The 63,320-nt window shown below is 39.7% G+C and overlaps 1 protein-coding gene across 1 annotated transcript; it reads right to left on the bottom strand.

Annotated features, from left to right (window-relative positions):
• Positions 1-4,452: 4,452 nt before the first annotated feature.
• Positions 4,453-45,884, bottom strand: Il31ra (interleukin 31 receptor A). Its single transcript, XM_070040958.1, has 14 exons — positions 45,830-45,884; positions 39,720-39,837; positions 37,425-37,597; positions 35,754-35,905; positions 30,573-30,726; positions 27,325-27,404; positions 24,118-24,334; positions 17,503-17,685; positions 12,791-12,892; positions 11,846-11,992; positions 9,630-9,770; positions 7,652-7,745; positions 6,396-6,477; positions 4,453-4,911 (listed from the first exon to the last, which is right to left on the bottom strand). Exons 1-14 carry the CDS (start codon positions 45,882-45,884, stop codon positions 4,453-4,455), a joined length of 2,157 nt encoding a protein of 718 aa, XP_069897059.1.
• Positions 45,885-63,320: the final 17,436 nt, after the last annotated feature.

The raw sequence follows: 63,320 nt of genomic DNA, 5'->3' as shown, positions 1-63,320 counted from the left end.
GACAGTATCTGCAGTTAGCTTGCCTGTGTGGGTGGGCCTCAGACCCAATCCTGTGTCCACTTCCCAAACAACTGGGATTATAAATGCATACCACTATACTCAGCCTGTATGTCATATGCCCTTTTATAAGGAGAAGTTAGTCCCTGAATGGCATATCCTGGTCTCTGGTGGAGAAGAGGTAGGGGGGTTGGGGCCTGTGCCCAGGATAGCTTTGAACTGTAATCCTCAGATCTCAGCCTCTGGAGTAGCTAGGATTATCCTGGTCTTTTTTGATGAGCAGTTAACTCAAAGTTAAAACACAATGCAGTCTGAAACACACATATATATGTGACAGAAGATGTACAAAACTTTGTGTAAAGGACAAGATGGTAAAATATTACAAGGTTTGTGGGATCAGAGAGGCAGGGCAAATAGTGCTTGCTGCAATTCCTCGGTTCTCCTTTGTTGGGGAAGGTATTAAACAATGATCATGGCTGGGTTCCAATGAAGTTTTGTTGGTGGCCATTGAATTTTGAATTTCATATACGTCTCACATCAAAAAACATGTGCTTTTATTTTTAACCATTTTAACATGCCAATATTATTAGCAGCTCATTGCCTTACAGAAAACTGGCCAAGGTTTGGCTTGTTCCAGTTTGAGACCCTTGTGTTTGTCCCTTTTTTATTTTTAGTTTTCCTTTTTTTGTCAGTCATGGGGCTTGAACAGGGCCTGGGCACTGTCCCTGAGCTTCTTTTGCTCAAGGTTAGCACTCTACCACTTGAGCCATAGTGCCACATTTGGCTTTTTCTGTTTATGTAGTACTGAGGAATCTAACCCAGGCCTTCATGCTTGCTAGGTGAGCACTCTACCACTAAGCCACATTTCCAGCCCGACTTGTCCTTTTATAAAAATCCTGTTCCTATCTCTTGCAAACCCTGGCAGTTTTTACACTGTTGCCCTCTGAGAAAGCCAGGAGGAAGGAGTCATTCTTTAAAAAATGTTCTCTCTGCCTTTAATTTTTTTTCCTACCGGAAAAAAAAGCTATAACAGAATACTAAGATAGCTGTTTGCATGGCTCCCAGAGCCCCCAGAACACTCTTCAATGGGAATTTCATCTGTTTTTAATGACTTTGCTGAAAACTCAAGTATTCCTATAGTGTCCTCTCCATATCTCTTTGCTTTGACAGTACACAGAGAAAACCCAGATGGAGCACAAAGGAAGCCTGGGACAGTAGAAGTGGGGACACTTGGTAACTTGATCCAGGAGAGAAAGTCACCAGTGGCCTCTGAGCACAAAGGTTTGTCTCCCATGATGCTGCCCTGCAGAGCCCAGGCTGAGTTCCCCTAGGTGGAAAAACCAACTGCTCCTGGGACTGGGCCCTCTGATCCCACCTAAGACAATATCCCAGTCCCTCAAAGATAATGGCAATTAGGGCATGTGGAGGCTGATGGGACATAGGGAGAAAGGAGTGAATAGAAATAGGAAGGACCCCCTTGCCCATGTAATTGCAACCCCTCTGTATGGTGTTTTCACGATAAAAAAAAAAAGAAATAGGAAGGACACTAGAGCACTTGTGGCTCATACCTATGATTCTATCTCAAGAGACTGAGATCTGAGGATGGTGGGTTCAAAACTAGCCTGGGCAGGAAAAGACCATGAGACTCTTATCACCAATTAACTACAAAAAGCCAAAAGTTTTACTGAGCAAAAAGAGTTCAGTGACAGGCCCCAGGTTCAAGCCCCAGTACTGGCACCAAAGACAAGGAAGGATTGAAGAGATTAGACCATTGGAGGGGAGAAAGCAGCAGAAGACAGAGGGTGGAAAAGACAGAGAGAAAAGGGAAGAAATGAAACAGAGGGCGAACCAGGGCGGTGCTGACGATACTCTCTGCTTCAATGAGTAAACCATAGTGGAGGGTAGAATCTTAATTTCTGGAACCCACTCCCAGGAGCCATTCTTCTCTCCACAGCCAACATGTTCACAATTTCAGACTAGAAAGCTTTATCTGGTGTGAGACAGACAAGACTGTGAGGCCTTGTTCATTCATGGCTTCTGTCATTGCACTTACCTCGCAGAATCTGAAAAGATTCTCCCAGCCAGAGGGGTACAGGGGGCTTGAGGGAGAAAGAGAAGAGAAGTAGGGGCTTATATTTCCCTTTCCTCAGGCAAGTTGAGAAGCACCCTCACAAGGTCACATATCTAAAGCCAGAGGTGGCAAGAGCCCACCAGGAACCCTGGAGGCAGAAGGCTCATTAGTACCCAAGCCAGCAGTAGAGGTTGGGAGGCAGGTACGAGGGGAGCCACGGGATCTGAGACTGGGTGTCCCTTTTGCTAGGGTCTCTTTCTATGCCCAGATTTGAGATCTGGACAAAGGATGAGAGCATGTGATAAAATCCCAAGTGCCGTTTCTCCATGCTCAGCCTCCAGTACTGGGCCTCCCTCATTCTCTCACTGACCAGCAATCACTGTTCTGAAAACTAGGGGTGAAGAACCCTGGTACAGAAGGGAGACTCAGCCACTTGAGACATAATGAAGACATTCATTTAGACAGAATGAGGAGGGAGGGGGCTTTGTGAGAGTAGCCATGCCTACCTATGCCCACAGAAGGTGGCAGTTGGGAAGAGTGGAAGTGAACCAATCAGGAGAGGCAGACTATAGTCATCTATGCCAGACCAGTGACCAACAAATACTGGACCCCAGAGGAGTCCACTGAATGGACGACTCTGCCCTCCAGATGCTGTTCCATGGAGCAGCCTCAGAGTCTGTCCCAGAGATGACTGTGGAGGCCCAGTCCCAACCGGGACATGCTAAAAATGCAAAGGACCGTATAAGTCACCAAACTGGACTGCCATGACCTTGGATTTGCAAGGTCAAGGTCTTGGGCTTGCAACTGATTTTAGTTTTAGGAAAGGAAAGTGATATTTTTGGATACCTAAGTTGGTGGTTTGGAAGTTCATGCCTGTAACTTGAGTACTAGCTTCTCACACCTCTAGAAAAATAACTTCAGCCTCGCTGGCTATACATGCTGGGTTTCATGGCATCTCCAGCACCTGACTTATCTAACCAGGGTCCCAGGGAGATTATTCATTGTCATGAAGCTGTGAGCACAAGGCAGCTGTAGAGTTCTGTGGACCTGGGAGAATGAATCTTTCCATCAGCACTTTTCCCAAAGACTCCACTGACTATGCCGAGCTCTGCACTGAATTGGAACAATGCAGCAGAAGTTCTTGTGATGGAGTATCAAAGCTGCTATTGCATGTTCCCTGCTCTGCTCCACTTCTCCTGGGAAGAGGCATTTTCAGAGTCTGCTCAGTCAGCATCACTGTGTTCTGTCAGTGTAGTTGAGGTCAACATCCCTGTTTTGGCCTTCTACTTCTAGTCAGGATATAGGAAGAAGGGAAGAAAGGGATAGAAAATGGCCCACACACTGGAGTAGACTACCTGCCTAGGCGAGAGTCTATTCCCAGTATCCCACTGGAACTTTCTCTCCTAGCAGTCATTGTACAACAAGGTAGGGGTATAGCTCAGTGGAAGAGTGCTTGCTTATTAGCACACGTGAGGCCAGGGGTTCAATTCTTACTTACAGCCAAAAACAAAATTTAAGGTAGGTTAAAAGTTTCAGGAAATGTGTTGCTGTAGGTTCTTGAGGTTTAACAAGCACTATGACATACCTCGGCACACCTTTAGGAAAGTCTGCCTCACTTCCAGCCCCGACATAGAGGAGAGAAAAATGTCAGAATTACTTAGCAGAGGGGCTGGGAAGGTGGCTCAGTCGTAGAGCACTTGCCTTGCATGCCTGAGGCCCTGGGTTCGATTCCTCAGCACCACATAAGCAAAAAGAAAAAAGCCAGAAGTGGCGCTGTGGCTCAAGTAGTAGAGCGCTGGCCTTGAGCTGAAGAGCTGAGGGACAGCGCCCAGGCCCAAAGTTCAGGCCCCACGACCGGACCCAAAACAAACAAACAAACAAACAAACAAAAAGAATTACTTAGCAGAAGAGGACAGAGCCCAAGTTCCTGACAGTCAACAACCAACCAAACACCTGCTCTCTGGTGTGGTCCCTTCTAGAACTCTGAGAGGCAGTCCCCGCAAAAGCAAGGACCATGACTCAATTCCTAGGGAAGACCAGAAATGTTCACTGCAAGATCCTTGGAGCTTGGAATCGGGATTCTTCTTTCCAAGTCAGTGTGTTAGGGGAGCTCAGGAAGAGCTTGTTATGTGAATAAGAAGAAAGAAATTGCTTTCCCCTACACAACAGTTAGGCTTATCACCATCCATTTTTTCCTTCCAGCTCAAGTTCACATGTGTGGCTGCCAGGCTCAATGAATATCCTGGGCCTGGATGTGGTGCACCTTCTTGAACCCAGGCAGAATGGGAACGAATGCATTGTGTACTTCTTGAAAAGTCTTGATGTCTTCTCTAGGTAAGGGTCATCCACACTGAAACTGAGAGGGCCTCATGCCCTGGGGACATTTAGAATTCTTCCTTGATTTGTTCTGGAACTTTTTCATGCACAAGAAATTCTCTGGTTGTTACCGAATTTTTCAAGTACGGATTTGGTGTTCCTTCTTCACTGAGATGGTTTGATCCTAAACTTTGATCAGAATAATAAAGTTGCTCTATGGCTTCAGAGCAGATCTCTGTTGTATCCTGTGATTTTCTGGAAGGAATCTCAGTTAAAGTCTGAGGGCCCTCAAAACTTTCCCATGGGGCACAGCCAGGCCTGTTGGGAGAGGTTACATACTCATTTGTTTCTCCTCCCAAAAAGGTTTTCTGACCCTTTCCAGCTTCCTCTGTGGAAATCTCTTCCAAAAAATTCTCAAAGTTCACCACTAACTTGTCAATGAGGTCAGTGGGGGCAGGACATGGTTTTAGGATCTGATCTTCTTCTGTGTTTACAGAGTCATCAAACTCCTTCAGATTTAGCTTATCCTAGAAAAGAGAAATGGGAAACCAGTGATAATTTAAGGATAAAAATGGAAGGCAAAAGCTCATTTGATCTGAGGTACCAGATCCCCACATCTGAAATACAACTCTCCAGCTAAGAAGTGGTGGCCTATGATCCCCACAATAGCTTGGAAAGAATGCTCTATTCCTCGAGAAATAGTACCCTGTATTCAAATACTTCTTCTAGAAAGCTCAAGGCTATTCCATTTTCACAGCTGCCAAGTAGATGGAAGCACCAAAATTAGAACTCTGGATATGGGAAAGTCACTGCTATAACCTGCTATAACACCTGCCAATGGCACTAGAAAATCAAACGTGGTATTATGACAAGGACAGTGTGTTTTTCATCTTTGTACCCCAAAGCCTAGCCCAGCTGATATACAGCAGATGATTAGCCAGTGCTCACTGTACAATGCTGACCCACAGCTTATTTAAAGAGCATTTTATTCATCAGATAATACTGTGTACTAGTTAATTAATAGTCTAACTTTTAATAAGTGAGTAAAGAGGGTCTGTTATAACAAAAATGTCCATGCTATTGAAAAATTAACTTCTAGCCGGACACTGGTGGCTCACTCCTGTAATCCTAGCTACTCAGGAGGCTGAGATCTAAGGATCATGGTTCAAAGCCAGCCTGGGCAGAAAAGTCTGTGAGACTCTTACTTCCAATAAACCACCAGAAAACCAGAAGTGGCACTGTAGCTCAAGTGGTAGAGCACTAGCCTAGAGCTGAAGAGCTGAAGGACAGTGCCCAGGCCCAGAGTTTAGGCCCCACAATCAACAACAGCAAAACAACAACAACAAACAAACAATTTCTGAGTTGAAATTAAAGGTAAATATTTAAAATTCCTGTACTAAAAAATGGAAATAGTCTATCATGGCTTAAAGGTTGTATTTGGCTAGGCTTACTTCCACTTAAGCAAGAAATCAGCCTTTAGAAACTGGACAGGTTTTCAATTTTAAAAGAAGGGTTGCTACTTGAAGATAAGATACCAGTGCATCCCAATGCCAGTTACTGTACATACAGCTTCAGGGTCAGAATTTAAGGCAGCTTTTGGATGACCTTGCCTGCCAAGTATCCCCTCAAATTCTTTAGGTGGTCTCTAGACAAAGTTGCTCTTGGCTGCTTTGTTTTAAATGGCCTCAGATCTTCTAGCCAGATTAGAAAGTTGAGTCAGTAAGGGTAGGACCAGTATCCTTCTCCTATGGCATCCTTCAGAGGACCAATTCTAGCCTAGGAATACCTGGATCCTCATAAACCTTGTGAAGCCCCTTGCTCCTGTCAAGAGCATGAGGCTAAATTCATTCCAGGAAAGCCGGTTCCATCTGCTCTATCAGCTGTTTTCCTGGGACTTTTCAGCCTTGAGTTCTCCTTGTGTGAATCCTGAGAAAAAGGCTTCTCTCCATGCCATCCAACTCCCACAGCCATTCTGTACAATAATCCCTTGATTACAAACAGCAATGTTTACCTTGAGATTGTCTCCATGCCATGAGGCTATACTGCTTTCTGCAGGATTGGGGACATGGGGACAACATAGGTGAGTCAACCTGCTAATAAGAAATGAGGTAAGGTTTTTCAAACAGGAAGTGAATATAGGAAGTAGTTCATGTACACTGTGTGGCTGAGCCAAAACTGTGAAGTTCACTAAAGGGGATTATACAGCTCCCTATGACATACAGTGACCACGATAAGCCAAGTGAAATTGTGTGGAGAACTTGCATTGCAAGTTCTCTATGGGATTTGATGGGTGACCTTTCCCTCATACAGTCCCATCCTTACCTTCCTCCCTTTCCACCCCTGGTCCTCATGTTAGAAACTACACTGGCACAGCATCATGGCCTTGAGATTTAATCCCTGCAAGGGGCAATGTACTGAACCTTGTAAGAGACCCACACTTTAGTAAAGTGGTTCTCAAAGCTTGGTCCCAACCTGCAACCAGGATCTCAGGGTGCTTGGAAGAAATGCAGATTCTTCAGCTTTACCCCAGAACTCTGAAACAAAAACCCTTGTAGGCTAAAGATTAAGGGTGATTGCAAGTGTTTAGTATACAAGAGTCCAGGCTGCAGCTATGTTGCAACCTACTATTGTCAACTGAGGTTGACATTAGCTCAAGCATTAACTAACCATGGCTGTTCAGGAGAAAAGATCCACAACTGTCCAATGTGTAGAGAGATTTCTACCAGGAAGGTGCTTTATGGTATCATAAAGTTTACTATTGTACCACAAGGTTTACTATGGGGGAGAAACTCAGGACCCAAAGACAAGCTTCCTTCCCATCTCAGCCAGGGAAGGTAGGACAAATACCTCTGGGACCTGCCTTCCAACACTGAACCACAGCAAAGAATAAGTTTGTGTTGTCCTATAACTGGTCAACACTCTTAACTCTGGGGGTATATAGCTCTCTGCTCTGCCCCTTGATTCTCTCAGGGGCCTATTCTAGACACTGAGAGCCAGGTCCTCCTTTCCAACTCTAATCCTCAAATGACAAGTACAACAGATAAAGCCTGTGGACACCATAAACTCAAAACTACCTAGACAGTATATGGAGCAAGCTCTTCAGAATTCTGATAAACCACAGTATAGCTGTTAAACAATCTCAACAAATATGCAGCAAGTTAGTAAATGACTAGACACACTCTTTAGGGTAAAATGTCCTCTTGTACCAAGATTCTTTCCACTCCTTTCTGCCCATTTTTAAGGCACCTACTTTCCTTATAAACTCACTTTGGTTTTTTGAGATTAGAGGCCACCGTCAGGATGATGAGCATAAGAAGGCCTCCTCCAACCAGAGACGTAATGAGGATAATCTCAATGATACCTTTAGGGAAAAGCGAACAAAAGTCTGTCATCAGTTTTTAACCTTTTGGCAAAAATCAAGGATCAATGTTTTCTTTTAGTAGTTTTAGCAATGTTTCTTACTAATTTACTGTCAATTAAATTCAATTTATTTTCATTAAAAAACCTTAGATTTTGGTTCCTCATCTAGTTAACTTTTCTCTGCCTAATCTGATAGACATCAATTGATGCTACATTGAAAAACATTTTGTTCACAATGGCCATCTCACAAACGTTACTCAGTGAATAGTTACTAAGAACTTTCTATTTGCCAAACACTATCCTGTATAATAAAACACCCAGTAGTAAGTAAGAAATATAGGAGCCCTACAAAAATGAATTTATGTTCTGGAAAAGGGACTCAAACAATAAATAACCAAGGGTTGTTGTAGATAAAACAAAATAATAGGATAGAGAGTAACAAGAATAGAGTTAGGGGAGGTTAAGAAACTTTCTATAGATTGTACTATCACCTCTGGCTGGAGTTGATCTTAATAATTATTGAAAGGAAGCATGTCATGAAGATTTAGCATTCCAAGCAGATGCAAAGCTTTGGATCAGGAACAAGTTAGAGAAAATGGAGAAAGTGATAGAAATGAGGTCAATTGATTAAAACCCTGAAAGCATGGGTAGAGGTTAAGTGAAATAAGCTATATTGAGAAAAAGAAATATTCTCAGGTTCATTCTTATGTGGGAATCTAGAGTTTAAAAAAATGAATGCCATGAATGTAAAATGGGGACTGTTTGGGAGTGGAACCACAGGGAGGAGGCAGGGGGAAAGCAGAAGGGAGAGGGAGTAAACTGATCTAAGTATTTCATGCACATCTGTAAAAATAAAGTCATAAATAATCATGTTAAATTTGTTTGAAAGAGATGATTTCAAAAAGAGAACTGAGGGGGTGAATTTGATTAAAGTATTGTTACATGATTAAAGTTACATGAACACATGGCAATATGACAATGAAATTCCTTGGAAAAATTGCTATGTGCTGATCAATAACTAATAAATAAATCAAAATGGCTGGGAACAGAGCTCAAGTGATAGAGATAATGCTTAGCACATGCAAGATACATATGCAGTGTTCAATAGACCTGAGCCTTGGTTTAATACCCAAAACTGAAAAAAGAAAAACCTTCAAGCAGATATTTTTAAGCTTGTGCTACTTATTACAAAACTGCAGTGTCCTTTTATCTTGAATCCAAACTGTTCATTCCTTAAAATAGTTCTCATATGTCCTTAAAAGTCAAATCTACATCATTCAAGAATCTGAAAAAAGTCACTTTCTTTCTCTTATTCTTGCTCCTTCATCCTTTCTTAACTCTAACACCTTCCTTAACCAGCCATCATATTATATTTTACATCATTTGCTGTATCTATTAAATTTTTCTTGCTCCCTGTTTTAATGTAAAAATACGTAAGTTAAACAGATTATACACATTTTTTTGCTCAAAAAAATCCACAAATGATAAGATGCAGTCTCTTCCTGTGAGTAAATGGTCCTTGATCAACCAAGAATTTCCTTCCAGGGTCTTACTATCCAATCACTTCTGATGTTCTGAAACTGGTGCCCGTGAACTTGGGGGCAGCTGCCATCTGGTGCTGAGAATGGCATTAACATTAAATTGATTTGTCTCCTTTCTGCTTTTAGGAAAGGAGATGGTGCTCAGTCTTTCTAAATTCAGCCCCCCACTTGCCTGCTCCCCCTCCTGCCTCCTTACCATATGCTTTCAGGAAGATGAGTTGAGCCAGAAAATGGCATGGCTCTGCTCATCCAAGTCCTGCCTTCCCTTTAGTTTCCCCTACCTTTGGAAATGAGCTACTGTAAATACCAAGAAGAGCTATAGAGAGCTTAACAAAAGTACTCACTGATGGAGAGTGTCTTGAAGTTTATCTCAGTCCCATTGAACCCCCCAGCATTGGTGCTTGCCATGACCCGAACAGTGTAATAGGTCTTCCGGGTCAGAGACTTCAGGTCATACTGCAGGATGCCAGAATTCACTGTCTTGGCTAAAGGAAAAATACAGAAGTCAAAGACAACCGCCAAGAGATGAACTGAAAACTTCATTAGCACTCTATGTCCATTTGTCTCAGTCCTACCCTGGTCTACTACCTGCTCAAGATAAGCTCATCAAAAAGGATTAAAGAACTAATGCTACGAGTTAAAACTATAAAAACTCTCAAGCAACAACACAGGGTAAATCTTCATGACCTTAACTTTCATAATGATCTCTTAAATATAATACCAAAAGCAAAGCAACAAAAGGAAAAAAAAGTAGAGTATATTTAGTAAAGTTAAAAACTTTGGGATTGGGGAGATAGCTCAGGGGAAGAATGCTTGCCTAGTATCCACAGGGCCCAGAATAGTTCCCAGCACCACACAGAAAAAAACTTGAAAACAAAAACAACAAGGTTGGGAAGGTGGCTCAGTGGTACAGTGCTTGCCTTGCATGCATGAGGCCCTGGGCTTCGTTCCTCAGTACCACATAAGCAGAAAAAGCCAGGTGTGGTGCTGTGGTTCAAGTGGTAGAGCGCTAGCCTTCAGCTGAAGAGCTGAGAGACAGTGCCCAGGCCCAGAGCTCAGGCCCACAACCGACAAAAAAACAAACACATTAACAGTATACACCGTGGTAAAAGTGAACTATGTAACTTGTAGCCAGGGACGGGAAGGAGAAAGTGGGAGAAAATGAAGGGAGAGGTGAAAATGCCCAAGAAGCATGTATTCATAACTTGACTTATGAAACTGTAACCCCTTTATACAACTCCTTATAATAACAACTTAAAAAAAGCTCTTGTTCAGCCAAAGACAGTACCAAAATAGTGAAGAGACTACAGGCAAAATTGGAGACAATATTTACAAATCATATTTTTGATAAAAGAGTTTAAATTTACGATACATAAAGATCCCATAACTCAACACCAAAAAAAAAAAAACAACTCATTTTCAAAATGGTAAAGAAATTAAGAAAAATTTCTTCAAAAAAGATCAACAAATGATCGGCAACTATACAAACTACATGAACAGATGAGTTATTGCTTCACATAAACACTAATTTGTCATATGATAGATAAACACATTGCATGATTTCTTCATTTGTTTTTTTGAGTATTTGTTTTTGCAGTACTGGGGATTGAAGCTAGGGCCTTGCATGTGTTAGACAAGTGCTCTCTCACTGAGTTACACCTCAATGATGATCATATTATATGAAATATCCTGAATAGGCAATCCAAAGTCACAGGACTGTTTAGTAGTTTCCAGAGCCTGTGAAAGGAGGAGAATAAGGAGCAAATGATGAAAGGGTACCAAGTTTCTTTCGATGGGAATAGAAAAGTTCTGGAATTAGAGTGATTAATAGTTATGCAACTTTGTGAATGTTTTTAATACACTGAAATGGTATACCTTTGCATGTTTAAAGTGGTATTTAAAATATTTTATTGTAAAGGTGATGCACGGAAGGGTTATAGTAATATAAGTCAAGTATTGAGTATATTTCTTTTTGAACAGTTCACCCCTCCTAAAGTGACAAATTGTATGTGTCATTTACCACAACAAAAACAAAATTTAGCTAAAGCAGCCCAAATTTAGCATGTCAGGAGATACTGTGGACTCAAAAACAAAAACAAAGCAAATATTGATAGTGGACAGTAGAACTCATGCTAAAGAGCCCTGCACTTGAGAGAGAGAGAGAGAGAGAGAGAGAGAGAGAGTGTGTGTTAAGGGTCACCAAACAAGATCTGTCTACCCTACTTTACCCCACTTTTTAAGCCAGGAATATCTTTCTCAGGAATAATGGTCAGAGAACTCTTGAAGGGGTTGACGCATTCAGTACCTGGCCAGGACAAATTATATCAACTCTTTCCATTCCTACAGGACTTTCCATTCTTCCACCTCACTTTTCATTTGAATTATGCTCTTGAGCCCATTTTCAGAGAAGCTGGAAAAAGCTACAGTGATCCATGCAGATACAGGTCACAGCTTAGGAGTCATCCCTGTGACACATCTAGCCCTATCATCTGCTTGGAAAAGTGCTTTTTGTTTGTTGGCTTGCTTGCTTGATTTTCACCTTGGCTATGACCACACTTACAGAATTCTTTTCCACCTTCAGCTTGGTAATATATGGTGTAGTTGCTAATAAAACCATTTCTCTGACTCTTAGGAATCTCTTTCCATGTGATCGTGGCTGTCCTCACACCAATGTTCTCCACTTTGGCCTCTGGACCTTCTGTTGGAACTTGAGCAGACAGAGAGATAAGTAAGCAATGCTGAATCACACCCTAGCAGATCCTCCCCCGACATAGACACTGCCAGCACGCAGATCAAAGCTGCACATTGTAAGAGGTACAACATAGAGGCTGAGTAATGATCTGAGGAGCCAAGTGGTCTGGAGAAACAAAATCTTAAACAAAATGATTAGAAACAAAGGCCAGAGAAAAAGTACTGTCTTACTGACTTCTCATTCCAATTTGGCAAACAGCTCTTTTGTTTATATTTGTAAAGTATCTATTATCAAACAGTTGAATTATTTGATAATATCTGGAAGACATTAACTTCTAAATATCTGAAAGATATTAATACCTGGAAGATTAGCTTCTAAAAGATACAGCCTAAGTAATTCACAGGTAAAGCCCATGTTCATTACTTCATAATTAATTTTGACATGATCAACTTCTGATGAAACTGTAGGATCTGAGTGGGTCCCATAATTAAATGTTATTCCTGGTTGCAGTTCCATTTGCACTGCTTCTTTTGATGCTGGTTATTTTGTTTCATGACTCTGAGCTTCAGTTTTCCATTTGTGAAATCAGAGTTGGACTTGGTGATTGCTAATGTTTGTCCAGTTTTGAAACTTAGTGTCTCTTATTTCCTGACCCCAATTGTGTCAAATACATATCATTTAATACAAGATGAAGGTACAGCACAAATAAGCCCCAAGGCAACCTGAAATAAGTCGTAAGCATTCACAGCAGCATCTGAATATTGAAGGGCCCCCCAAAGTTTCCACTCCCCCACAGAGCTTGCCCATACATACTGCCTTCTTCACTATAAGTCTGGATGGAATATGGCTCTCCCACTCGATCTTGCAATATTGGATAAACAGAGATGTTATAGCACCAGAGAGGTTTTAGTTTATCTGAAAAAGAAAGAAAAAAATCTGCAAGTAAACCCAATGGATAGTAAAAGACATGATGACATGATAAATTAAACAGGACTCTAAACATTCACACTGAACCAAAGGAGGATATTTAATTATACAATATGGAGAGTTTCATTGGGTATTTTCATACATGCTTATAATGTACTTCAACTATATTTTCCTGTGATCCTCCTTTACCTATTCCCACCTTGAGCCAAAGCTCCACTTCTGGCTTTTTGGTAGTTATTTGGAGATAAGAGTCTCATGGACTTCCCTGCCTGGGCTGGCTTCAAACCATGATCTTCAGATTTCAGCCTCCTGGGTAGTTAGATTACAGACATGAGCCATGTGCACCCAGCCTATTGTTTTTTGTTTCTTAATTTAATTTTATTATCAAGGTGATGTACGGAGGGGTTACAGTTATATACGTAAGGTAGTGAGTACATTTCTTGTCAAACTTGTTACCCCTCCCTCACTTTTTGCCACTTGTTTTCTTGATGATATGTGAGTAAAAAGGAATCTCAGTGGAATTTTAATTCACATTTCATTGGTCTTTGCTCTTTTCACCTCTAATGTTTATTAATTTGTTTACTAACGCTTTTGGTTCGTTCAGCTAATTTCTTCCCTGACATTGTTCTTTTTTCATTTACTGCTTTTGAGTTTTTCTAATTTTTGTTTTTTCTAAGACCTTGAAGTGCCTCATGAAGTTATTCACTTAAGATTGCTCTGATTTTTTACTGTAGGTACTCATAACTATAAACTTTTTTCTGGTACTGTGTTTATATTTTCATTTGATTCTAGGAATTTTTATCCCTTATTTCTTCCATGATCCACTGCTATTATCCAAACTTGTATTATTCAGTCTCTATGTGTTTAGGTATATTCAGTACTTTCCTTTGCCCTAGATTTCTAGTTTCATTCTATTGTAATTTGATAAAATACAGTATGTAATTTAATTTTCTTATATTTGTTAAGATTTTCTTTGTAATCTAAAATTAAATCTAATTTTTAGAAAGTTCTTTGGGCTTCAGAGAATGTTGATTTTGCAGTGTTGGGTGGAATATTATGTAGATATCTGTTAAGTCCATTTGATCTGTAGAGTCATTTGATTATGAAGTTTCTTTATTGATTTTTTGTCTTGATAATCTATTTGTGAAAGTTGATTATCAAAGTTACCCACTAGAATTGTTTTGAGGTCAGTCTGTGTTTTTATGTCCAGTAATATTTGCTTTATAAAATTGGCTTCACTGACATTTGGTAAATATACATTTACAATTATTATATCCTGTTGTTGTATTGTTCCCTTTATCAATATGTTCTAATCCTCTCCTGAATAATTTTAGTGTGAAGTTAGATTTCTCATCTAAAAGAGTAGCTATTTTACTGGCTTTCACATGCTGTTTGCTTAAAATACTGTTTTTTAAAGTTTTACTTTAGGCAATACTTGTCTTTGCTAGTGAAATGTGTTTCTTACAGACAACAAATGGTATGACTTGTTTTTTAATTCAATCTGCCAGTCCATGTCTTTTTACTGCAGTATTGAGACCATTCTCATTTTTGAGTAATTCCTACCATTTTGTTGTTTTTGTTAATTTATGTTTGTGTCTTCTTATTCCTCAATTATTCATCTAGTTCTCTAGATGAATATTTATTCTTACTTGAATTTCCATGGCTATATGAATTCCCTTTTCTATGTAAGATTCCTATAAATACCTTCTTCAATGCTGACTTGGATGTCATAAATTAATTTTTTTGTTTATCATGAATGTCTTTATTTCTCCTTTAATTATAAGGGATACAGTATCTAAGACAGTTATTTTCTTTCAGAGCTTGATATATGTCATTCCATGCCCCCTCCTTCTTTTAGAGTTTCTGTTGAGAAATCTGTTGTCATTCCGATGGCATTGCCTTCATCTGAGACTTGGAACTTCTCTCTTGCAATATAGGGAGAAAATTGCGACACAATTCCTCCATTATTAAACAACTCTTTCAGTAGTCTTTCTTTATTCTGTATACTTATGATATAGGGTCTTTCTTTTCTGGTCTTATCTATTTGATGTTCTAAAAGTCTCCTGTTATTAGATGACAGGACTTTTGATGTATTTAGAAATTTTATACTATTATTTTAGAAAATGTGTTTTCCATGTCTTTTGTTTACAACTCTTCTCCTCCTTCTATGCCCATGATTTGTAGATTAATTCTTTAATTATGTTCCAGTGGTCTTTTATGTTCCATTCATAATTTCTTAATTTTTTAAATCTTCTTTTTTGTTGTTGTTGGTCATGGGGCTTGAATCTGGGCCTGGGTGCTGTCCCTCAGCTCTTCAGCTCAAGGCAAGCACTCTACCACTTGAGTCACAGCATAACTTACGGTTTTCTGAGTGGTTTATTGGAGATAAGAGTCTCACAGACTTTCCTGCCCAGGCTGGCTTTGAACTGTGATCCTCAGATCTCAGCCTCCTAAGTAGCTAGGATTACAGGCTGACCCACTGGTGCCTGGCTTAAATCTTTATTTTAATGTTCTAATTCATCTACCTTATCTTCAATCCTTGATCTTCTGCCTTTGATATGACCCAATCTCTTGGCTAGTCTTTCAACTGAATTTTTATGATGTATTTAGCTTTTTATTTTCAGAATTTCAATTTCATTCTTTTCTTAGGATTTCTTTTTCTCTATTGAATTCCTATTTCATGTGCTGCCTTGATTTCTTTATTCCATTTAGCTGTTTCTTTGTACTCTTTGAAATCCTTCAGATGTTTATATTTCTTCTCGAATTTGGTAATCATTCTTACAATTATTTTGAAATCTTTGAGATTTAATTGATTTTACTTTCAGAAGGGTGACATTTTAGTAAAGTTGCTGTCTTTTGGAGATACCATGCTGTTATTTTATTTTTCATATTTCTTATGTTTCTGCTTTGGGAATTGCTCATCTTGAGGCTAAGTTTTGGCTGGGGTATAAATCATCTGTAGTCTTCTAGCTACAGGACTGTGTAGAGACATAACTGAAGTATAGTTTCTCACCACTGGACTGCAGATACAGTTCAGTAGTCAAACATTCATCCATTTATACATTGCATGGGGCTTAATCTACAGCAGCACTCAGCCAGAGAATAATTATCTGGATCCTCTTATAATTCCTAGTGTACAGATTAGTGTTATATATCGGTTGGGGGTGGGGACAGTCAAAGGTCAGTTGCCCATTTCTGTGATGGTTTTATTTTTGAAGCTTCCCTTTTTTATGTGCTGGGAGCCACTGATGCCTTAAGGAACCTTGCACACAGTATCCCAGGTAGGCTTGTAATTGCTTCACAGTGCTCCAGTTTGTGTCCACAGGGAAAACCACCACCCAAACCCATAAGTGTCTTCTTGAATGTGTTGGGTGGCATGGGGCAGGGGAGGCAAAAACAGAACACTGAGTTCTGCACTGAAAGTAAAAAATGGAGGGCCACAGGCACTCTGCCTGCCAGTCTCAGTGCATTCACACCCCAGATAGCAATTCATTGTCCTATGGGAGAAAGGTGGCAGGAAAAATTCTGTGGTTCTCAGGAGCTATGCTCAACATTCTCAGTCCTACTTGACAGCAAACAGCTGCAGTGCAGAACTACTTTAGGTAGTTCCTAAAGGTCCACCTTGGTAGCTTTTAGATCTGCCCCAACAATTCCCCTGCCTGATGGTGGCAGCTTCAGATTCTCCTCCCCTTCAGAGTGCTCGCACTGGGGCTTTCTGTTTCTCCAAGATTTTCAGCTGTCTGGTCCCTTTCATGGTTTCTAGTGTTTTCCCTCTCCCTTTTTAGAATTTAGCTTCTGCTTTGTTACCATTACTCTTTTCATTCACGAAGTGAGAGAGAAGTTCTAGTCTATCATTGCCACTTCCATCTTTTTTTTTTTTTTTTTTGAGACAGGGTCTCATTGTGAAGCATTTTTCTTTCCTCAGCCTCCAGAGTGTTGGGATTATAGGCATATGCCACCACAACCTGCCTAGCATATTTCTTAATAGGTATTCTATTAAGTATTGAGAAATGGTTAGAGTAAAAGGATTAAAAGGGCAAAGCTTCATATATTTTACATGATGCAGGGACTTTCTTGAAAAGGACAATCCATCTCTAGGGAAAGGACTAGTTCTTAAAAAGATGACAAAATGAGGACTATTCCAGGTAAGATACATAGGCTCCAAACTCTGATGTTATCCTCAGGATAATAAGATATTTGTAAAGGAGTCAGGCATGGTAGCACACATCTGTAATACAAGCACTCAGGAGGCTAAAGGTGGAAGTTCTCAAGTTAAAAGAGAGCCTGGACTACGTAGAAAGAGCCCAGGCCCTGGGTTTAATTACCAGCACCACACACAAAACAAGATATCTTGGAAGGGATCTTCAGTGCTAGACAATAAGATAATATTTGCTTTTTCATCAGGAGACAGGCTAGATCCCTGGGTCTGATATAGCTTTGCCAGCTCTGCCTGGGAAATGCTCAAAAGTATAATACTGTATTTCACTGAACTTGCATAAACTTGGCAAATGTTATTGCCACATTTTCATTTTTGAAGCTAAAGGATTTAAAAACTGATTAATATAAAATTTTTAAAGTGCACATTCTGTGCCAGTTACCTTGCTCAATTGTCCAATTTCTGGCTTGAGACACAGACTCCCAGGAAAAGGCAGAGAGTTCTGGGTTCAAATCTGGGAACCACTCAATCATCCATTTGTTCACTTCTGGAACAGTGCTGTTCCACTCCACCACTAGCTGATCCTTAAGACGGTAGGCCTGCACAACTTCAATGCATCGAAATGCTGAAAGGAAAAAGTAAGTACTACTACACAGCTATGCACCAGCCACACTGACACCCAGTCAGAGTTCGTCATGTCCACTGTAACCTCCCTTATGGGTGAGTTTTGTTCCTTTCATTGTGTCCCTCCCCTGCCCAATACATTTAATGATTAAATGTCTTCTTAATTTGTTTTTATCTCCCACACACTGAACTGTTTCCAGAACCAGATCTCTCCAGAGAGCTACTGATTAAAATTGTTACAGAAATCCAAGTAAAACTGTTATAGAAATACAAGGAAAATTACACGTGGGAGACCAACGATGAGTCTGTCAGCAGGAGTATATATTTAGGGTTTTTGCTTTTGTAAGCCACATGTTATGGGTCCTTTTCCCAAACAAGGACAGCTCATTTGTGAAGCTGAGAATTGGCTCTGAGAAAGTGCAGCCAAGGCATGAGGAACTTGTGAAGCTGGAGTAGGGACAGGGGCAGGGGAGGAGCACAGAGCCTCGGTTCTCAGTTCCACCTGATCTACAGAGCTCCTGCCATTCCCGCACCCCCACAGCCTTGAAGGGTTCCCAGCCAGTCTAGGCTGAAGGTCACTGCTAGAACATTGGAAGTCTTACCTTAACTCTTTTAGACCCTCTCAGATTCCTTCATAGTTTGTTTCATTTGGTTGGGGAACCTCTGAGAAATACCTTATTCCCCATAGTTCTGACGCAGGAATCACATTCTCCAGGATTTTTATATTAGGTTGTAGGTATTATACATTGAATCATGCCTTCTCTTCAAATAATTTCCCAGTGCTACACAATGTGATCTTATTTGGAAATAGGCTCATTGCAGCTGGAGAGTCCTTCACTTAATAGGACTAGAGTTCTTATAAGAAAAGAGTAATTTGTATACAGAAAGAGAGATTCAGGAAGCTGGCCATGTGAGAAGTGAGGCAAGAATTGGAAGCCTGATGCCAACAGCTCACACCTGTAATCCTAGCTACTCAGAAGGCTGAGGTCTGAGGATTGAGGTCGGAAGCCAGGCCAGGCAAGAAAGTCTGTGAGACTCTTATCTCCAATAAACTACTCAGAAAAAGCCAAAAGTGGTGCTGTGGTTCAAATAGTAGAGTGCTAGCCCTGAGCAAAGGAAGCTCAGGAAGCCTAATCCCAGAGTTCAAGCCCCAGGACCAGCAACAACAACAACAATAAAGGAATTGGAGTTATTGGAGCTGCTATAAGCAAAAGCATACCTAGGTCCACTGGAAGCAGGAAAAGGCAAGAAAAACCCTCCCTTGCCCAGCCAAGAACTTGACTTTGAACCTCTAACCCCTACAATGGAGACACAAGATTTCTGTTGCTTAACATCACCTAGTACTTTGTTTACAGCACCCAAGGACAACAAGATAGACCTATGGCTCAGCTTCCCAGTCCCAGACTGATTTTCCTTCACTTCCTTTTCTAGTCTCCCTGGACTCAATATGACTCACGCATAAATCTTGACCTAAAGCTAATGATGGTTCCAGCCCCTACATGCCTACTCATCAATCCCAGAGCTTACAGGAGCAGAGGAGACAGGTGGAAAGTACCAAGCATCCTACAGAGACTGAAGAGAGCATGAGGAGTATGGGAATGGTTCCACAAAGTGATGAGTCACAATCAGGAAAGAAGAGTCTGGCCTCATTAAGAGATGCTCAAAAAGGCCGCTGGTGGCTCACACCTATAATCCTAGCTAATCAGGAGGCTGAGATCTGAGGATCATGGTTCAAAGCTAGTCCAGGCAGGAAAGTCCATGAAACTCTTATCTCCAATAAACCACTAGAAAACCTGAAGTGGCGCTGTGGCTCAAGCGGTAGAGTGCTCGTCTTGAGCTGAAGAGCTGAGAGATAGCGCCCAAGCCCAGAGTTCAAACCCCACGACTGACCAAAAAAAAAAAAAGAGAGATTCTCCAGATCATCATTCTAGAGATTATGGATGAACTCTCAGATTCTTTATCATTCTGCAAGAACATTTTGAACAATTCGTTCCAATATGTCACATGCATCAATAAGAATGCAAAGAAACATAGTTAAATCCCCCCAAAAAGGAAAGGGACTTGACTACAAACACCATCGAGATCTGTGATAAACAAGATATTGAGTATATTGCATATGGGTGCTATTCTCATGTACTGTTTCACCTTTATCAGCCTGAACTCTACCCTGATCAGTCTTCCCTCCTCCTCTGGCCCAGTCACCACACAAGTGGCTGTGCTAGTCCACTTGCTGCCTCAGACCACTCCACAGCTGCTCGCTGCTTAAGGTCTCAGATAATTCAGGCTATTCAGGCATCAAGAGGTTTCTGATGCCAATCAAGAACCCAGGAACAAAGGTTTGTCTTGTCTAGTCCCTATTCTAAAGATGAGAACAAGGGAGGGAGCCCACAGAAATAAATAACCACCTCTGCCTCACACAGCATCTGTGACCAGAACATCAAATCATATTTTGTATTTTGTTTTGTTGCCGGAACTGGGGCTTGAACTCAGGGCCTGGAAACTGTCCCTGAGCTCCTTTTGCTTAAGGCTAGCACTCTATCACTTGAACCACAATACCACTTCCGGCCTTTTCTGTTTATGTGATACTGAGGAATCAAACCCAGGGCCTCATGCATGCGAGGCAAGCACTCTACCACTGAGCCACCTTTCCAGCCCTCAAGTCATATTTTACTAACAATTTATGTATAAGATTCTAGATAAAGTATACTATACCAGTTTGGTTCATGCAGAACTGGACTAGAATCCTACCTGAGAGATCTTGGGTAAATTACTAAAATTTCCTGGGTATATTCATCATCTAAAAAATGGATCTACTAGCATTGACATCATGGGTCATTTCAAAACTAAAATGAAATTACCTGTAACATCTTTGCATAATGCCTACATCCTAATAGACAATTTGTAATGATTATACTTAGAACTGAAAATTAGAATTAATATAACTCTAGCCCAGTTATCTCTATTTTATTAAACAGAATTCTGTAGAATGTTAGTTTTGTGTATGTAGGACAGGGGTATGTAAACTTCCTCTATAAAGTCAGACAGTGGATACTTCAGGCTTTGGAGGATAACAATCTCTTTCACAACCACTCAGTTTGTCATGTTGCACAAAAGAAGACATAAACAATATGTAAATAGATAGGTGCAACTATTTCAATACTAGATCATTTACACTGGGTGCTCGTGGCTCACTCCTAGCTACTCAGGAAACTGAGACATGGAGGATCACGATTCAAAGCCAGACTGAGCAAAAAAAGTCTGTAAGCCTCCATCTCCTACTTTTTTTGACCAGCATAAAAAGTAGGCTAAAGGTATGGCTCAAGTAGCAGAGCACCAGACAAGCAAACAAGCCAAGTGAGAGCATAAGACCCTGAGCTCAAACACCAAAAGCAACATACATCTATAAAAGTTCACTTAAAAAACCAGATGTTGCCCCAGATGTGGCCTACAAGCTATAGATGGCAAATACTATGTAGGATCATTATAAGTGATACTTCTGACACCAAACCAGAAACAAAAGCCTTAGGTTTTTTGTAATTTAGCATAATTTAGGTTAAAGTATATTTTACATTTTAAAGTTGGCAATTCAAAACTGTGATAGTTAATCAATTAGTTAATTAATTGGACTGAGAAATGTTTAGAAGGAGTATCTATGATGGTGTTTTCAGAAACATTTAAATCATGCATATGCCAACCTAATGAATGGATTAATCCCTTAATGAATTTATAATATGATAGTATTGTTGGGATGTGGGGAAAGATAGGTCAGGCTTGTCTGGAGGCTGTAGGTCATGAGGGGTGTGTCCTCAAGAACTTTATTGTGCCTCTTACTGTATCCCTCTCTCTCTCTCTCTCTCTCTCTCTCTCTCTCTTTCTCTCTCTCTCTCTCTCTCTCTCTCTCTCTCTCTCTCTCTCTCTCTCTCTCTCTCTCTCTCTCTCTCTCTCTCTCTCTCTCTCTCTCTCTCTGTCTCTCTCTCCCTCTCGGTCTACTATGTTGTAACTTTCTCTGCCTTACCCTACCATGATGGGTTAACACCTCTGAAACCATGGGTCAAAATCAATCCTTCCTCTCTTAAGCTGGTATTTTGATTACAATGTAAACCTAACTAATACAAATATCTAATAGAAATGTAATTAATCAGAGTTCTTTCTTCAATTGTTTATGGTACTAGAGTTTGAACTCAGAGCCTCACACTTGCTAGGAGGTACTCTACCATTTGAGCCATGCCCTAGCCCCTTTTTGTTCTACTTTTCTTTTTTTATTGTGAAAATATCATGCAGAGGGGTTACAATTACATGGGCAAGATAATGAGTATATTTCTTATCAAGCATTGCCCTACTTTTCATGTAGGGTCTTACACTTTTGCCCACGGCTGACCTCATGCATCAATTTTCCCACCAATAGCCTCCCACACAGATGTGACTGCAGGTAAATATCCCATGCCCAGCTTATTGGTTGAGATAGGGAAATCTCACTAACTTTTTTGCCTGGGTAGGCCTCCTGATGTCCATTTCTCAAGAAACTCAGGTTACAGTTGTGAGTCATTACACCCAGCCCAGAAATTTTATTAAGAATGAAAATAGTGGGTTGGAATATAACTCAGTGGAAGAATTCTTGCTTAGCATGCACAAGACTCTAGGTTCCAGGGCTGGGAAGGTGGCTCAGTGGTAGAGTGCTTGCCTTGCATGCATGAGGCCCTCGGTTTGATTCCTCAGTACCACATAAGCAGAAAAAGCCAGAAGTGATGCTGTGGCTCAAGTGGTAAAACGCTAACCTTGAGCTGAAGATCTGAGAGACAGTACCTAGGCACAGAGTTCAGGCACCAGGAGCAACAACAACAATGACAGAAAGAGTCTAGGTTCCCTAAGTTCACCCAGTAAACCACCCTCCCCCCATCACCCCACACACAAAAGGACAATAGTATCTTGCAGACATGTGATGATTTGAACCCGAGATTGTTGGTCCAAAGTCCATGTTTCCATACCCTGTATTTGCTGCCTTCCATTCTGGGGCCAGGCCTGAAAACTGAGATTCCTATTCAGTAGCACCTCTATTAACAAAGTTATGTACTCCAATAACACATGTTGTTTCTCAGAAACTTCATTACCAAACTATTTGATAGGTAAGAACTAGGATGCTGGGAACTAAGGACTATGGGGAATTCTTTATTTTTTATTTTTTTATTTTTATTTTTTGTCGGTTGTGGAGCTTGAACTCTGGGTCTGTGTGCTGTCTCTCAATGCTAGCACTCTACCACTTGAGCCACAGCACCACTTCCAGTTTTCTGGTGGTTAATTGGAGATAAGAGTCTCACAGACTTTCCTGCCTGGCTGGCTTTGAACCATGATCCTCAGATCTCAGCCTCCTGAGTAACTAGGATTGCAGGCATGAACCACAATGCCCGGCAGGGAATTCTATGAAATAACTAAAATAATACCAAATACAGCTCAAAACACAGAAGTATGAATGACTATCTAGTTCTAAAATGAGGACAAAAGTGGTGAGGTTTGGGGAAAAGAGATGGAAGGACAAGCAGTGAAGTCTCGAGTTGGCCGTGAAGATGCCTAGAGCTAAGAGAAACGGAGCAAGTTGGAGAGAACATTCCCTAAGTATGATATAACTGGATAAATTGTTTCCAAGAACTTGCTCTATGTCAATGGCTGTATACTATTCTGGGTGATTAGATTTTTGACAAAAAGAAGAAAGAAATAATAAAAGTCACTGCCCTTCGGAGACTTACATCTTATCAAAGGATAAAAGGGCAATAAAATAAATGTGAAAATACATGAAATAAAGGATAATCTAAGGTTAATGAAGAAAAAACAAGAAAAGTTATTTTTTGCAATTCTCATACAAGAATTGAAAGATGGCATTTTATTCCAAAACAGGACGTAAAATATTAGTGGCCCCAAGAGCTCTAAGAAATCCAAACTACTTAATCAAAAGTTTAAGGGGCAACTTACTGGCAAATATAAATATAAGAATTTTTCCTAATTTGGATAGGAAGAAAACAAAGTGAACACTCAGCCACGAGGAGCATAGTCAGCTCCATCTGGGTAGAAGAGAGTTCAGGAAAGATTTCAGACACTAAGGACAAAGTTCTCAGATATGACAGCTTCATGTGGCTCAATCCAGTTTTCATTTGATATTGGACCAGAACCAACAGCAGAAGATACACAAAGATACACATAGGACTTCCAGGCTCATGGCCGTACTCTGTGATATATCTTTTTTTTTAACATAAGCTTTGTTCAAAAGGAACTTTTTGTCAAGGAGCTTGTTACCAGCAGATTCTGTCTTCACAACCTAAAAAGTTCGCTCTCCTTTTTCATTTTGACTCAAGAGAATAGCTATCCTTGAGAAGACAAAGACTCCTCCTTAGCTAACTGCATGGAACTATGCACCCAAAGGAGAAGTCTATACTCTACTTACGCTTCTCTTGAATAGCAGAAATCCTCAGCCTGGCCCCCGGAGACTTCCCAAGAGAATTATAAGCAGTCACAAACACCCAATAGGTCTCATTGCTCAGATGAAGATCAAGCTGCTGATTAGTAGTATTCCTTGTTTCATTGTGATGAATATTGTTTTCGGGAAAGTACCATATATTGTAGCCAAGTACTTTCTCCAGGACTGGTGCTCCTCTTGCCTTCTGAAATGAAAGGAAATAATTTTTTTGCCAATCAAAAACATAAGGCACTGAGATAGTTGCTTAGAGGATGGATGAAGCATAAAGGGAACTGTTAGTTATTTGATCTTAAACCATGATCAGCAAATTCCCTACTTGGAATAAAATATTCCCTTTGGGGATATATTAATCCTTCAAAGGAAGAAGAATCTAGTATATGATACCTTGGTATCAACTTTTTTTTCCAGGCCTGGGGCTTGAACTCAGTGCCTAGGCACTGTCCCTGAGCTTCTTTTGCTCAGGCTAGTACTCTACCACTTGAGCCACTTCTGGCTTTTTCTGTTTATGTGGTACTGAAGAATCAAACCCAAGACTTCACACATACTAGGCAAGTGTTCTCCCACTAAGCCACATTCCCAGCCTTGGTATCAACTCTTAAGTTTGATTTCCTAAGACTAAAAACTAGGAAACATCCCAAGCCAGTGTAAGCAAACTGTTTTCTTCTGGTTGTATTTTTCATTCCATCAGACAGGCAGAGACATAAGAGCTAAAAATCTAAGGCATTCCCTCTGAGCCAATCTGAACTCTGTTCTGGACTTGAGCACCTATGCTCTTACCTTCAATCTCCATATCTTCCCTCTCTGAAGAGAGTCAGCTTCCTTAAACCAGCTACCCAGACAGGCATCCAGCTAAGATGACTAAAACATTGAGGGTTGTCTTTCCAGACCCAAACCATTGGTGAGGAGCCTAAAGTAGAGAACCCCACGGGCCCCAAGCCAAACTTTTATTGAAATTAGACCCTCTGACCAGATGTTATGAATATTTCTCAGGAATTATAGGGCTTTCCAGTTTTTCAATTTCTATTGTGGATTAAAAACATAGATGGAAGACAATGTATTCTTAGGAAAATAACAGCTTTAATGAGCATAATTCACATTCTATAAACATTCCCTGTTTTGAGCTGTTGTTCAGTTGTTTTTGCAGTGCTAAAGATGGGAATCAGCGCCTGGTCATGTTAAGCAAGCACTCTACCACTAACCTACATCCATGACCTATAATATTCACTGTTTAAAAGTATGCAATCCAGTCAGAAACCAGTGGCTCGTGCCTACAATCCTAACTATTCAGAAGGGTCAATTCTGAGGATTATGGTTTGAAATAGCACAGGCAGAAAAATCTGTGAGACTATTATCTCCAGTTAACCAGCAAAAAAAGCCAAAGTGAAGGTCTGATTCAAACAGTAGTGCTAGCCTGCATGGAAAAAACTAGGAGATTGTGTCTGGGCCCTGAGTTCAAGCCCCAGTAACAGCACAAAAAAATGTGTAATTGAATGAATTTTAGTATATTCATAGACTGATAACAACCTTCACCACTACCAAAATTCTTTTTTTGTTATCATATTTATGAAGTTAAAAATGAATGATACAAAGTAAAAACTGCCATACAATTTTATTGTTGTTTTGTTTTGTTTCACTTATCTCTTCTCTAACAGATAATCACACCAGATCACGCCAGTCCTGGGCAAGTCAGTGGCAAGGGTTTGGGGAGAAAGATGGAGTGGGAAGAACCTGGAGCATTTTTTTAATTAGTCAAATTCTTAGAAAACTTTCCTATTGAAACAAAAGGAATGCCAATCCTCAGATAGGGGAGGAGGGAGATATGGAAGCCTGTGTCATCTACTCATAGGCTCTTCTACTTGACCTTTAAACACCATTGTGTAGCTAAGACCAGATGTGTGTATGCGCTGTTGTGTACTTCCCTCACTCCAAAAATATGTTCATGGAGTCATCAGTCTCCATATGTGGTAAATGAGAGAGAAATCACAACATCTGGGATTGATTCCCAAAGATTTCCCAACACCACTGATGGAGCGTTCCCAAGTCTGCTGCCTTTGCAACCTGAGGTTGTCCCACAGTTCTTGGGTGTGATAGAAGAGGGATGAAGTCAGGATGCTCCAACTCTAAAGTAATTGGGTTTGGATAGCATTTGGCATACCAGGTCTCTCTCTCTCTCTCTCTCTCTCTCTCTCTCTCTCTCTTTCTCTCTCTCTCTCTCTCTCTCTCTCTCTCTCTCTCTCTCTCTCTCTCTCTCTCTCTCTCTCTGTCAGAAGAATCTAACTTGCCTTCAACAAGAAGGAAAGGACATGTATATTTCCCGAGAATTCTGGGGACATGCTAAAGATTTGTGGCAGCTTAGTCCTCCCTTTCTTCTTCCCCCTCAACTTCCCATCTTTTCTCCCTTATCTCCCATAGTTTCTTCCATTTTTCCTTTTCCCTGCCCTATATATTACCTTTTCCTATTCTTGGCCTGTCCCATTTTCTTTTCATATAACCTATGCCTTTCTCCTCTTTCCTTCATTACTGAGCTGTCTTCTTGTTTTGTACTCTTAAGCCTCCACCTTTCTACCCCTCTTCTGCCTTAGCACCCCATTATCCCAGTACTCAAATGGGCACATAGGTCAGGTATGTTGGCAATTACCTGAGAACATACTGGTGGGCTGCTCCTGTTAGTTGTGGGGGTGGGACTACAGAGTCTTACATGGCATTCTAATGGAGGCTAGCACACAGGTATAAATCTTTTGGACTACAAAGAGTCCAGGACCTATAAGGTTTTTGATTTGGGTTTTTTTGGGGGGGGTCCGGTCATGGTGCCTGAACTCTGGGCCTGGGCGCTGTCCCTCAGCTCTTCAGCTCAAGGCTAGCGCTCTACCACTTAAGCTACAGCGCCACTTCTGGGTTTTTTCTTTTTGTTTATGTGGTGCTGAGGAATTGAACCCAGGGCCTCAGGCATGCAAGGCAAGCGCTCTACCACTGAGCCAACTTCCCAGCCCCCAGGACCTATAAGGTATATTTAGGCCACCTACAAAATTATCTATGGGACTATGTAGTTGGACAGCCACTGGGTGGTTTTCAGCCAGCATCAAGGCCTCTAGGAAAATGAATTCAGGAGATAAAATGTCAAGAATCAGTGTTGAGAGGAGTAAGAGAGTTAAAGCATAACCCAATAGAAGTTACCTTCCACAGCAACCGCACTGTCCTCATTCCGTCCATCTCAGCTGGTCTCAGGATTCTCCACAGATTCAGGCCATGTGGAGCTGGAAGAACAAGAGCAAGGTGCTCAACCCAAAAAGAAGGTTGGAGACAGCAGAAAATAGAGACATGCAGCTGGCCTGCCTGTTTAGAAAGCGCAACTGGGAAACATATGCTTAAGCAAGCCAGCAGGAAAAGGAAGAGTAGGGCCAACAAGGGGCTTCAGTTTGTAGTTGAAAGAATGAAATCAAACAAACTTATGATAAAATTTCTCTCACATCTGATAACTTACTGTAAAGCCAAGGAAAAATACAATAGAGCTCATTGTAATATAATCTGGATGGAAATGCAATGATCGTGTGTCCTTTAAGATATAACATCTATATACATCAAGGCTGGGAAAGACACATTTAACTATCAGAAAAGAAAATGCATATGTACACATAATTTATACCATGTCTCTTCCAAAAATGATGAAACTGTATAATTATAATATATAGGAAAATCAAAGAAGTAGGGAAATTTTCACTGTCACTCCCTGAGCTCTAAGTTTAGTGCTGGCCTTACCTGCAGGAAATGCTTAAAAGACAATCATATTGAGCCAAAAGCCAGTGGCTCACACCTGTAATCCTAGCTACTCCAAAGGCTGAAATCTGAGGATTGTGGTTTCCAGCCTGGGTAGGAAAGTCTGTGAGACTCTTATCTCCAATTAACCACTAAAAGTTCCAGAAGTAAAGATGTGGCTTAACTGATAGAGTGCTAACCTTGAGGAAAAAACTCAAGGACAGTGCCTAGGCCCAGAGTTCAAGCCCCTAGAACTATAGGGAGAGGGAAGGAAGAAGAGAGGAAGAGAGAGAGAAACAGAGAAAGAGAGAAAGGGAGGGAGGGAAGAAAAGAAAGAGAGACTTAGGAGACTGAGACAGAATATTGCAGGTTGGAGGCTGGGCAACTTAGTGAAATGCTGCCTCAAAATCAAAATTAAAATAAGACTCTGGACACAGCTCAGGGTTAAAGCTCTTGTCCTTGCCTCTATACTGGCATACTGAGAAATGAGTATGAGGATCCCAGGGTTCAATTCCTAGCAACTTACTGCAAGAAACCATCTTCAGTTACATGTTTCTCCATATAAAAGGATACAGAAATTCATAACATGAAACAATTGTTTTGTTGGCTAGGGACTCAAAATTTAGAAATGATATTTATTATGTATATCTATTATATCAATTTATTATCATTAACAAAAGATACAAGATAACATGAAGACCAATATCTGCAATCTCTGGTGAGCAAAAGCATAAAAATACCACAATCATGCTTCTTGTGGTTAAGCAATGTGCCCAGCTCACAAAGAAAGAGTTGAGACAGCAGGTGATAGATGCATAAAGGTATAAATTCTAGCTCATGTTTTTCTAGTAAGCAACCTAATCTAACACAATACAGTTCAAATGTATAGGAGTCTGGTAGTCTGACTACACAGGAATAAAATTTACAGAAAGAAGGAATTGTATTTTACTATTTTACTTGTTCTCTGAACTAAATCATATGTCTCAAATAAACTTTAGAAGGGGTATATCACTGGCAAACTATAAACTACAAATCACTGGCAAACTATAAAACCCTAATTTGGGAGCTGCAGTGGTTGAGGGCTTTCTCAAGGATACTGACTGGGGAAACTATAATTAGGTCAACAAAGAATGGGGCCCACCACAAAGGCCAAGATACACATGATGTTAGCACTGAAAGATTGCCTAAAGAGATTTTTTTAACTTTAAATGATTAAGTATCCTAAAGGAAAACTGCTGAACTCTAGCAAAGTCAACTTTTTGTTATCAATGGAAGGTCACATTTCTATAACTATTCTGTCAGAAGCCAAAGTGTAGCTAACACAAACAACTGTTAGAGCCCCTAGTTTCTCAATGAGATCTATTGTAACTTCACTTAACCTGCTTATAAGGATATTGGAGTTGTTTAGACTTTACCTATTACTTGATTTTATTTATTTATTTTTTGTTGGTCATAGGGCCTGAACTCTGGGCCTGGGCACTGTCCCTCGGCTCTTTAGCTCAGGGCTAGCGCTCTACCATTTGAGCCACAGTGCCACTTCTGGTTTTTTCTGCTTATGTGGTGCTGAGGAATGAAGGTGGCTCAGTGGTACAGTGCTTTCCTTGCATGTATGAGGCCCTGGGTTCAATTCCTCAACATCACATAAGCAGAAAAAGCCAGAAGTGGTACTGTGGCTCAAGTGATAGAGAGCTAGCCTTGAACTGAAGAGTTGAGGAACAGCACCCAGGCCCAGAGTTCAGGCCTCATGACTGAAAAAAAAAAAAAGAACAGACTCTGAGGGTAAGAAGGGTCCTTACATGTTATCTAGCCCAATTTCTCAACTGCTAAGTGATTCCTATTCTGAAGCTAAATCTACTACGGGCAAATCCAGACGAAGCATGAACATCCCCTATGCAGAATAGAAAATTTAGAGGACATCAGGTTGGTTCCTGAATCTGACTAAAAGGCTGAACATGTCAAATATCTGTTAATGTTTTATGGAAAACAGAAGGAGCCAGAGGGAAAGATGTGTGCAGGAAAATAGAAGTTGACTCAGCATGTTACTAGAAATTAGTATGACACTTAGCCGTGCAGTCTGTCTCTTTCCTTTTCCTGCTGTCATCAAAGATGTGATCTTTTTTTTTTCTTTTAGTAGTTACAGCTTTAAATTTTTAATAGTTGTTCTTCAGCAACTATCTTTAACTTATCAAGGATACCTTTATTTTTATTTATTTTTTAATGCTGGTCTTGGGGCTTGAACTCAGGACTTGGGCCCTATCCCTGAACTCATTTTGCTAAGACTAGTGTCCTATTGTTTGCATTACAGCTCTACTTCCATCCCTGCTTGGGATGGCTTTGAACTGAGATCCTCAGATCTCAACCTCCTGAGTACTAGGATTACAGGTACCAGTGCCCAGTTTCAAGATACGTTTCCACTTTATGTCAAATATAACCTTATAAGAGAACTAAGATAAAATTCCTTACCTTTGGGCACAAAGCTGCTTAGGTAACTAATATCATTTGAGTACCACAGGCTTAGTGGGTACTATGGTTGTCTATGAACAGGAAAAATGCTGACTCACCAGGCTTTGATGATAGGATTACATGATGTTTGACAAAATCCACTAGGTCTAAGCCAAGCCAGCACAACACCAGAGCAAGCAATCAAGGAATTACAAAGAGTAACTTGCCTTCTTCCTCAGTCATTCCCACTTTTTCTTGACTCCAGTCACTCCAAAATAGTGAATCGATGGTCATAAATCTCAGAGCTATGACATATTCTGTGAAAGCTTGCAGGTCTGTGAGGTTATAGGCTGGATAATTGCTCTCAAAGTTTACTTCTACCTATAAAACAGAAACAACTGTGAACTGACACGGTGACAGCATATTATTTTCACTCTTCCTCTCATTCCTCAATGCTCTCTTACTATTTTAAAACTGTATTTCAAATTTTTAAGTATGGCATTTTCATAAGCATACCTCCACATGTGCCTGGGGTACACTCCATACCCAAATAGATGAATCACTCCATGAATAACTATTCATTTCCTGTCTTTAAGCTTGTGGGGAAGAGAGCCTTACCTCTGAGCCAGGTACAAGCTGTTCTGCAAGATGTAAGGTGGGGTCCCATGACCCAGGGCAACTTGGGCCTTGGCTTAAACTCAGAGGTGACTCTAATACCTACAGTCAGCTTTAGCAGCATCAAGGTCAATCCCCATGTCATTGATGAGACCCAGGGGAGTTTAAGTGATCTTGGACAACTGCAGTGTTGTGTCATCAGTGCAACTAGGGCTGGGCACAGAAGTATTCTTGCCTAGGCTGTTTACCGAGATCTTTCATTTCAAACTTGGTTTAGGCTTGACGATTCAAGCTGCCAAAATCTACATAGCTGTATATATAAATTCATTTTAATGCTCTATTGAGAAGAGGTTTAAAAAAGTTGTTTTTTTCCTCTCAAGTGTGTAAAATTCTCAGTAAAATGAAGTACTGTTTGGCAGTCTTTAAAAATCCCTTCTGGCCAGAATCTAGTGGCTCACACCTGTAATCGTAGCTACTCAGGAGGCTGAGATCTGAGGATTATGATTCGAAGCCAGCCCAGGCAGGAAAGACCATAAGAATCTTATTTCTGATTAACTACCTAAAAAACACGTGGAACTGTGGCCTAAAGTGGTAGAGTGCTAGCCTTGAGCAAAAAAAGATAAGGGACAGTGCCCAATCCCTGAATTCAAGCCCCAGAACCAACCAAAAACAAAAATCCTTTCTGGATCCATCCTTCCAAGAAAAACTAAAAGTTTAGGTATTTATTAATAAGTATAGTCATTATTACTACAATAAAAATGTTTAGCTATTGATTTGTAAACTAGTTGATTAATAAAAAATAAACTGTGCTAGCAGAATGTCCACTTTGCTAGTATGCACACCGCATAGTCTCACAGAATCCTGCAAGAGAAGGAAGTTCTATATGTAGAGGCATAAAAAAATGAGTATTTCATTATCGTTCTGGGTCTAAAGGAAATTGGGTAAATGAAGAAATTGTGTCTACAACAGAAAGCTGAACATCCCAGCTAAAGAAGAAAACTAAACTTCCAGGCTAGTGAAATGGAGACATACAAAGGAGGTAGGATCCAGAGCTGATGAAAATTTAGTTGCTGATGCCCAAGCCATATGATAGTATCTTTTGGTTGCAAAAGATGGCAGCAAACCTTAAGATAATCTATGGTGAGTTACGAACTCCAGTTGAAACAGGGCTGAGACCATTTGGAGAGGCCCAACTTCATGGTACCCTCCATATATAATGAAAATAAAAATAAGGGCAATCCATACAACAAATGTGAAGACTTCTAATAAAATGCTATTTCACTTTTTTGTGCTTTTAAAAATATATAATATTCTTTTATTTTACAAAAAATTCTCCTAATTTACCCTCTTGATTTGTAATTTGTCACAAGTGCATGTGCTCACACACACACACACACACACACACACACACACACACACACACACACACAATATAGTTTTGTTCCTTTCATCCCATTCATGCTCAGAAAACACTAACATGAGCCAGTTATTCCCAGCCACCTCCCCTCAGCCTCATCCGAAACAAAGCAGTCTGTCTGAATTTCCAACAATTTGCCTTTAAGGCTTCTTTTACCTTGGCTTTTTGCCTAGCCTAGGCATTATTAGCTTTCACGGGACATGTGATCCATTGATCCATCATATACTGGCTTAGATATAAAACTTTCCCCATTCCAATATGGGCACTGGAATCCTACCAACACACTAATTAGCTTCATTAGGTTTGTTTTTAACAATCTATGATCTGTGCCAAATACTAATATCCTAATTTACAAAAAGTGTTTTCTTTAGTGATAATTGAGAAGGCTGAATAAAAGCTTCTGTCAAATACTTAGTCTTTTTCCATCAATAATGGGAACCATGGATACAAGGTTGCAATAAATTTAGTTGAGCTTAGCTGAGACTATCACTGAGACTTGCCTGAGGAGGAGAGAAGGAGTAGTGACTACACACTCCATTTTCCTTCTCACATCCTCCAGGAAAGCAGGAGGGAAGACATCCCACCTGATTCACAGACAAAACCAAAGGAAGGAAAGGTGACAATAGATGTAGGTTACTTTGCCAGATGGGTAAAGTATAGCACACCAAGAGTAATAGTAATTTACACTGTTGCCCTCAGTGTTATACATGGTTAAATAGTTTTCCAGAGTGACACAGGTTAATATTTCTTTTTCTCATTGAAACTTATCTCAAAATCTATGGTGACTGCAGACTCCAACAAATAGGAATTAACTACTCTTCCAATGGTTTTCAGGCTCACTAAGACCACATGTGAGATAAAGGAAGATGAATCTGTGTTATTCTGAGGACTGCTCTGCTTAGGGGTTCCCTAAACTACAAGTTGATGAGTTCCAAAAGCAAGGTTCCAGAACTGGTTTTAGAAAGGAAGCTGGGACATACAGTGGCCAGCATCATTTCTCTAAACCAGGATACATGAAACTAAACCAACTTACTGTTCTGAAAAGGTTCTAGACTAGGAAAAGACACAATCAACATATTGTATATGGGCTTCCATAAAGGAAAGGGTCTCATCCTCCTGGACAAGATGAATGGTTGTCATGGTAACTAGGCATACTCATAGAAGCCTGAGTCTGTATTCATACTCCAACAAGGCCAGTAATATTCATTTTTTAATTTTGTTGTTGTTGGTTGTGGGGCCTGAACTCTGGGCCTGGGCAGTTCAACTCAAGGCTAGTGCTCTACCACTTGAGCCACAGAGCCCCTTTCAGCTTTTTCTGCTTATGTGATAATGAGGACTCAAACCCAGGGCCTCATGCATGCAATGCAAGCACTCTACCACTGAGCCACCTTCCCAGCCCCACCAGTAATATTCTTGATTGCTTTCCCATAAGGCTCCAAGTTCCAATAACTAAGTTTTATTAGTTGATTACATATGGTTATAGAAATAAATAAAGAGCCAGGCTCCGATGGCTCATGCCTGTAATCCTAGCTAGTCAGGAGGCTGAGATCTGAGGATTGCATTTTGAAGCCAGACCAGACAGGAAAGTTCATGAGATTCTTATCTCCAATTAACCACCAGAAAATCAAAAAATCAAAATCAGAAGTGGTGCTGTGGCTCAAAGTGGTAGAGCATTAGCCTTGAGGGGAAAAAAAAAAAAGGCAAAGTATCCATGCCCCAAGTTCAAGCCCCAGGACCAACCAAAAAAAGAAAAAGAAAACTCGAGACAGAGCCCAGCCCCTGAGTTCAAGCTGCAGGACCTGTGCATGTGTGTGTGTGTGTGCACGCGCTTGCACACACACACACACACACACACACACACACACACACACGAATAAATCTAGGGGCTGGGAAGGTGGCTCAGTGGGAGAGTGCTTGCCTTGCATGCATGAGGCCCTGGGTTCAATTCCTCAGCATCACATAAGCAGAAAAATCCAGAAGTGGCACTGTAGCTCAAGTGGTAGAGCACTAGCCTTGAGCTGAAGAGCTGAGGGACAGTGTCCAGGCCCAGAGTTCAGGCCCCAGGACTGGATAAATAAAGAATAAATCTAAATGGCCAATAATCACATGAAGAGGTATGCAAATCTCATTAAAAATCAGGTTAAGCAAATTAATCCAGTGATCTTGTTGCATTCATGCAAGAGAATAAAATCTAACAATGAAAGTATATAAACTACATTATATATCGTGAATGTTAAAAACAATATTAAGAGAACTAAGTCAAAGATAAAAAGTACAAAAGGTAGATAGTCCATTCATTCATATACCTCTACTGGGCACTATAGAACTATACATAATCTGGGAAGGGGGGGATTCAAGGAATTAGAGCTCATAAATTATATTTTTCAGGAACTCAGGATGAAACAACAAGACTATATTGAAAGTAAAGAAATGACTACAATGAAAACAGGAGAGCAATTATTCTAAGGGGGAAGGGGAGGGAGAGGTTTTCAGGGAAAGGAGATGGTTCTGTCATGTTTGGACTTTAGTGAGATTACATGAGTTGCTGCCTTAATGATTTTTAAATGCAATGTATGCCTGTTCTCTTTTCTAAGTGTATGTTAGAATTCATCATTTTGTTTTTATTTTTTATTTTTATGTTTGCCAATCCTGGGGCTTAAACCCAGGGCATGGGTACTGTCCCTGAGCTTCTTTTGCTCAAGGCTAGCACTCTACCACTTTAACCACAGCACCACTTCCAGCCTTTTCTGTTTATGTGGGATTGGGGAATCAAACCCAAGGTTTCATACATGCTGGGCAAGCACTGTACCACTAAGTCTTATTCCCAGACTAGACTTCATAATTTTATAAAAGATTGGAAAAAGAAAATAGCCAAACCATAGTCTCTAGTGACCAATATAGACATAATCTAGGGTGGATGCAAAAGTAAATTTCCCTTTTTTTTTTTCAGTCCTGGGTCTTGAACTCTGGGCCTGGGTGCTGTCCCTGAGCTTTTCAGCTCAAGGCAAGTGCTCTACCACTTAAGCCACAGCGCCACTTCCTGTTTTCTGGTGGTAAATTGGAGATAAGAGTCTTATGGACTTTCTGGGCTGGCTTTGAACTGTGATCTTCTCATCTTGGCCTCCTGAGTAGCTAGAATTACAGGCGTGAGCCACCAGCAACCGGCTCCCATTCTTTAATATGTTGCTATGCTTAGGCTATATGCTTCTTTGATCTAAAAAGTACAAATGGGAAACTGGAAATCGAGGACTCACTATTACTTCTTTTCTATTTTCAATGTATAAAGGAAGAAAGATGATTCTGGATTTACAAAAATTGTCAGTGAGTCCCTTCTTTGGAGGTCCTCTAACAGGAATAATACAGAAGCATAACTTACCCAGTGGGTGCTATTGATGGTCCTGTATCGAAGCATATAGTCTAAACATGTCCCAGGAAGAAATATTTCATGTGTTTTCCAGTGTATCTGGATCATTCGTTTGATGCCCAAAACTGGTTTCACACTTAAAATCTCAGGTGCTTCAGTTTTCACTGAAAATGAGAAAAACAACAACAAAATACATATAATTCTCATGCTTGCAAATGGATGAGAAGATGCTAATAACATCCACTCAAAATTAAAAGCATAATAAGCCTAAAAAGGAAATCACAGTGTATATTAGCAAAGCAGTGATGAAGGAAGGCCACCCTCCTCGATTCCTGGTACTTCCCCAAAGATAAATGCCCAATGAGAAAAGGTTTTTCCTGTTAGTTTTCTGCAGATCAGCCTTTTCTTCATTGAGTCATATGTCAAGCAGAAAGGAAGTAAAGAGTGACCACAGATATCATTATCTTCATCTTCACCATCATCATCACCATCCTCATCCTCATCATCATCCAATTATAAGCAAATAGTGAGTTATTAAATAAACTACAATGGAAAAATTCTTTGAAAAAAGACTATATAACCAGAAAATGGGATAAAATTCTTATCCATTTTCCTTTCTCCTTCCTTGGCTTCTCTTCCTTGACCAGCAGGATGAAGAAATACCCACCAGAAATCACCTCTCATTTTCTTGCTACTATAAACATTCTAATGCCAAGTTTCTGTCCTTTAAATATATGTATTTTAGCCAGGCATGGTGGTTCACTACTGTTTTCCCAGTACTGTGGAGACCCAGATAGGAGGATTATGAATTTGAAGGGGGTGGCAGTCCAGTCCTTTGATGCCTTCCTCCAACATTAAGGAACAGAATGAACCTTATTTATAGCATTCTAGCATGCCTGAAAGCAAACTTAAAGACTAGTCTCTGTTTTGCCTAATTTCAAACTGAGGTACGGAACGTTATAAGCATAGCTCATGAAAGCTACAAAGAGACTATAGACCTGCAGAAGCTTCTGCAGAAGCTTGGGAAAAGAGGCCATGGAGACAGATACTAACTGTGCTCATGCCTCTAATCCTAGCTACTTACGAGGCTGAGATCTGAAGATCATGGTTCAAAGCCAGACCAGGCAGGAAATATCATACAGAAACTCCTTTGTAATTAATATATGCTAATAAGAGATCCAAGAAAAACTTGAACTTGATTGCATATGTGAATTGTATCTCAAAGAAGCAGCTGTTTTAAAATTACATGGTAAAAATTTGCTCTCAAAAAAGAATTTAAGAATCAGAATTTAAATACAAAAGTTTTACTCTTTTTCTTCATGGGTAAAAATTATTTGGGGGAGGGTATTTTTATTTATTTATTTTTAGTACAACTTAAATTACAAACTGAAAGAAGAAATCAATGGCCATTAAGATAACTCTCTTTTCTCACTCAAACAGACTTCCTTCATTCCTTCCTAATTCCTTTCATTCCTTCTTCCCTCTTTCTTTTCCTACATCCTTCCTTATCTGGCCTTTCCTCTCTCCTTTTATCTTTCCTCTAATATATCTTTGTATAACCATTACACATATCCATTATTCTCTTGAGTTTAAAGTGTACTTTTGAGTTCACAGATACCTCTTTAAAAAAAAAGAAGTTGAGTGAGTACTCAACATTACAGAAAAATATTGGAGAACACTTACCTATGTCATCTAAGTACCAATATGTGGTATCAGATTTAATTACACCATCTGTATTTTGAGCTTTCACTTCAATGCTGCAGTTATCTGGGGGTATTACCAATGGAAATAAAAAGTAGCATGAAGCACCTGTGGTGCTGTTGGCTTCACAGATCCTATTGTATTTTCCATAGGAGCTTTGAAAGGAAAGATGAGTCAATGTAAGTTTAATACAGAAGTTTCGAAACATACTCATACTTGTGTATATTAAGCAGTATTTGTTAGTTTTACTCTAGATTTCTCTTAAGAACTGTGGTCTAGGACTGGGTCCTGGTCCCATCAATAATTAAAAAGTTCGACCTGCATCCCACCTACCTGGGATGCTATGAAATATGTTGCCTCCTGGAAACTGTGTAAGCCCAATAAAAGCTGTACTACAACACATTTCCTATTGGCAAGACACAGTTAATAGGCTTTTTGAATTCCATACTCTAGCCTTAAGAATTTATTCATTAAAAAAATCAGAGAACTGGACATGGTAATTCATGGCTGTAATTCTAGCTAAAGGCAGAGATTATGTGGATCATGGTTCAAGAATGACCACCCTCAAAAAGTTAGTGATACCCTACCAAACTAATAAGCCAAGTATGGTGGTAGGTAACTGTGATCCCAGCTATGTGGGAGGTCCAAGCATAGGAGGATTAAGGTCTGAGGCCAGCTCAAAGCAAAACTATGAAAGTCTACCCAAAAAATACTTAAAGCTAAATAAAGGGACTAAAACTATAGCTTAAGTGCTAGAGTGCTTGTTTAGCAAATGGAAAGTCCTAAATTTAAACCCTAATACTGTCCTCACCAAAAAAATAAGCAAAGTGGATCTGTTACATAAACTATGGTGTACATATAAAAATAGGGGTTTTGATAATGTCTTTTAATGTATCTATCTTTACACATATGGAAAGATGTCTATATTGTATTATTGGTTAAAAACAGATGCACACCATGTGCAGTGATCACAGTAATAGCAACATAGGTATTTATATAACTACTTTATGGTGATATATAGAAAACTCTTGATGAAAATATTAAAACTGGGGCTAGGTTTAGTGGTTCACACCTGTAATCCAAGCTACTCAGAAGGCAATGATTGAAAAGAATGTGGTTCAAGGCTAACTCCATAAAAAAGTTAGCAAGACCCCATATCTCAACAATTAAGCTGATGTGGTGGTGCGCACTATAATCCCAGTGATGTAGGAAGCATAAGTAGGAGGATTTTTTTTTGCTTTTTTAAAATTTCTGTACCTTTGTCTTGTATGTAAGTTTATTTGAATTGGGGAGGAGAAGAAGAAGCCCAGAAATGGTGGGACAAAGGGTGAACTAATTCATCAGTGATACCCACTAGGACACTATGTTGGAAATGAACTATATACCTTGGGGAGGAGGGGGGATGGGAGGGAACTGAGAGAAAATGTACTCATAGCCTGACTTATGTAACTATAACCCCTCGGTGCATCACCTTTACAGTAAACATAATGTGGAGGATTGTGTTCCCAGGCTAGCTTGGAAGCAAAAACACTCTAAAAGCAAGAGGGGCTGGAGGTATGTTCAAATAATAAAGTGCTTGCCTAGCTCAAGGCACAAGGCCCTGAGCTCAAAACCCCAGTAATGGAAAACAAATTTTTAACAATGTTAAAATTATTGTATTTGATTATGTGGCTTTTTTTAATACTTTGTCCCTAAAGTGAATAAGAAGGAAGTAATGGATTTTATTAGTTTTTTTTTTAATTAAAGAGCCTACATATAGACAAATATCTAACTTGGGCTAGAATTATACTTCAAAAATTATAGATCTTTTATTGTAACAGAAAATAAAGATATTTGAGGGAATCGCTGTCCTAGTGGGTCACTGAGAGTGGCCTAGTTTGACAATGAACTTGTGGCAGACTGAAGTGGATTGATCTGCCTCTTAGTTCTGGTTTATAGTCCTACATCCTGTGTCAGACTCTATGAAGAATGAGCAACCATGTCATATTTTTAGAAAGAAGAGAAGCATAGTTGATATAGTAAACAGACTTTTCCATGGTGACTGGCGACTCCTCTCAGCCCAGCAGACAGCTCTAACAGCTAGCTGGTTATCAGGAGGCTCTGCAGCCCCTCCCTTTGCTGCTATCAATCCCATCAGCATAGCTGCAAGTAGCCAAGATGCCATCCCAGCACACTGGATATACATAGTGGTTGCTTTCTTAGGTAACTTGACTCATCTGGGAATCAGGAGCCTCCACCCATTACCCCCACTAGCAGGGCACAAGCTCCCATACTTACTATGTCAGCTCGACAGTGTATGTGGTATGACTGCTTTCCTTCTCTGGGCTCCAAGTACAAGTCATATTTTTATTATAGTATAAGACACAGGAAATGTTCTCAGGCTTAGCTGGAAGAGCTTAAAAAAAAAAATCATCCACACAAACACAATTTCAGTTCAGAATATTTTTTTTTTTTTTTGGTGCCAGTCCTGGGGCTTGAACTCTGAGCTTGTGAGCTCACTGTCCTTGAGCTTTTCTGCTCAAGGCTAGGGACCTACCACTTTAGTTCACAGCTAGACTTCTTGTTTTCTAGTGGTTAATTGGAGATAAGTGTTTCACAGACTTTCCTGCCCAGGCTGGTTTAAAATCTCAATTCCCAGATCTCAGCCTCCAGAGTAGCTAGGATTACGTTGATTGGATTAGGAGGATTCTCTTAATCAGAGTGGGATTGAGGCTTGGCTCAGGTGGCAGAACCAACCAAAGATCAAAAGCATCAGATATCAAATTTGAGACTAGGTCTCAGATGAAAAAAAAATAATTTGTCAAATAACTTAATTCCATCTCTTCACTTATTCCCTTTGGAGAGTTAGATTTGTACTCCAAATATTTTTTTTTATATATTCTTACTTAAAAGCAACATTTGAGAAGCAAAAATTTTCTTTTAAATGCCAGGCAAATAGTAAGTATTAATGAAATAGCATGTAAGAGAATCAATTGATAGGACTACTCTGGATAATTGGATAATGAATAATGTGAATATAAGAGATTAATAGAAAATGCTGAACTCTGCCATGACCTTTCACGTAGGTAATTTCTTCCCTGGAAAATGGGATAATGGAAATATCCTGCTGTTTGTTCACATCTTGCTTCTTGTAGTTCCTTACTAAATAGGAAAAGCATCTGAACATTACCATCCAAACAGAGATCTTCATCATCATGTGATCCCTAGGCAGAATTCAGGAGTCTATATACTTTAATAAAAAATCTTTACTTTTTACTAACCTATGGTTGAAATTTAGAATTCACTTGAATCAAGAATGCAATCAACTGGTTCACAAAATATAAAAATAAAAAAAATTAAAAAAAATAAAAAGAATACAATCAACTGGGCTGGGAAGGTGGCTCAGTGGTAGAGCGCTCGCCTTGCATGCATGAGGCCCTGGGTTCGATTCCTCAGCACCACATAAGCAAAAAGAAAAAAGCTGGAAGTGGCGCGGTGGCTCAAGTGGTAGAGCGCTAGCCTTGAGCTGAAGAGCTCAGGGACAGCGCCCAGGCCCAGACTTCAGGCCCCACGACCGGACCCAAAAAAAAAAAAAAAAAGAATGCAATCAACTATAATGATAATACCATTACCTGTAGCTATCACCATTACAAAAATACAAAAATGTTCATTCTATATTCCCGTGGTAGATAACATGAAATATGAAATATGCATATCACTATTTCTAATAAATGGCAAAAGACTTACATGAGTTTGAAAGGAGCCAGAGTGCTATTGGCACTATTTCTTTCTTTCTTTTTTTTGGTCAGTCGTGGGGCCTGAACTCTGGGCCTGGACGCTCTCCCTCAGCTCAAGGCTAGCGCTCTACCACTTAAGCCACAACACCACTTTTCTTCTGCTTGTGTGGTGCTTAAGAATCGAACCCAGGGCCTCATGCATTCAAGGCAAGCGCTCTACCACAGAGCCACCTTCTCAGCCCCCTATTGGCATCATTTCTATACTAAGGTAATTATTTGATATGATTATTACTAGGCTTAAATTACAGCAATAATTAGACCTTCTTGGTGTGTTAATAAAGAGTATATTTTACTTTATCACAAATCTGTTTTTTTTATTTTGATAATTTTATTTCAACACTTCAAGTTTCTTTGTGATCCTATGTTTCTTGCTTTTATTTTTAAAACCTCATTTTGAGAAGTGGTCTGGGGGTTGAAGTATATAGCAATGAGGTTTATCACACATGTACACATACAATTAAGAATAAAGGGCATTAGAGGAAGGGCACTGGTCAGCTCTGAGGCTTAGACTTATTTTTAATGTTTCATGATATATGAAACATATCTTAAAAACAGATATATTTGAGAAAGAAGGCATCTTATTAAATTACTATCACATATCAAAGCAAAGCTCCAGTGCTTCCTAAAAAGGAAGTACCTATTTATTAAGAAGTAACAACAAAGCAGCCCATCAGTTCTAGCAAGGAAAATACAGAGTGAGAAGAGAATGAAAATAAAGTAGAGCAAAGAGCTCAGAGGCCAATGATCTTGACAGAACCACAAACTTGTAAATGGGTCTAAGCTCCCAGCTGGCCTAGTAGCCCTTTCTCTAAGCACATCCAGGGAACATAACAAGCCTGAATCAAGTCTAGAAACTTCATTTGTCATTCAGCATCAAACTCCACTCACCAGCAGAAGATGGGGCTTGGACCCACTCAGGGTGGGAGGAGCTCCCTATAAGTGAGTATAGCATTGCAGGGATTCAGAAATTTCCCTGTGTGGGGGGAGCCTATTCCTGTGAGATTGAACTAGCTCTGGGATGAGGATGAAGAGCATCCTATGCACACTGGGTCTTCGGGACTACAGCAAACATCCACTCCAAGAATAGATGCCATCAGGATACCCTAAAGCCTAGGTAAAACCAGCTGTCTCTGCAAATAGCAGAGGGGGATTGGAGCATACCAAATGATCCAAAGAACATGAAGGGGCAATACAAGGACTTATTTCCACCTATTTCCTTCTCAAGACTCTGAAGTCACACAAACCCTGCTCATGTCCTCAGACACTATGTTATTGAGAAAGACAGGAACTCTGGAATAGTAAGGTTTTACTCAAAGAGACTGAATTAACCATAGGACGTTGTGAACAAGAAGAGAGTAAAATAGTTTCAACAAATTTAAGGGCTACTTGACCTCTCCTTCAATTTTCCAGTGGAGAGAGAATTTCTGATATGGAGTAAGCACATCAAAGAAAAAAAGGATGCTCTATTTCTCAGCATCTGAATAATACTGTATATATTTTAACTGTTGGAGGTATTACATTTTAATGGGAGGGCGGTAGTAAAGTGACATACAACATTGTGTTTAGATTGAAGCTCCACAGGAGAAGCTCCACATATTTGGCCGGTAAAGCGAGCATGATTTACATGGGCAAGGGAGCCCCTGAGAACAAGTATGTGTGTGCAAGAACTAGATCCTCCGGGCCCTTTCCAGAGAGCTCTGCATTGTAGCACCCATCAGCCAACAGTTCAAAGACTGTCTAGGGAAAGGGTACACCATTTGATCTTCCACAAGTGTTTTGCATAATGTCAATAGTCCTTCAGAAGACTATTGATCTCTCTTGCTGTACTGACAAAAAGTAAGGGGAAAACAAAGGCAACACCATAACCACAGCTCAGGTTGAGTAGAACAATCACTTTTGGAACCAGTATCTTTCATTCCTCTTGATTCATGGTGAAATTTTTGGTTGTAGAGGCCAGATCTGCAGTTTCCTTTTTTGAAAATGGCTTTTAATGTATGTTAACCAAAGCATCTTTTCTTTTCCTTTAAAAAAGGCTTTATTGAATCCTTCCATTTCCAAACAAATGGGGCAATGTCATTCTTTCTGATGGAAGCATAGATTCCATTGTGTATATATACCACATTTTCTTGGTCCATTCATCTACTGAGGGGCATCTGGGTTGGTTCTATATCTTAGCTATGGTAAATAATGCTGCAATAAACATAGTTGTGCTGGGAAGGTGGCTCAGTGGTAGAGTGCTTGCCTTGCATGCATGAGGCCCTGGGTTCGATTCCTCAGCACCTCATAAGCAAAAAGAAAAAAAGCCAGAAGTGGTGCTGTGGCTCAAGGTGGTAGAGTGCTAGCCTTGAGCTGAAGAGCTGAGGGACAGCACCCAACCCAGAGTTCAGGCCCCACTACCTGACCAAAAAACAAAACAAAACATAGTTGTGCTGGTAGCCTTAGTATGGTCTTGTTTGTGATGCTTTGGGTAAATGCTCAAAAGTGGGATTGCTGGGTCATATGGGAGCTCTATGTGGAGTCTTTCGAGGAACCTCCATACTACTTTCCAAAGTGGTTGAACAAGTTTACACTCCTACCAAAAATGCAGTAAGGTTCCCTTCTGTCCACATCCCCTCTGTTGTTTAATTAGAGTTCTTGAAAAAATTATATTAAGTGAAATAAGCCAGGCCTAAAGAAACATAGGTCCCATGGTTTCCCTTATTTGCAATAACTAGTATATGTCTGAGACAAGCAGAAAAGGTCAGATAAGTTGATGTTAAGTGAAATGAACCTCAAGATAAGTATTCAAATGTGTTTGCTTTCATGCAATTGTTTCTAACATATTTATAAGATGATTTCTTTGTTGCTTTGTATGTCCGTCCCCCACGGTATAACCCTTGTTTTCACTGTATTTGGTGTTAGCATAATTTGTGGAGGGGAAAGGAAAAAAAAAAAACAAATTGTTTAACTAGGGATACAGGTGGACCCATTGCAACAATGAGATGTACAAATCCTTATGTTGAAAAATGATCTTTATAACTTTGGTGGGGGTGGGGAAAAAAGGGGATAGGAGGGGTGGGGGGGGAGATGGGAAGGGATGGGAAGGGGAAACAAAGGAGGAGGCAACAATGCTTGATAAGAAATGTACTCATTATCTTGCCCATGTAATTGTAACCCCTCTGTATGGTATTTTCACAATAAAAAAAGGCTTTATTGAGCTGGGTGCCAGCAGCTCATGCCTGTAATCCTAACTACCAAAGAGGCTGAGATCTGAGGATCACAGTTCAAAGCCAGCCCAGGGAAGGGAAGTCCATGAGACTCTTTTTATCTCCAATAAACCACCAGAAAACTGAAGTGGCACTCTGGCTCAAGTAGTAGAGCACTAGCCTTGAGCTGAAGAGCTGAGGCACCCAGGCCCAGAATTAAAGTCCAGGGACTGACTGGCTTTATTGAGATAAAATTTGTATATTATACAATTCACCCAATACATTCATACAGATTGGTTCTTGGTCTGCTTACCAAGTTGTACAGTCATCACTACTATCAGACTTGGGACATTTTCGTCACTCAGACCATTGGTAACCATTAGTAATATATAACCATTAGTAATCATTCCCCATTTCTCTTCCCTTCCCTCACTTGTTTTTCCACTGCTGTCCCAAGGCAATCATTTATCTATTTTCTCTCTCAATCTATTTGCCTATTCTGGACATTCAGCTAATACTCTTATCTAACTAAAGTTGCATATCCTTATGATATGTTTGAAATTAAAGGTATGAGGCAGCCAGCTTTATTCTTTCTCAAAATTACTTTGACTATTTGGTGGTTCCATATGAATTTTAAAATTGTTCTGTTCTATTTTTTTTGGGGGGGGGTCCGGTCGTGGGGCCTGAACTCTGGGTCTGGGCACTGTCCCTCAGCTCTTCAGCTCAAGGCTAGCGCTCTACCACTTGAGCCACAGCGCCACTTCCGGCTTTTTTCTTTTGCTTATGTGGTGCTGAGGAATTGAACCCAGGGCCTTGAGCATGCAAGGCAAGCACTCTACCACTGAGCCACCTTCCCAGCCCCTCTGTTCTATTTTTGAGAAGAACATCACTTGCATTTTGAAAGACATTATACTGAATCTTTACACTGCTTTGAGCAATATGGATACTTTATCAATATCAGTTCTTCCAATTGATGAAACAAGGATACATTTCCATTTATTTGTATGTTTTTCAACATCTTTCAACTGTGTTTTATGGTTTTCCTTGTAGCTATCTGATACCCATTGAGGTTGGTCTAGCTTTTGAAGGTGCTAAGGAGAGCTATTTATGGAAGAGCAACAGAATTCATAGAGGTCTGAGAGGAATAGATATGGATCTAACTACTCCTATATTGATGTTTTGGTGGCTAACTTTGGATTTAGCCAATGGAAGATGGAATTATAGTGAAGAAATATTGATTGTATGAGGTCATGATGACAATAGTAGAAAACCAAGAATATTCTGGGAATACAAATTCAGAATGTTCAAAAGCCACCTGCAGATTATCTAAAGATGTTCATAGTCCCAGAGTACTTTTCCTTCAAAGTTCAGAATTCTTATCCAAAAGAAGTAATAGAACCACATGGTCCATGATAGGCTAACCTACCTGTCAGGCTCAACTTGAAGAGTAAAGGGAACATCCATAGTACCCAGGTCCACATTGTTTCCAAATTAATTCACAGAGGCTAGAGAAAGAGAGAGCTGAAATGTAATCAGTCAAAAGAAATACAACTTCCTGATTTCTTCTCAACACATCTATTCCAGTGATGAAAAGAGTCTGGGAACCTTGTACGGAGGAGAGAGTTTTCTTTTCTTTACTTTCTTTCTTTCTTCCTTCTTTTCCATCTTTCTTTCTCTTCCTTCCTTCTTTTACATCTTTCTTTTCTTTTCTCTTTCTTTCTTTCTTTCTTTCTTTCTTTCTTTCTCTTGTTCTCTCTTTCTTCTTTCCTTTATCTATTTATTTTGTTTGTTGTGGTTCTTGTACTCAGCGCCTGGACACTGTCCCTGATCTTTTGTGCTCAAGGCTAGCATTTTACCACTTCAAAACACAGCTCCATTTCTGGTTTTGAAGTAGTTAATTGGACTTTCTGCCTAGGCTGGATTTGAACCACAATCCTCAGATCTCAGCTTTCTGAGTAGCTAGGATTACAGGTGGAAGCCACAGTGCCCAGCTTAGGGGTTTGTTTTTATTCTATACTAGCCTAATCTATTTTATTGGATGTCATACAGATCCCTTTGCATTTACCAACTCCAGACATTTGAAAGAAAAGATGTGTTATGACAATATATTTTTTTCCTCAGGGCACATAACAAAAACTACAGCTTTTCTTTTCCAAGGTAGGTAATGGAAACTCTCATCTCTCTCAGCCTATCTGTCTTATAACTGGTTATAAAGAAATTCTCTGATCTATCCTTGTCCTATTAGACAGTAGGTCATAAGACCCTCCTTATTCCAGAGAGGTTCTGCCCCACTCACATAGGCCTTTCCAGGTTTTAGCAATCTATTAGCAATCATTTAGAGGTCTATTTAGTTGTCTATGCGCAGTCTATTAGCAATCATGAAGTATCCATAGACACCCTAATCATCTTTGTCTGTATCTTTTGTAATATCCTCATAAACTGGTAAACCTGTTTCCCTGAGTTCTGTGAGCTACTGAAGTAAATAGTCAAACCCAGGAAAGGATTATAGAAATCACAATTTATAGTCAGTTGGTCAGAAACACCTCTGACTTGAGATTGGCATCTAAAGTGATTGGGAGGAAGTCTTAGGTACCAAGCCTCCATCCTGTGAGTTATGATGCTATCTCCAGGCAAAGGGAGTCAGTACTTAATTGGGTCAGAGGACACCAAGTGGGTATCCATTGCTGCAGAATCTATTGCTCAAATGCTTCTGACACCCTATCTCTGGTGTCAGAAGCTTTCTGTGTTGGTTGCAGTGTAAGAGCAGAGGAAAGGAAAGCTGTTTTATTTTTCCTGGCCCATGTCTTTATTCCTGACAGATTAAGCACCTTCCAGGTTCAAGGCCAAAGCTCCCTCACATAATTCCCACCAAGCAGTCAATCTGATTGCTGTCAGATGAGATATGAGTCTGTCAAATTGAATGGTGCTTATTATTACAAATGTGGGGACCCATGGAGCCTATGATTCTTTGAGTCTGGCTTACTTCATTTAATATGATTTTTTTCAAGTCTTTCCATTTCCTTACAAATGAAACAATGTCATTCTTCCTGATGGAAGCATAGAATTCCATTGTGTATATATGTCCATTTTCTTGATCCATTCATCTACTTGAGGGGCATCTGGGTTGATTCCATATCTTAGCTATGGTAAAAAAAAAATGCTGCAATGAACATAGTTGTGCTGATAGCTTTAGTGTTGCCTTGTTTGTGGTCGTTTGGGTAAATGCCCAGGAGTGGTTGGGTCACAGGGTAGTTCTATGTTTAGTCTTTTGAGGAACCTCCATATTGCTCTCCAGAATGATAGTCCTAGCAGAGTGTCACAGTACCCAATAGCTATGTACATAATATGACCATATAAAATGATGCTAATCAAAATGAACTCCACAATATGGAAACAAGAGGATTTTTTGTTGTTTTTTTCATTTTTAGTGTAGTTATTTCCTTCATCTTTCATATTTTTCTCCTCTGGTTTATTCCCTGTGGTCACTGTTTCTGATTTTAGTACCATTTGTCTTGTATATAAGTTTATCTGATTTGGGGAAGGGAAGAGGAATCACAGCAATCCTGGGACAAAGAGTGAACCAATGCAACAGCAAAACTCACTAGACACTATGTTGGAAATGAACTCTACAGCTTGAGGGGAGGTGAGTGGGGAGGCAGGGAGGGAGAGCAGGAAAAAATGAGGGAGGGGGCAACACTGTTAGAAAAGAAATGTATTCATTACCTTATTTATGTAACTATAACCCCTCTGTACATCATTTTTATACTAACATTAAATAAAAATAAATCTGAATGGTGCTTAACAGTTTACCTGCTGGCTTCCCCTCACCCAAGCAGCTTCATGCAAGTGGAGCTTCTCTTTCTTCTCTGCAGCTTTAGTATTCGAAGAAGTGCCTGGTATGGGGAAGACATTCAGTTGCTTGGGTAATTGAATGGTTTGTCAGAACAAAAAGACTTGTGGCTTCTTGTCTCACTCCCAGATGAGAGGCTAGGAGAGTGCAAGGATGAAGCAAATGCAAAAGCAGTAACTCATTTCAGGAATAAATGATGCTATGTTTTCCTCTGACAGATCATAAGAAAAAAAGAGAAAAGGGCTATCAACAAAATAATTTTAAGACAAAATCACATACAGCATTCTGGAGAAAGCTACAGAGATACATGGGTATAAAGTAACTGAAATACCTAATTGAAAATACAAAAGTAATAAAGCAAAAGGAGAACTTGGATCCATAAACATAAAAGTTTCACAGTGAGGTAGGTTACATAGTAGCAGAATGTACTAGCCCATATTAGGTTAATGCCTAATATATAGGAATATATAATTCTATAAAAGTTGGGAGCCCCTCTGTACATCACCTTTTGACAATAATTTTTTTTTTAAAGAAGTTGGGAGGAAGTTGGTTTTTAAAGAAATAACCACTTTGCTCAGACAGTGGGGGTTCCTGTCTGTGATCTTAGCTACTGAGAACACAGAACAAGAAGATTAAAGTTCCAGGACACCTCTGGCTAAAAGTTCCTGAGACTCCTTCTCTCAACCAATAGTTGGGCAATGGGGGTCCATGCCAGTATCTCAGCTATTTAGGGAGCAAGATGGGGAGAAACCACATTTCCTGGCAACCTTGGAAAATAAACAAACGTCATTTAACCTCATTTAACGTCATTTAACTGAAAATCTGGATGTGGTAGTACATACTTGTTGTCCTAGCTATAGTAGGAGATATAAATAGGATGATCCAAGGTAGGCTGCCCTGGGGAAAAAGTGAGACTCTATCTCAAAAAAGCAACAACAAAAATAATCAAATAAAACAGGCCAAAGAAGGCTAGAAGAAAGGCTAAAGCCATAGAGCACTTACCTAGCAAGCACAAAATTGAGTTCAAACTCCAGCATTGCCAAGACAGAGACAGAGACAGAGAGAGAGAAAGAGCGAGAGAGAGAGAGAGAGAGAGAGAGAGAGAGAGAGAGAGAGAGAGAGAGAAGGAAGGAAGGAAGAAAGAAAGAAAGAAAGAAAGAAAGAAAGAAAGAAAGAAAGAAAGAAAGAAAGAAAGAAAGAAAGAAGAGAGGAGGGAGGGAAGGAAGGAGGGAAAGGGAGAGAGAGAAAGGGTAGAAGAGATGGAGGGAGGGAAAAGGGGAGGGAAGAAGAAAAAGAAGCACCTTGATTTAAATGAGTACAAAACATGAAGGAAAACATTTTTAATATTTCAATGAACAATAACTATATATTTAAAATTTAATCATGACACAATAGTATTTGGATTTTTTCCTGGAAGTGAAGATATGGAAGTCAGAACCTCATGCTTATGAAGCAGTCATCCTATCCCTTAGCAACACCTCCAGCTCCCTTTTTCATTAATTATTTTCAAGATAGGGTCAATTTATGCTGGTATGGGGGAGGAACTATTAATCCTTTTACAGATTTGAGCCATCACAAGCAGTATAACACTAATAGCATTCTTTTTAAATTTTTTTGCCTGATTACTAGAAAATTTTCTTAAAGCTGGGTGCCAGTGGCTAATGCCTGTAATCCTAGCTACTCAGGAGGCAGAGATCTGAGGAATAATGCTTTAAAACCAGCCTAGGAAAGAAAGTCTGTGAGAGAAGATTTTATCACCAATTATCCAACAAAAAACCAGAAGTGGAACTGTGGCTCAAGTGGTATAGTGCTATCCTGGTGGGGGGGAAAATGCTCTGAGAGAGAGCACAGGCCCTGAGTTCATGCCCAGAACCAGTAAGGGGGAGGGGAGGGAGGGAGGAATATTGCCTTTGTTTTCTTCATCTATACGTACTAATGGTATATTGGAAACAGAAGGCCCCTCAACTGTAGAGAGAGAATGGCAGTCCCAATAGTTGAATAAAGAGATATTTATGGATGATAAAGCTAAAATTATTACTGACAAGTGATTTCACATTTTAAAATCTTCTGTCCATCAAATGTTAAATAAAATGTTAATATGTAAAATATTGTTAAAATTCTTATATTAAAATTTATTTATTACATGATTCTTTTATCATGAGTATAACTCGCTTATTATTTGCCAAATTTTAAAAAGAAACTTTAGGAGGTCAGCAGTACTAAATCGTACCCAGAGACACAGCTGGAGAAGTTGTAGTAGCTAGAGAGACTGACTTTATAGAATGAAACTACTGTGTTCTAGACCTGTTGTACTCATGAATTGGCTGCCATTGACCTTAGGCATTCATGGATTCATTCAACAGTGTCTCAGCCACAGGTTAGGGGCCAGGAATTAAAGAGCCCACCCCTAACTTCAACCAACTAGTTCAGTAGCAGAAACAGTAGATCAGACAGGAAGAGTAGGGCTTTGGATTTTTTTCAAGCTAAAAATGACAGAATGAGCTACTAAGGGCTCTAGTGTCATATTTTTTTTTCCTGAGGGCTATGCCTACACCACAATTTCAAATATCATATGGTAAGTGTAAGAAAAGCTGAGAGCAGCCAAAGAGTGAAATGACCAGAAAGTCAACCAGCATTGCCAATAAGTCAATGCCCTCATTTTAATACCTTCTTGTCCTCCAGAGACTTTCTACATTCCCACCTCACACCAGAGAATCACCACAGAAAGGATTATAGCTGTAAATGAAAATAAATAATAATTCATTTAAGCTGCCGGGAGCATGAATAAATTCATTAGGAGTTTGCCAGATTTTCATCCAAGTAAAAGATGTACACAGAAATCCTATTTATCAGTTCCGGGAAGATGGCGGAGGAGAAGCTGGAAGCTAAACAAGCTCTCGCATAGAAAGCAGTTTTAGAGTTCCAGTGAACAGTCCTAAGCCAGAGAATCACACCAAGTGTGCCATCACAGGACAGAGAGTTAGGCCAGAGAGGGAAAATCCAGGCAAGGAGACAGATCTGAGCGCTTGCCAGCAGCCGCAGCAGTGGTGGCGGCGGCGGCCATAGCCGCCATACCTGCAACACAGAGAGTCCGGGATGAAGGAGCCAGACGTGGCGGGCAAGCGGATTCTACTCAACACCAGCAAGAACCGACAAGGAGCAGACCAGAGAAGACCCAGGAACCAAGACTCAACATGAGTAGAAGCCTGATGTCCTCACTCCTCAGAGAGCAGAGGAGGGAAGGCCACCCCTCCTCCCACACACATACACTACCAGAGATCTCTATGTTTGAAGACCCGGCTGAGCTGCTAGCTCCAGCTCAGGCCTTGGAAGAAAACTAGAGTCATTTAGCAGGTCACAAGAACCTAATCTGATCTGCAGACTCAGCTCCACTCAGGGAAAAGTCACCCAGCTCGGCCCCTAGCCCCAGGAGTGGCTTTCTTCACTGGGTAATCAGAGCCAGAGGCTGCCCCTCCCTCTAGCAGCCTAGACAATTAATCGAAATTCAGTAAACAGAAATCCTGAGAATGGCTCCAGGCTGGGCTCTGTGAGTCACAATCTAGCCCCTCAGGGTAAAGCTACTGTTTGCTGAAAGGCCTCAACTCTACCCAGAACCTAGCCTCATCACAGCATCTCCAAACTTGAGGAAACAGCCATCTCCCTCTTTTGTGATACTCAAAGCAGATCTCCCTCCCATTGAACTAGCCTGGGAGGAGGATCACAAAATCCTGGGTAAAGCAGAGCATTTTTCTGCCTGCTCAAACAAACTGACTTAAGAAACAAACCAAGCCACAGGAAAATCAAACACCACAAGCAGACCAGAAACTCCAAGAGGCTGGTTACGGACACAAGGGAGATACAGGATCTTCCCACCCCTCCCAAAAAATCAAAGAACTTTTTTTTTCTTTTTTGTACCTTTTATAAAAAATTTTTTTTATAAATTTTTTATAAATCTTTTTTTAATTTTTAATTTTTACCTTTTTTAAAAAATTGTTTTCTAAGCAGTATGGAGGTTCCTCAAAAGACTTCACATAGATCTCCCCTATGATCCAGCAATCGCACTTTTGGGCATTTACCCAAATGTATACAAACAAGACCACACTAAAGCTACCAGCACAACTATGTTTATTGCAGCATTATTTACCATAGCTAAGATATGGAACTAACCGAGAAGCCCCTCAGTAGATGAATGGATCAAGAAAATGTGGTATATATACACAATGGAATTCTATGCCTCCATCAGAAAGAATGACATTTCCCCATTTGTTAGGAAATGGAAAGACTTGGAAAAAATTATATTAAGTGAAGTAAGCCAGGCCCAAAGAAACATAGGTCCCATGGTTTCCCTTATTTGCAATATCTAGTATAGGTATGAGTCAAGCGGAAAAGGTCAGATAATGTGATGTTAGGAAAACAAACCCTTAAATATGTATTTTAATGTTTTCGTTTCTTTCATGCATGTGTTTCTAACGCATTTACAAGATTATTTCTTTGTTGCTTTGTATGTCCCTCCCCCACAGTGTAACCCCCACTTTCACTTTATTTGATGTCAGTATAACATGTGGAGGAGATGGGGACAAACAAGTCGTTTAAGGATTCAGGTGGACCTGTTGCAACAAGGAGAATTACAAAATGTCATGTCAAAGCAAGCTTTACAATGTCGGTGTATGTGGGGGGGAGGGGGGTATGATTGGGTGGGGGGGAGGGGGGAGGCTGGGAAGGGAGGTGAAGGGTAAACAAAGGAGGAGGCTGCAATGCTTGGTAAGAAAGGTATGCATTATCCTGCCAATGTAATTGTAGCCCCTCTGTACAGTATGTTCTCAAATAAAATAAAATAAAATTTAAATTAAAAAAAATTGTTTTCTAGTAAGTTTTTTTTCTTTCTTCCTCTTATAATTTTTATTTTAGGGGTATATATGTGTGTGTGCATTTTTTTTCTTTTTTTATTTTATTTTATTTTATTTTATTTTATTTGTGAACATACTGTACAGAGGGGTTACAATTACATGGGCAGGATAATGAGTACATTTCTTACCAAGCATTGCAGCCTCCTCCTTTTGTTTACCCTTCACGTTTAGCTCTACTGAACCTCTGATCTTTTTTTTCTTTCTCATTCTTTTCACCTTTTCTTCTCTTTCGTTCTTCTTTGTGTGACTTAATTGCTGTTCTGCACATCCTCAGATATACCCGTAGTTGATTATTAGACCTTATCCCCCATTGTATACACACTTAATCCAGAAATTTATTACTCAATTCAAAACCTCTTAGACTTAAATTCCTTAATAGCAGTACTACCTCTTTATACCTATATAATATTTTAAGCATTTTTATTTTTTAGTTTTCCACATCTCCTTTATATCCCTCCCCTTCACTCATTATATCCATGTTCTCTGAATATCACGTTTTCAATCTGTATAATTTTTAACTATTGCAATTTTTAATTTTTAATTGGAAAAAATTATATTAAGTGAAGTAATCCAGGCCCAAAGAAACATAGGTCCCTTGGTTTCCCTTATTTACAATATCTAGTACATGTATGAGTCAAGCGGAAAAGGTCACATAATGTGAGGTCAGGAAAATGAACCCTTAGATATGTATTTTAATATTTTTTTCTTTCATGCATGTGTTTCTAACACATTTATAAGATTATCTCTTTGTTGCTTTGTATGTCCCTCCCCCACAGTATAACCCCTGCTTTCACTATATTTGATGTCAGTATAACTTGTGGAGGAGATGGGGAAAAACCAGTTGTTTAAGGATACAGGTGGACCTGTTGCAACAATGAGAAGTACAAGTTGTCGTGTCCAAAACGAGCTTTACAACGTCGGTGCGAGGGGGGGGAAGGGGGGAGAAGGAGAAGGATTGGGATTGGGGGGGAGGGGGGAGGCTAGGAAGGGATGTGAAGGGTAAACCAAAGGAGGAGGGTGCAATGCTTGGTAAGAAATGTACGCATTATCCTGCCCATGTAATTGTAACCCCTCTGTACAGTATGTTCACAAATAAAATAAAATTAAATTAAAAAAAAACAATCTGTATAATTTTTAACTGTTGCAATTTTTAATTTTTAATTTTCTATTTTTTCTTGTCCCTTTTTTTCTTTCTCTTTCTTCTTTTTTTCTCTCTCTCTACTTTCATCCTATCAAACTTATTTCCTGCTTTGAGATTAGGACTTAGTCAAGTTAACTTTCCCTGAGCCTTCCCATATCTCTCTACTCCTATTTTTACCCACATCTCTCCCTAAACCTAATAATTTCTGGTCTTCCAAATTCTTCTTTGCGGTTCGTAGCCCATTAATATATAGTTGTTTGATGTTGAATAGATATATCTGTTGAACTAGATTGTATCTGCAGACTTTTGACTGTGCAACTACAGACTTTGGTTGATGCTTGCCGTAAGATAGTGTTCTAACACAAAACTGGTGTTATTTTCATCCCAAATGGGTAGAGTGAGCCGGAAAAACACAAGAAAAATGGCAAGTCTGGGTATCTCAACTCCCACTCGTGATAATCAGGGGACATAACAGATAATGAATAATCCAGAGGAGAGTTCCCAAATAGCTCTACAAACACTGCTGATAAACATGATAAATGAAAAGATTGAAAACATAGAAAGGACTCTGTATGAGTGTGATAGGGAGAGAGAGGAGGCAAACCAAAGGTTAATACAGGAACATCATGAGCGTGAGGAAGCTACTCAAAAACTGATACAGGAATTGTGTAAGCAGCTTGAGAACACTCAAAAAGAAAGGCAGGAATGGTGTGAGTAGGCTGAGAGCACTCAAAGAGAACTTCAGGAATGGCGTGAACGTGAGGAAGCTAAGCAAAGAGTAATACAGGAATTGAGAGAGCAGGATAAGAATACACAAAGATCACTAAAGGCATTCATGGAATCCATTAATAAAGAGCCAAAGGAAGTCAGGGAGAACACAAAGGGAATGCTGAATGCAACCCAACAGAAGGAATGGGAGTGCAAGAAAACCATAACCAATCAACTAAGTGATTTGAGAATAAACACTGTACACCAAGTTAAGAAGTAAAGAAGTCCTTACGTGATCTAAAACAAAGCTTCAACAAAGAATTTGAAGCCATCAAAGCTGACCAATTAGAAGGAAAAGAGACAAAAAAAAAAACAAAGTAGAAAGTCTTGACAGCAGATTAGACCATGCAGAAGATCGAATCTCAGGGATTGAAGACAGCCTAGATATTATAGAGAAAGAACATACAACCATCCAAGACAAGTCCAAGAAATATGATAGAACTATTCAACACTTGGAAGACACCATCAGAAGGCCTAATCTGAGGATAATGGGTGTAGAGGAGCACCTAGAAAAAGAAGTTAATGGTCTAGGGAATTTGTTTAACAGGATCCTAGCAGAGAACTTCCCAAACATGCAAAAAGATAGGCCTATTCAGATACAAGAAGCTTTTAGAACTCCAAATAGACCAGACCAGAATAGGACATCCCACCATCACATTATAATCCACACAGGACCAATTCAGACTAAGGAAAAGATTCTTAAAGCTGTCAAGGAGAAAAGATTAATCACCTATAAAGGGAAACCAATTAGAATCACCTCAGATTTCTCAGCAGAGACAATCAAAGCAAGAAGAGTGTGGAATGATGTATGCCATGCCCTAAAGACAAACAACTATCAACCAAGAATACTGTACCCAGCTAAACTCTCCTTCATAACTGAAGGCCAAATAAAAACCTTCCACAGCAAAGAAAAATGGAAACAATATATCTCCACCAAACCAGCCCTACAAAAGATTCTTAAAGATGTCCTACACATAAAAAACCAACAAGACCACAATAAAGGCCAAGAAACTGCACCCAAACTGAGAATCCAAGAACCATAGGAAGAACCTAGTAGGTACAGCCCCCAAGAAGGTGGATTAAATGGCAGGAACTCCCAAATACCTTTCAGTCCTATCTCTCAACATTAATGGACTTAACTCTCCAATTAAGCGACATAGACTGTCTAGTTGGATTAAAAAGCAAGATCCTTCTATCTGCTGCCTTCAGGAGTCACAACTTGTCCATAAAAACAAACACATTTTCGATGTGAAAGGCTGGAACAAAATCTACCAAGCAAATGGCCCCCATAAACAGGCGGGAGTTGCAATCCTGATATCAGATAAAATAGACTTCAACTTAAAATTCGTGAGAAGAGATAAAGAAGGTGCTACATACTAATTAAGGGATCTCTCCTACAGGAGGCTATTACAATTCTAAATATCTATTCACCAAACAATGGAGCACCCAAGTTTATCCAAGAAACACTACTTTCCCTCAAATCCCACATAGATCCAAAGACATTAATTGTTGGGGATTTTAACATACCACTTTCGTCACTAGATAGATCAACTCGGCAAAAACTCAGCAGAGAAACCACACATCTAAACAACTGCATTGATCAATAGATTCAACGGACATCTACCGAATATTCCACCCAGCAGCATCAGAATACACATTTTTCTCAGCAGCACATGGAACATTTTCTAAAATAGACCACATTTTAGGCCATAAAGTAAACGTGTCCAAATTCAGAAACATTGAAGTTATACCCTGCATTCTCTCTGACCACAAGGGAATAAAATTAGAACTCAACACCAAAAGCCACCAAAGAAAGTACGGTAACACATGGAGGCTGAACAATACACTGCTGACTCATGAGTGGGTCATGGAAGAGATTAGAAAAGAAATTCAAATGTTCATGATATTCAACAAAAATGAGCACACAAATTGCCAGCTCCTCTGGGACACAGCAAAGGCAGTACTCAGGAGCAAGTTTATTGCTCTGAGTTCCTACATCAACAAATTGGAGAGATCTGAAACCAACAATTCAATGAGACATCTGAACCTCCTTGAAAAAGAGCAGCAAGATAAACCCCAATCCAGTAGATGGAAAGAAATAATTAAAATTAAATAAGAATTAAATGAATTAGAATCCAAAAAAATTTAGAAAGAATCAACAAAACAAAGAGTTGGTTCTTTGAAATAATTAACAAAATTGACAGTCCCTTAGCAAATCTTATCAGAAAAAGAAGAGAACACAACCAAATAAATAAACTCAGAGATGAGAATGGAAACATCACCACAGAAACAACCAAGATTCAGAACATTATAAGGGAATACTTCTCAAAACTTTATGCTAATAAGTTTGAGAACTTGGCAGAAATGGACCTTTTCCTAGCAAATATTGACATGCCAAAACTAAACCAAGATGAGTTAAACCATCTTAACAGGCCCATATCAAGTATTGAAATAGAAACAGTAATAAGAGACCTCCCAGCTAAGAAAAGTCCAGGACTAGATGGTTTTACAGTGGAATTCTGCAAGGCCTTCAAAGCAGAGCTCACACCAATACTCTTCCAACTCTTCAATGAAATTGAAAGAGAAAGCTCACTACCGAACACATTCTATGAAGCCATCACAACTTTCATCCCAAAACCAGGCAGGGACTCATCAAAGAAAGAGAACTATAGACCCATTTCTTTAATGAACATTAATGCAAAACTTCTCAACAAAATTTTGGCCAACCAACTTCAACAATCCATCCAAAAAATCATACACCACGATCAAACAGGATTCATTTCAGGGATGCAAAGCTGTTCAATATACACAAATCAATTAATATAATTCATCACATCAACAAGAGCAAGGATAAGAACCACATGGTTACCTCAAAAGATGCAGAATAAGCATTTGACAAGATCCAACACCCCTTTATGATGGTCTTGGAAAAATTAGGAATCCATGGAACATTCCTCAATATAATAAAGGTTGTATATGACAAATCTACAGCCAGCATTATACTTAATGGTGGAAAACTAAAAGACAAGGATGTCCACTCTCTCCACTTCTCTTCAATCTAGTATTAGAATGCCTAGCTATACCAATAAGACAAGATGCAAACATAAAGGGGATCCAAATAGGGAAAGAAGAAGTAAAACTCTCACTCTTTGCAGATGACATGATCTTGTATTTAAAGAATCCAATAGACTCCACTCCCAAATTACTCAAGCTGATTCAAAACTTTGGCAAAGTAACAGGGTATAAAATTAGCCCTCCAGGGCTGGGAAGTTGGCTTAGTGGTAGAGCACTTGCCTTGCATGCCTGAGGCCCTGGGTTTGATTCCTCAGCACCACATAAGCAAAAAGAAAAAAGCGGGATGTGGCGCTGTGGCTCAAGTGGTAGAGCACTAGCCTTGAGCTGAAGAGCTGAGGGTCAGCGCTCAGGCCCACAGTTCAGGCCCCACGACCGGACCCCAAAAAAAAAATTAGCCCTCAAAAATCAATGGCTTTTCTGTATGACAACAATGAGAAAAGTGTGGCTGAAATTAGGAAAGTATCTCCATTCATAATAGCCACACAAAAAATAAAATACCTAGGCATTAACTTAACCAAAGAAGTGAAGGACCTCTATGATGAAAACTTTAAAAACTTGAAAAAGGAAATCAAAGCAGAACTTTGAAAGTGGCAAAAACTCCCATGCCCCTGGATTGGAAAGATCAACATCGTGAAAATGGCAATACTTCCCAAGGCTATCTACAAATTCAATGCGATACCCATCAAAATTTCAACCTCATTCTTCAAGGAAATAGAAGAGGCAATCCAAAAATTCATATGGAACAATAAAAGACCCCAAATAGCAAAAGTGATCCTCAACAGGAAGAACACTGCTGGAGGAATATCAATACCAAATTTCAAACTCTACTATAAAGCCATAGTAATCAAAACAGCTTGGTACTGGCACAAGAACAGACCTCAGGACCAATGGAATAGAATTGAAAACCCAGACCTCTAGCCATCTAATCTTCGATAAGGGTGCTAAAAAAATAGAATGGAAGAAAGACATCCTCTTCAGTAAATGGTGCTGGCAAAATTGGTTAACTACTTGTAGAAAACTAAAGCTAGATCCTTATATATCACCCTGCACCAGAATCAACTCCAAATGGATCAAAGACCTCGGAGTCAAAGCTGACACTCTGAAAACATTGCAGGATGGAATAAGAGAAACCCTAGGTCTCCTTGGCACAGGCCGAAACTTTCTTAATAGAGACCCGGAAACACAACAAATCAAAGAAAGGTTGGACAAATGGGATTGCATGAAGTTGCAGACCTTCTGCATGGCAAAGGACATAGCTAGCAAGATCAATAGAAAGCCTACGGATTGGGAGAAGATCTTCACTAGCCATACAACGGACAAGGGTCTCATATCTAAAATATACCTGGAACTCAAAAAATTAAATCCCCCAATAAGAAATCCTCAAAGAAACAACTGCCCAATAAACAAGTGGGCTAAAGACTTAAAAAGAAACTTCTCTGAAGACGAAAGAAGGATGGTCAATAGACACATGAAGAAATACTCAACCTCTCTAGCCATAAAAGAAATGCAAATCAAAACAACATTGAGATACCACCTCACCCCAGTTAGAATGGCTATAATCAAGAACTCTAATAACAACAGACGCTGGAGGGGATGTGGACAGAAGGGAACCCTACTGCATTGTTGGTGGGAGTGTAAACTTGTTCAACCACTTTGGAAAGCAGTATGGAAGTTCCTCAAAAGACTCCACATAGAGCTCCCCTATGACCCAGCAATTCCACTTTTGGGCATTTACCCAAATGATCACAAACAAGACCATACTAATGCTACCAGCAGGACTATGTTTATTGCAGCATTATTTACCATAGTTAAGATACGGAACCAACCCAGATGCCCCTCAGTAGATGAATGGATCAAGAAAATGTGGTATATATACACAATGGAATTCTATGCCTCCATCAGAAAGAATGACATTGCCCCATTTGTTAGGAAATGGAAAGACTTGGAAAAAATTATATTAAGTGAAGTAAGCCAGGCCCAACCATGTCCCATGGTTCCCTTATTTGCAATATCTAGTATATGTTTCAATCAAGCAGAAAAGGTCAGATAAGGTGATGTTAGGGAAATGAACCCTAAGATATGTATTCAAATGTATTTTTTCTTTCATGCGATTGTTTCTAACACATTTATAAGATTATTTTTTTGTTGCTTTGTATGTCCCTCCCCCACAGTATAACCCCTGCTTTCACTGTATTTGATGTCAGTATAATTTGTGGAGGGGAAGGGGAAAACAAATCATTTAAATAGGGATACAGGTGGACCCATTGCAACAATGAAATGTGCAAGTCGTTATGTTGAAAACAAACTTTACAACTTTGGTGTGTTGGGGGGGGAAGGGGAGCGGGGAGGTTTTGGTTGGGGGGGGTCAGGGGGAGGAGGGGAAAGGATGGGAAGGGGAAACAAAGGAGGAGGTTTCAATGCTTGATAAGAAATGTACTCATTATCTCGCCCATGTAATTGTAACCCCTCTGTACAGTATTTTCACAATAAAAAAATAAAAAAGAAATAAAAAAAATCCTATTTATCTGTGATGGGTAAATATGGATTGGAAAATTTTGAGTTCACTCAAATCTCCAGCCTCCAGGAACTCTAATACTCCAGAAAATCTGTATGTAATCTCAAGAGACCTAGATCTGGAAAATCTCCGCGATCATCTAATCTCAAATAATACTCAATAATAGTGTCAGTGGATGAAGTCTTTGAGAGCAGGAAAAAGATCAGCTTAGAATGTAAAACATGAGTGGTTAAAAGGGTTGTTGTGGGGTTTTTGCTTTGTTTTGTTTTTACTTTTTACCCAGTCCTCTCTATAGAAAGGAATGATTAAATTTCCTGTTGCTGTTAGACTAGGCTAAGACAGCCACCAGACCTCACCACAGCCAAAAATCTCCCTCCAGTTGGTCAGAATCTGGGAAACCTTTTCGTATTAGCAGAAGGAACCTAAAGAAAGGGTGTGGCGTTTCCAGTCATTAGAAAGACTATCCCTCGTGTTTCAATATATCAGCTGGTCCTGGGGCTTGAACTCAGGACCTGGATTCTGTCCCTGAGCTTATCTGTGCTCGTCTAGCACTCTACCACTTGAGCCACAGCACCACTTCCGGCTTTTTCTGTGTATGTGGTACTGAAGAATCAAACCCAGGGCTTCATGAATGCTAGGCAAGCACTCTACCACCAAGCCATATTACCAGCCCTTATATGAGGTTTTATATGAAGTAAGTCATCCTTCTCAAATCTGGACTACAGGAAATTCCCAGACATTCTGCTTGCTCTTAAAGGGAGTCATTAACTGTTTCTTGCATATAGAGATCATCAGTCTTCACTTTGAAAAGAGTGGTTTTGAAAAGCTGGTCTTCAAAGAGTGGTAAATAAACATAGACAAGCTCTTATCTGCAGAACTTTATTGGGACATGGCATTTAGTAGAGCCCCAGATTTGCCAAAAGCAATATCAATGTGTCCTGCTAAAGCAATTGATGCTGTCCTATCTCTAAAAGATATCGGCCTACTACGGCAGCTAGTGTTAAGAGTAGAATGAATGAAACAAATCAAACAATGTTTACTTTCTGCCAGAAGCAGCTAGGAACAGGCAAGTAGGAGAAGCAAAGTGGGGAGCTTTGCCTCTGCTAATAGATGCTGTGAAATGTAACGTGTTAAATGATCTCTGCCTCTCCATATCCTACCACACATGAACAGAGTGAAGAAACTAGAGTATAGCTGTTATATTTCCCTATTATTTGTACTCCCTCTAGGCCACCATTTAGAAACTCAAGTTTTCATTCAAGATTGTGTCAAGGGTGTTGACATCTGATTTCACTTGTATAAAAATATACCACTATGTGATTTTCCCCAGGGCTAAGTCCTACTGCGCTGTCAGAAATTCTGAGGGACCTAATGTGGTTGGGAAGCTTTCTCCTTTCTTCTCCACTCCAGTATTAAGGCTATGGGTAATTGAACTTATGAGTGCTATTCTCGGAATTTTCTTACCTCTTCTTTACCTCCATCTTATACAATGGAAAGCAAATAGAAAGCTGCCCAACCTTACCGAGCCCTCAGAATTCCTCACAGATTAGTGATTATAGTTTTATAGTTTTTTTTTATCAAATAGAAGAGTCCCCTCTTATCATTCTCTTTTAAATGTTAATTTGGAACCTGTAATAAGAAGAAAAAGAATTGCCTTATTTCATAAAGGCTATTATTATGTGTATTTTTATTAGGTCCTTTCTTCCTTTGAGGTAAAGCAGGTATTTACTTACTTACATAATATTTATACTTGTATATCTTATGTTTTATCTACTACTATATTTTATGTTAAGTTGTAAGAACTTTTCATAGGTCAAAAGCAGCCAAATATTAGCAATTTCAACTTAATGGCATTACTTTTTAGATATTGAGTGCACATATTATCCAAGATAAGATTAAGAGCTGTCATATAACTGTCTTCAATTAAAGTCTATAAGCCCATTAAGAAGGTGAACTGCCTCCATATAAGAACATTCTAATTAGCTAGAAACAAGACTGGCAAGAACACAACCAGTTGAAATGAGTGCTAATTATGTTAGCCAATTATGCTCTCCTAAAAATCCCAGGAAAGCAGATGTTAACTCTACTTCACAGGTATGGACACTGAGTTTCAAAGATAGCTTGTGAATAGTTAAAAAAATAATAGTTTGCAAGTGGTACAAACCAACCCATGACTGTATAATTCCAAAGTCTAAACTGATGTGGTAGCTATTGATTTATCCCTACCATGAAACTTCAGGAATTTCCCTTTGACTCTCATAGGACTCATTTTTTTTTTCAAATCTAGTGTTGCCTGAAAGATAAATCCATTGTATTCAAATTGTTTCCCCAACCTCCTTTAACACTGCAATTAAAGCCCAGCAATTTAAATATGACCTGCCAAAAGAGTAGATTTACTGTAACTGTTAATAGTGTAAGAAGCAATTCATGTGATGGTTTCTGCAATGTAATTTCACTGGAGAAAACAGAAAGAAAAAAAACAACCTGTTATGTAGTAAGAGGGCTCAGGTCTCATTAAACTTCTAAATGAGTTGACACTTACCTTCACAAAGTAGGTGATACCCCACAGATATCCTGCTGGTTTAAATGATCCACACTGAAGCCAACTCTATGCCCTACAGCTCAAGTCAGAACAGGGAGGGCAATGTGGAGTTGATTCTC

This window comes from Dipodomys merriami, unplaced genomic scaffold (assembly GCF_024711535.1).
Source record: "Dipodomys merriami isolate MVZ:Mamm:240054 unplaced genomic scaffold, mDipMer1.0.p SCAF_30, whole genome shotgun sequence".
Classification (NCBI taxonomy): domain Eukaryota; kingdom Metazoa; phylum Chordata; class Mammalia; order Rodentia; family Heteromyidae; genus Dipodomys; species Dipodomys merriami.
Note: the sequence above shows the minus strand (reverse complement) of the source record. Positions and strands in the feature narration are given on the sequence as shown.

Excerpts from the sequence above, each read along its gene's own strand:
- Il31ra (XM_070040958.1), bottom strand. The coding sequence starts at position 45,884 with ATGTGGACCTGGGTACTATGGATGTTCCCTTTACTCTTCAAGTTGAGC. Across the intron at positions 24,335-27,324 it reads CAGTGCGGTTGCTGTGGAAG|AAGGCAAGAGGAGCACCAGT; the intron begins GTAACTTCTATT and ends CTTTCATTTCAG. Across the intron at positions 6,478-7,651 it reads TCTAATCTCAAAAAACCAAA|CAGGTTGACTCACCTATGTT; the intron begins GTGAGTTTATAA and ends ATTTCTTATTAG.